This window comes from Emys orbicularis, chromosome 3, assembly GCF_028017835.1.
Source record: "Emys orbicularis isolate rEmyOrb1 chromosome 3, rEmyOrb1.hap1, whole genome shotgun sequence".
Taxonomy (NCBI): Eukaryota; Metazoa; Chordata; order Testudines; family Emydidae; genus Emys; species Emys orbicularis.
This window is the reverse complement of record NC_088685.1, coordinates 73,141,248-73,213,336: the sequence shown is the minus strand read 5'-3', so window position 1 is coordinate 73,213,336 and position 72,089 is coordinate 73,141,248.

Here is a 72,089-nt window from a genome sequence, read left to right as displayed (position 1 = left end):
TTCAGGAGGACATCAGGGCTGCCGGTTGGCTACTCTTTTTGGTGGGAGAGTTTAGGACAGCTGTCCATCTCCTCTCGCCCTGGGGGAAGTTGGGGAGGTGGCTGGCTCTGTTTGCAGGAGACTCAAAGGAGCTACCCACCCAGTTGTGCAGGTGTCCCTATGGAACATCAGTTACATTAGAGAGAATTATTTTTTTAGGAGGAATATAAACCCTCATGCTTATAACTCATGGTGGAAAAGAAGAAACTTTCCCTGTGTCCAGGCTATTTCATAACTGTCTGCTGAAGAGCTTCTTGCATCTTCCTCTAAAGCATCTGGTACTGACCACTGTCAGAAAAAAGATATTGAACTAGACAGATCTCTGAGTCTGAGCAAGCATGGTCATTCCTGTGTTCTAATGCGTGTTGCTTATTTAGGATAGGAAAAAAATAAGTCTCATGTTGGTCATGTCACCAATTTTTAAACAGCGGGATTGGTTAAAAATAAATAAAGGAGTTTATATGGTGTGTAACACTCAGTAACACTATTGCAAAAACAAAACAAAAACAAACATAATTTTGGGATATATTAGCAGGAGTGTTGCAAGCAAGACAGGAGAAGTAATTCTTCTGCTCTATTCCGCACTTATTAGGCCTCAAAGGGAGTGTCCAGTTCTGGGCGCCATGTTTCAGGAAAGATGTGGACAAATTGGAGAAAGTCCAAAGGAGAGCAACAAAAATTATTAAATATCTAGAAAACATGCCCTAGGAGGAAAGAGTGAAACAGATGGGTTTGTTTAGTCTGCAGAAGAGAAGACTGAGGGGGCATGATAACAGTTTTTTCAAGTACATAAAAGGTTTTTACAAGGAGGAGGGAGAAAAATTGTTCTTCTTAACCTCTGAGGATAGGACAAGAAGCAATGGGCTTAAATTATAGCAAGGGCAATTTAGGTTGGACATTAGGAAAAATGTCAACCCTAACTGTCAGGGTGCTTAATCACTGGAATAAATTGCCTAGCGAGGTTGTGGAATCTCCTGCATCATTGGAGATTTTTAAAAGCAGGTTAGACAAACACCTGTCAGGGATGGTCTAAGGTAATACTTAGTCCTGCCATGAGTGCAGGAGATTAGACTAGATGACCTCTCAAGGTCCCTTCCAGTCCTATGATTCTATTATTTTATACTGAAATGAAATATCAGTGAGTCAGCAAACTTTATTTTCTGATGCTCAAAATAATAGCAAGAGTTATAAACATAAATATATAGTAGCCCATGCTATAGTTTCAGTTTTCAAATTCTCTCGACCCAGAGGTCTCTTTCTTATGATAAGCTGATTTTTAATTTTTAAAGAGAAAGTAACTAATAGTATTGGCAACTATTACCATAGTATTGTGTGAGCATATCATATCTGGAATTGGGGTGTGAAGCTTCATTGTTTTGGAAGCAGAGCAAAAGAGTTTTGCAGGATCAATGAAAGTTGCTGCTGCCTGGTTCATTTAATGTCAGCTGATCTTTTTCAAGTTAAACATTCTATACAACCTTTTTTCAGCTCAGAGAAATGGATCAGGGAAATAACTCCCCAGATGTTTTTTGCTGATAACTAGAAGCACTAGGAGAACACTATAGCTGTGTCCTCTAGGAGTTCCTAACTATTACCCAAAGCAGCACTTTGTATTAAGAGACCATAACAAGACTCTTCTTAACAATATTGTAATCCCTGCATGAGGGAACATTTCACATTCATATTCTAGTTATGGGTACTCAAAATGAATTATATCTGTTGTGCAACTATTACAAGATATTCAATATGAATCTGAAGAAGTACATCATTTTAAGTAAAAGATATCTAAAAAGGCAGCTATCCAGAGCTGTTGAAAGACGGTAAAAATTAGATTACGTACTATACAGACCTACATAATACAACAGACTATATAGATCAGAATATACCTTAAGGGCCCAACTTTTCTCTTAGAGGAGTCTCTGGGGATTCTTATCCACCAGAGTCTTTACCTGAAACTCAAGATGGGCAAATACTGCTATATAGCCCCAGTGGGCTCTCTACCCTTCAAAGTGCCAATTGATTAGAGATTTGGCAAGAAATCTCTCCCCTTGCATACCACTGCCAGCTCTCCTCTAATTGGAAGATGGGCCTGCCACTGAGGAGAAGCCCACGGGCCATAAGTCACAGGCAGGGGAAAGTCACTACTGCTGATGGGACACTGCAAGCCCAAAAGCAGCTTCATCACAGTGCTGGGAGATAGGCACAAGGATTTGCTTGTAGCTCTCTTGCTTTATCCAAGGAACAACACAAATGCATGGCCACTACAACCTTGCACCACATGAATCATGAATCCCAAAGGGAAGGAAGTGCCTAATGTTGAACTAAATGACCAAGGGTGAAGGGGCAGTTTGGACCTGTTGTTCCTTTGTGTTAGAGTTCTTTGTGTTAAGTATCTGGGGTTTTATATTGTTGAAAGGCACAGTTAATGACACACAGGCTATGTCTATATTGTAATCATTGTGGCATTAGCTGTGCCTTTCAACAATCTAATCAACTCCAGGTTCTTAACATGAGAACCCTAATGCCAGTGAACAAAGAGTCGAAACTGCCCCATCAACCTTGGTCATTTAGTTCAATCTAGCTCGCTTGGGTCTGTGAGCACTGACACCATGACAGCACATGTTTCAGCATGAGCTAGTCCCACAGGTAACTACTCAGGGTTCCAGGCAGACTTGTACAGCCCATGCTGCAGTATACATTGCTGCAGCTTCACTGCTCTTGGACCCAAACTAGCTAGATTAAAGATCGCTTGGATTTGTCTGCTCAAGCTGTAATCACACCTTTCGATTACGGTGTGGGACTGTCCATGGTGATAAAAGTGTAGGAGATATCTGTACATTGAAGTCATTTATGGATACATTCCTGCCTCTTCAAAAGTTGTAGATGGGGGGTCTTCACTCCAAGGCAAAGGGGTGGGAATTTGAGCCAATCTATCAAAAAGAAGGTTTTGTAGTGTTTCTTAACAATGGTCAGATTCTGGATTTGCCCAGTGTCTTCTGGAAGTTCATGCCAGAGCTGAATTCCTTTGTCCAAGAATGCTTTGTGCCCAGTTCTTGTGCATTTCATCCTCAGTTTTGTGATCTGCATTGTCACAAAGGAGCACAGCTGCCTCAATACATCATAGATTGAAATTCAGTCTTTATTGTAGCTGCAGCTTGATCCAGTAAGTGTTTTGAAGATTAGGACTAAGGTCTTAAACTAGCATCTGAAACTGAGTGGGAGCCGCTGCTAGGGACTTAAGAAAGAGCCTGATGGGGTCAGACATTTGTGCAACTGAGTTTAACTGGCACAAACATACAAAAAAGCCACCTATAGAGTTACATGGCTGAATATTTGAATGGAAGCAAATTTTAGATGTGAACCTGTGACTATCAGACTAGAAGTAATTGTGCCCTTATCTAATCAGGAAACAGAAATAATACCACCACATAACGTACCTAGCTAATCAAAATTGGCCAGCACAGAATGCATACTAAACACTCAGAGAAAGCTGTTTGGGATCAATCCATAGAGTTAAAGAAGTCACAAAAGTATCATAAAATAATTCTTAATAAAGACCGCACTTGAGAAAATCACAAATCATGACTTAAGCAGAAAAAGAAGCTAAATTTGTTGGACAAATTATTCATTGTGAATTATTTGCTTGGATCTAATACTTATCTTGATCCCCTGATTTAAAAACACATCCATGTTGTGACAAAAGCCACAATCATTCTACAACTTTAATTTAATTTTTCTGTCTGCTGTGTAGCAACTTAAAACTTTTTAATTTTTTTAATCATTGCAATTAGTAAGACTGCACTTGTAGGTCATGAAATGCCTACTTATGCTCAAAGGAAATGTAGCAGAGAGAATTGATTTTGACTTTCTCAACCTTTCTCATACACTTTACAATTCACCTATTGCATTTCCCCAATATCTTTTTGAACTAGATTCTCTTTCAGAGCCATTTCTCATAGTAGTTAATTGGCTACCAGGTGTAATTAATTAATCAGCCAGTTAGATATCATCCAGCAGGGGAAATAGAAAAGACAAAAACCCTCCACAGTTGCTATGCTTTCAAAGGAACAAAAGCTGCTTTCCAATGGGTCTTTCGAATGCCTCTTCTCTCCTTTTCTTAGAACAGTCTGTTTGAACTGCTAAAGTCAAGGGTCTGCCAGTTTTTCCATTATAAAACCTATTTTGAGCCTCTATACCTTTTTGAGCTTCTATATCTTCTGAGCATCTGTACCAATTCACTTTAAGTTGAAACAATAGCTGACAAGATTTCAGTTCGTGTTTTTTCCCCCAGAGTTATAGTAAACCAAAAAGAATGGCTTTTATGGTTGTGATACTTTTTTTTTCAGTCCATAACTCAAAAATGGCCTCACATTTTTTCCAGATAGACATTTTGCTACCCACAATGTAAATAAACTTTCTTGTTTGGAGGTGATGAGTAAAATAAATTAAAAAAAAAAATACAGCAGCCAAGAATCAAATGATGAGCTTTGAAATGCAGTTTTTTTGCATGAGCATTAAGTGCGCAGTTGCTTTTCATAATATTTTTGTTGCCCATAAGTGGAATAGGAATCTTCTGTGCACTTTTTTTTTTGGTTGGCTTTTTATTTTGGGGGGATTTTTTTTTTGTTAAAGGAAGATAGACTGAATATGCCATAGGGTATTGATGAGAGGCTGATTGCCTTGAAGTAATATTTTTCAAGCAAAGCACAAGCTGGATGGAGCCTATGGGGCCCCCAAGTAACTGCACATAGAGTTGGAAGCCTCTGAAAGGGCAATATGTGCTAGGGAGGTGGCTGGACACTATCAAATTTTATATATATATATATATATATATATATATATATATATATATATATACTCATTAATTTGTATATATATATTAAACACTTCTATATTTAAAAAGTTGTACAAGGAATATATGTGATGCTTGAAATATCTAGTAGGATTTCAATCTTATAGTGATCCAAAGAAGCAGGTAACCATATGCTTAACTCTAGCTTCAGTGGCCACTCATATGCTTAAGTTAAGTACATGCTTAAATGATCGACTGGATCAGGGTCTTATAGCCTGATCCAAAGCCCATCAAAGTCTATCTCTAAAATGCCTATTAGTCTATTTGGAACAGACTTATAGGGCTCCAGTTCTTCAAACATGCATAGCTTTACACACATGAGTAGCCTCATCTAATTTAATGGAATTATGCATATGTATAAACTTAAGTACATGCTTAAGTGTTTGATGGATAAGGGCCACAGGGCATATGAAAGGAATCATCCATTTTATATTAATGCAACTAGGGAGTCTATATATTTCAAAAGTCTTGTTATGTATCTACAATTGTAAATTCATTGGGGGCACACTGTGAGAATTCTGAAGTCCATTCGCACACCATTGGGACCTTTTCTGACTCCCTTTGCTTAGTGATACAAAGAATTGTACAACATGAAATAATGTACAGAAATATCTGTTAGCGAGTATCATCTTTAATAATAACTTGCAAGAGCAACATTCTTGAACCTAGGGGGAAAATATGATTCTGTTACAACAATTCATTCGCAATGTGTTTTATAGAGAGGAGTAGGAAAACCTGGGGCCATGGCCTCTTCTTTTCCCCATTCATATCAATGCCCAACACTGACTTGTGGAGCTGGAGCAGTATGTAGTGAGGGATAAACCACAGAGACTATTAGTGGAACCCAAGTTAACCAAAGGCTTAGTAACTTTGAAAAATTTTAGGAGAAGTCTGAGTTTTCCTAAAGTAAAACCCAAATTAATAAGCATTTGATGGAGCCCAGGATACATGACTCCCAACTCCACCCACCTAGTAAACTAAGGCTAGGTCTACACTACCCGCCTGAATCGGCGGGTAGAAATCAATCTCTCGGGGATCGAATTATCGCGTCTCGTCGGGACGCAACAATCGATCCCCAAATCGATGTGCTTACTCCACCAGGGTAGGTAGGAGTAAGCGCCGTCGACGGGGAGCCGTGGAGGTCGATTTTGCCGCCGTCCTTACAGCGGGGTAAGTCGGCTCCGATACGTCGAATTCAGCTACGCTATTCGCGTAGCTGAATTTGCGTATCTTAAATCGACCCCCCCCCCCCGTAGTGAAGACCTGCCCTCAGTCCTACTTTGATTATTACCTATTAAGAGCAAATCAGAAAATGAGGTCATACAATACAGTGCAATTTTACAATTTTTACATTGCACTACAAAACCAGCCAAAAGCCAGCTTATACAGCATGATATTTCCTTTAGTTATTGTCAGTTTCAGCAATAACAGGCTCAATTTAGGCAAAGCTTTGTTATCACGATACTGAAATAAGGTGTTAAAACAGACATTACTTAACAGCAGGGCCAGCTCCAGGGTTTTTGCTGCCCAAAGCGGAAAAAAAAAAAAAAGCCGCGATCGCGATCGGCTGCAGCTCCACCGCGCCGCTTCACTCTTTGGCGGCAATTCGGCGGCAGGTCCTTCCCTCCGAGAGGGACTGAGGGACCCGCCGCCGAATTGCCGCTGAAGGGCCGGACGTGCCGCCCCTCTTCATTGGCCGCCCCAGGCACCTGCTTGCTGCGCTGGTGCCTAAAGCCGGCCCTGCTTAACAGTTGTTATTTTCTCCTGGAAATTTCCGGGACTTTCAGATGACAATTTGTGTAGTTTTAAGAATTTGTATCTGATGGAAGTTGTCTCACTGGAAACTGAGAGTTGATGCTGGATGTGGTAGAGGGTTGGAATTGGGAACACATCGCAAATCCGAGAGGAGAATATAGTAATATCCATGTTTTGTCTCTTGAGATTGTGTCAATAATAAATATATTCAGAGACTGCATGCAAATACTCTCATCATTTTAGAGATAACCATATGAAAAAGTGATTCGCACCACAGAAATAAATAGGCAAATAAATATATAGTTCAGAAATAAATAGTTCTTTCAAAGAGATAACAGACAAGAGAAGAAGAATCCCTTTCTTAATTAAAAGAGCAACAAATGAAAAAGTAAGTAGACTGGAAAAACTAAAGAGTGGAAAGGAGGGAATATTCTCAGCCTTTCTACTGACATGTTTTTTAAGAGATGTGTTGTAACAGATATGTGAGCAAATGAGAAAAGTCCAATTTCTCTTCAGGCAAGGGAGAATGATTGTGCTGTAGCTCTGAGCAGCATATGTGTTGGTGTCAATGGCATGGCATGTTGGAGCAATCATTTCCTTTTCAGCCTTAGATAGAGTAGGGAATTTCTTGAGTTCCCTGTTGGTCCGTGGGGGGGTACAGGGGAGGGTGTTTCTAACATTTCATTATTTTAATTTTGCTGAAAAATAGAAACAATTTTCAGTGAAAATGTTTGCTGACTTTTTTTTTCATTTTACAACCAGTTCTAAAAGTGATAATCTAGTTTATGCTATGAATTTAACAAACAAACAAATCTTTGCTATATGTAAGGGCGGTTATCCCCTTACTAACATTCAGTGGGGGTGTTTTGGTTGGCTAGCTCCCAGTACCAAAAGGGAAGGGTCGATGGGAAATGAGGACCCTGAGACTGACAGTCCCCAGGGGCAATGGGGAGAGGCCAAAGCTCCAGGTCAGCCTGATTGACAGGGCAGGCAGGCTAATCAAGGAGTCAGGAGGCCAGGGGGGTCCCATCCTCCCTGTGAGCTGGAATTGCCTGGGTCAGACAGAGTGTGGCCGAGCTAAGGAGGGAGCAGGGGCCCAAGCTAAGCTGCTGGGAGCAGAGCTGCAGCCCCAAAGCCAGAGCACAGCCCGGAGAGAGTAGACCTGCCCTGGGAGGAGAGCTGCAGCAACCAGAGCCAGAGGGGCCAGACAAGCAGCCAGGAAGCAGGTCGGAGCTGGGAGCAGAGTCACAGAAGCAGCCTGCAGAGTAGACCTGTCCTGGGAGCAGAGCGGTAGCAACCAGAGCCAGAGGGACCAGAGAAGCAGCCCAGGGAGCTGGAGGCAGAGCAGCAGCAGCAACTGTGCTGAGGCAGAGTGGAGCTGGAGCTGGAGCTGGGGCTGGAGCAGTCCGGAGCCAGGTACGGTGAGCAGCTGGGAAGAGTGAGGGGGACCCTGGGCAGCAGGCCCAGCACAGGGAGATGCCTGAGCCAAGAGGCTCCTCAGGCCAGACTTGGAGGGGGATCGTAACCCTGACAGGGCGGGAGTGATGCTGGGAAAAAGGGTCCTGCCACCTAGAGCCTGAGAGCGTGTGGCCACCGCCAGAGCAAGTGTCCGACCCACAGCATCCCTGCAGCACAGCCAGGGCCTGAGAAGGAGGCCTGGGACCTACAAGGAACAGACTGTGAACTGCCCTGACGTTCCAAAGACACTGTTTGTGATGTTCCCTGCCACAGAGCGGGGTGATGTGTTTCCTTCAACCTTTCCCATTTTTCCTTATTCGTTTTTAAACTAATTGTTAATTAACTAAACTGTATTGCTTTAAATCGTATGTAATGATCAGTGGGTCAGGAAAACATCCAGTGCAGAGAGAGTGGGGACACCCTAGCCCCTGACCTGGGTGACCACAGCAAGGTTGGGGGTCGAGCCCCCCCAGGAATCCTGGGCCCAGCCTTGTTGGGGTTACGAGGACTCTGCCAGACAGGAGAGTGCAAGGGGAGTCCTCGAGGGCAGGGAGGCCTCTGGGTAAAGGAAGTGGGAGCGAGAACTCAGATCCTTCCGCTAGCCCATTTCACCGGGGTAAAGCAGAATCCACGAAAGTTCCCCACAATAGCGGGACCATTCCCCCGCTTACATATACGTATTTCTATACTGGTAATACAAAATCTGTTTTTTTAAACTAATAATGTTATAGAACAGGGATCGGCAACCTTTGGCCCGCAGCCCGCCAGGGTAAGCACCCTGGCAGGCCGGGCCGGTTTGTTTACGCGTCCACAGGTTCGGCCGATCACTGCTCCCACTGGCCGCGGTTCGCTGCTCCAGGCCAGCACTTGACGGGCTTTGCCAGCTTTTACCAGTGATTCATTCCAGACTATTCAGTACAAATACCCCTATGACCAACCTCCTCCGCAAGACCACCAAATTTGTTTGGACATCCAGAGCTCACCTTGCTTTTGAACAACTCAAGACTGCTTTCACCACTGCCCACATTCAAGCACACCCAGATCTGGCCTAAGAACTCATAGTGGAAGCTGATGCCTCCAATGTAGTCATAGGGGCAATCCTCTCCCAGAGATATGGCCCACAGCAAGCACTGCACCTACTTTTCCTGAAATCTCACCCCGACTGAATGTAATTATGAAATATTGAATAAGGAACTACTTGTAATTAAATTGGCCTTCAAAGATTGGCACCATCTTACCATGGCCTGGCTGCAGCGATTCTGGGCTGCCCCCAGGCCAGGCCAGAAGCCAGAGCTGGGGCAGGGTAAGAGCCACGCAGGCAGCTGTGGGGAGCTGCAGACCCTCCACCTACCATGGGGGCTGCTCTCAGGCCCCCTCACTCCGGGCAAGTGGAGGGGCCTGGGATCCAGCTTCCAGCTTGGCCGGGGGGCAGGGAATCGGGGGGACAAGAAGGGACAGGGGCGGGGCCACAGAGGGGGAAGGCCTCAAGGCCCCCTCACTTTTAGGAAGAATCCGTTCCCCCGGGCACATATATGTTCCACCAGAGCGTCCCTGGCTAGAAGCACTTCATCTCTGCCATGACACTCCATTGGCAGGCCACTTTGGCTGCCTCAAGACCTTCTGCATGGCTTCCCCTTTCTTCTGGTGGCCTCATATGTGAGCCGAGGTCCAGGAGGACTAAGTTGACTCTTGCGACTTGTGTGCATGCACTAAGACGCCACATGCTAAGCCCCTCGGCGCCCTAGAGACTCCATCTAAGCCTTGGACTTCAATCACCCTGGACTTCATAGTAGAGCTCCCTGACAATGTCAGACTTTGCTTTGTCTCCTGGTCTCTGACTCCAGTCTGACTTCGAACCTCATTCCTGCCTCTCAGTTCTAACATGGTACTGCCTCTGATCTCCGGTCTCTGACCCGGTCTGATTCTGTCTCTGACTCTTATTCATGGGCAGCGGGGGAGCCCCCCGTAGGGGAGGCTCCGCCCCGCACACCCCAAGACCCCTTGCCTCTCCCCCACGGCTGGAGCCACGTGTTCCCCCCTCAGCCGGAGGAATCCCGGGCTAGCTGAAGCCCCGAGCCTCCCCCCACACCTGCCCAGAGGTGCTCCGAGCCCCCCCCCACCTGCCCAGAGGAGCCCTGGGCCAGCCGCAGCCGCATTGCTTCTCCCCTCCCCCGCCCCCAAGCCGCTGTGGTGAAAAGCCTCTCACTCTGGTCCAAAGAAGTTTTTGATATGCCCCATGCAGGTTCTGTGGCAGCTGAGGAAGCAGTATTTCCTACTCAGTTTCCTAGGTTCATCAGTCCAGAGAGATTACTGATGAACCCAGGAAGATGAACAGCACATACCGCTGCCTCAGCTGCCCCAGAACCTGTATGGGGCATAATAAAACAAAAACTTCCCCCCAAAACCACGTAACCAGGGGTGCAGTGGCAGCCTATTATACCCGCCGCTCATGTTCTTATTTACAGAACCTGGCCATGCAATTCCTCTGACTCTGGCCTGGCCACTCCCGCCCCGGTGGGCAGACTTCAGCCCAATTACAACCACCCCAGTCCCTTAAAAAGACAGAGTCCCAGGGCTGGGTCTGCATTTCCTTTCATGGAGAATTTTGAATTGTTGGGGGTTTGTTCTGAACTGGAATGAAACCAGATTATAAAACAACCAAATCCTCCATGAAATGGAATTATCATTCTCTGCCCAGCTCTAGTAGTAAAACATTGGGTTGTTAGTAAATTCCACCTTGAGGCTTGGTTGAATCAATAGAACTAAGGCTTCTCTCATAGTATCTGTAGCCTTTGGGTGAGCCCTTCCTGAGAATTTCTAAGCTTACTGCCTTGCTTCAACTGGGCACTTCACACTGTGCCAACATTATGTCAAACATTTTAATGTAAATTCTGAGTTTTCAGCACAGTCTTAATGCCCCAAGCCTTGATTTTTGGCTGACGGCTGTGGCTCCATCTCTTCACACACATAAGGGAAAATATTTGAACTGCATTCTTTTTCATAAATATATTAATAAGAAAAAATGCTTTTGTTTCCTTCCCATAAGGAGGATGTGTTTTATCCCCTCTGGAGTCACTCCATCTAGGTACAAATATCTTATATTGAAAATTCAGTGTACTGTTAGATGAATGTACCCCATTCCATTCTTATGCCAATCCAGAGGGAGTAGCTGTGGAGCTGTCAGGAGTTAATTTTCATAAATTAATAACATTGATTCTGTTCTATTTTAGCTACCACATTTGCTGCTTAGAACAGAGTAATTACAGGCTGAGACTGTCTCGGTAGGAACAGCTTCAACAAAGAATAAAAGATCTACACCATAGCAGATAAAATAGATGCCCTCTATTTGGCATGAGGTGCCAAAACATTAGGTGTAGAACAAAATACAGAAATGTATTGTCAGTTGATCAACTTTTGAATGCTGTAACCTGCTAGGAGATCATAGGAATCAGAGATGGAAAAGATCATTTTCCATTAGTAGAGTCAGTGAGATTGTTTTAAAACTATGCCCTTGGCCATACCCTCCACATTTAAGGACAGATGGGCCCCTCTTATAGTGAATCTCTCCTGAGGGAAACAAAAGGGCATGGTTCAGGGAGGAGAAAATCTTCCAAGGAGGGAAATGTGGCAATTGGGTTCCATTCACTTTGAGGGTTAGCATGGCAGGGTATATCCCCTCAAATGGCAGTATATATCCCAGAATGCATCTGGATTTAATTTAGGTTCCACACCCTCACAGAAGCGAGAGAAGAGGGCTTTGCGCAGGCATGGCCAATGGCAGCACAGCTCCTGTAGGGGAAAAGTGGGCTAAAGAAAGTATATGCAGGTACAACCCACTGCCAGGCCAGGGATTCCAGAGATATGGGTTGGGTGGCCATATCCCCTGTCTCCTCTATGGCCTGGCTCAAACACTCCTCTCCCTGGGAGGGACAGTTTACAAATTCCAAAAGATAAATATCACATGGTTTCCTAGATCAGTTGCTATATCACAGTAGGTACTTCTGTGGGAGGGTATGATTTGGCTTATGTTAATGTAAAATTCAAGTTGAAGTTGCAGTAAATGCAAAAGTTAATGTTACTATTATTAGGTAAACCCTTGTCAGCAACCCTAACAAGGATGCTTTGTTAAGTGCTTTGATTTGTTTGGGTTTGTTTGGTTTGGTTTTTGGTCAACCTAACAGGAAGCCTATTGGAGACTATTTTGCAGCCTTAACAATAGCAGCCAGCAAAAGCTATAATTCAAATCATGCAAAGGGGGGATGGGCAGAGAGGGGAGTCTTAGGTTGCTCAACATAAACACCTCCAGAAGCTCAAATGAATATTGTTGACAGCCTCCAAAAATAATCTCTTGCCATCCAAGGATGGACAGTAGTCACAAGAAGGTGGAAGGATAGGGTGACGAGATTCCCGATTTTATAGGGACAGTCCTGATTTTTGAGTCTTTTTCTTATATAGGCTCCTATTACCCCCCACCCCATCCCGATTTTTCACACTTGCTGCCTGGTCACCCTATGCAAGAAGTTCAATAACGTGTAATGTTTTTGAACCCATGGAAAGTTTTGTATTTCTGTGGGTACATCTTGCAGAATGCAGCTCAATATCTGAGATATTATTCCAGTCTGAGAAGCACAGGAAGAGAAAAAATTTACTAGAGAACAGTTCAGAAAACGTAATTTCCATCCTACAAAAAATTCCAATATTTCAACGTTTGTTTTCATCTTGAAATGGGACCAAAAAAGTTAAAATGTTGAAAAAAATTGTGCAATGAAAAACTCCAAAAGTCTTTAACCTTTTTCAGCAAAATTAAACTTTTTATGTGAAACACTGACATTTTGAAATATCAACATTTTTGTCACTGAGGTTTCATTAGTAAATGTCAATTTAAAAAACGCACAAATTTCACTTTGAACTTTCCTGCTTAAAAATCAACAAAATGTGTTAACTTACATTTGGGAAAACCATCTATTTCAATGAAACCCCATATTTCAGCAAGGAAAACAAATATTGAAAAAATTCTACCAGTTCTATTTTCTGGTGTTATGCTCAGCTTCTAAAAAGCACTGTCTGTACCTGACTATCAATGAACTTATCGATAAACTAGGCAAATACAATTTAGATGGGGCTACTATAAGGTGGGTGCATAACTGGCTGGATAACCGTACTCAGAGAGTTGTTATTAATGGTTCCCAATCCTGCTGGAAAAGCATAACAATTGGGGTTCCGCAGGGGTCTGTTTTGGGACCGGCTCTGTTCAATATCTTCATTAACAACTTAGATATTGGCATAGAAAGTACGCTTATTAAGTTTGCGGATGATACCAAACTGGGAGGGATTGCAACAAGTTTGGAGGACAGGGTCATAATTCAAAATGATCTGGACAAATTGCAGAAATGGTCTGAGTTAAACAGGATGAAGTTTAACAAAGACAAATGCAAAGTGCTCCACTTAGGAAGAAAAAATCAGTTTCACACATACAGAATGGGAACAGACTGTCTAGGAAGGAGTACGGCAGAAAGGGATCTACGGGTTATAGTGGACCACAAGCTAAATATGAGTCAACAGTGTGATGCTGTTGCAAAAAAAGCAAACATGATTCTGGGATGTATTAACAGGTGTGTTGTGAGCAAGACACGAGAAGTCATTCTTCCGCTCTACTCTGCTCTGGTTAGGCCTCAGCTGGAGTATTGTGTCCAGTTCTGGGCACCGCATTTCAAGAAAGATGTGGAGAAATTGGAGGGGGTCCAGAGAAGAGCAACAAGAATGATTAAAGGTCTTGAGAACATGACCTATGAAGGAAGGCTGAAAGAATTGGGTTTGTTTAGTTTGGAAAAGAGAAGACTGAGAGGGGACATGATAGCAGTTTTCAGGTATCTAAAAGGGTGTCATAAGGAGGAGGGAGAAAACTTGTTCACCTTAGCCTCTAAGGATAGAACAAGAAGCAATGGGCTTAAACTGCAGCAAGGGAGGTCTAGGTTGGACATTAGGAAAAAGTTCCTAACTGTCAGGGTGGTTAAACACTGGAATAAATTGCCTAGGGAGGTTGTGGAATCTCCATCTCTGGAGATATTTAAGAGTAGGTTAGATAAATGTCTATCAGGAATGGTCTAGACAGTATTTGGTCCTACCATGCGGGCAGGGGACTGGACTTGATGACCTCTCGAGGTCCCTTCCAGTCCTAGAATCTATGAATCTATGACTCTATGAACATTTCTCCAGGATCAAGTGCTTATACATTTAGTTACACAGAATTTATAACAGTAGGAACTGTACAAAAATCATTTAAAATAAACAAAAATCCACCTGTTATTCCTTTCAGAAATTTGGCCCATCTTTCTAGTAGCCTGATTATAGCTTTGAAACTATATATGGGTCCTAGACACAAATTTCATATCCAGATATTTTCTGAAGCCAAAGGTTCAGAGTATTTGGAGCAGGAGTTTTGGTTCGGCTCAGTCTCTCTAAGAGAGGCTGACTGATAAGCGTAAATTTGGTCATGTGACTGTATGCAGAGTAGTTGTAGCAGTGTTGGTCCCAGGATATTAGAGAGACAAGGTGGGTGAGGTAATATATTTTTTTTAGTTGGTCCAATAAAAGATATTACCTCACCCACCTTGTTTCTCTAGAGTTCCCTTATGTCTACAGAATAGAAATGTGTGAGGAATCCAAATATATACACTTATGCTGGTGCATCTTTATCCTGGTGAATTTGTTGCGGATGAATTGAAAATAGCTTGGCATTTAGGGAACATCCACTAACATCATTAGCATTACAAAAGAATAAGAATTATAAAGAGAGCCTCTGAGGACTTTAGCATATATAACAAGTGTGTAAGGAAAGAGTTAAGTAAGCACTATCTAGTAAATCCTCAAAATGCTGGAATGACTTAATTTTGAAGTAGTCTAATAATTAAGTGCTAATAGCAGACAGATTGAGAGTAAATTATAATAATAATAATAATAATAATAATAATAATAATAATAATATAATAATAATAATAATATAAATAATAATAATAAAATAAAATAATAATAAATAATAATAAATAATAATATAATAAATAATAATAATAATAATATAATAATAAAATAATAATAATAATAATAATAATAATAATAATAATAATATAAATAATAATATAAATAATAATATAATAAATAATATAATAATAATAATAATAATAATAATAATAATAATAATAAATAATAATAATAATAATAATAATAATAATAATAATAATAATAATAATAATAATTATAAGTAATTGGCCTGTTAAGTTCACTCCCTCTGGGGCACCTGGCATTGGCCACTGTCGGTAGACAGATACTGGGCTAGATGGACCTTTGGTCTGACCCAGTACGGCCTTTCTTATGTTCTTATGTTCTTATGTTAAATTAGAGGGTTTATTTCAAAACCAGCAAAAACTGCATGGAGAAAAGGAGACACACAACTGAAGGAATAAGAGTCAGCCTGCAGGGAAAAAAATTGAAAGCTGTAGGGAAGATTTAGAAACAGCAGTGGCTTTAGGGCAAACTTTTAAAGTGTGTCACTATGTTTTAAGTGGGCCCTTAAACAGTGGCTGCAAGTAAGATGTTGAAATTTTACTGTTTGCAAGTAGTTAGCGTTACCATTGCCTGGTAATACAGTTATTCCCTCTACTAAAGTAATATTTGATGCACAAGATCTGAGACCCTCACCATGCATTTCTGCCTCCTTAAACGCTTATGTACGCAGGTTGTGGAAAGTGTGCTGGAAGTCAACAAATTTGGGCTTTGACAGATAAAGAAGGAAACACATCCCAGAGGTGAGAGGAGAAATGATGATTATTTGGGGGCAGTGAAAGTCACCATTTTAATGGTAATCTGCGCTCTCTTGAAACACACATTCCCGTTAGAGAAAGGTTCTTTGGAAATCCCTGCTCTGAGACTGCATTGCCACTAGTTACCAGACTTACAAATCTGGGGAATGCTATATCAAACTTTTATTTGAGTAGCTTAAATAGCGTTTACTTCCAAGGCATATTTCCAATCCTATCTATGTTGTGGATCCTCTGAGGAATGAAGGGAATAAACATGGAGGGTATTGTTTTTGTAGGTTAGGCACTTTTCTTGGCATTGCCCCAAATTCATTCCTTGTGGAAGTGGGTGTAACTCCGCATAGCTAACAGTACCCAGGGGGAAGAGACAGAGATGAGGCAATCGCTATTATGAGCTTTTGCTGTGGAGATAAGATGGAGCCTATACTTCTCCGTTTGCAGACCTCCTTGGAAGAACCACCTTTTTACACCAACCTTCTTCTGTGACACTCTACACCCCAGGGGTGCGCTCTGTAACCCTCATATTCCTCAGTTGTATATAACTGTGATATTGCATATAAAGCATGCCGTGTGAGGTATCACAGGAAAGGTTATGATCTGCAGAAACTCACTGTTTTATCTAAGTATGGATATCATTAGTGCATATGAAGTTATGAGATTGGGTTGTATGGTTGTCATTAAAATATGCTGTGAGTTGGGGAATTGCCCAGATATTAGATCCCCACAGACAAGGACAAGGTAGCTAACCAACACCTGGGCGGGTGTCAAACAGCCATCAACAGCCATTGTCCTGCAAGAGAGTTACAACTCCAGGACTCACTTGCACAAGGCCACACCAGGGGAATTTCTCAATCTTGCCTGATGACTCAGCAATGCCCACCAGACATGCCTGGATTTATGTTCTCCAAACACATGGACTAAGGGTTTAAAACAGAACACAAGGGCCCCGTGATTTGCCTTTTCTCCTCCCCCCACCTATGCTGCAAGCAACAAGGAACTTCAAAATACTGAAGACTCCAACAGAGGATACTGGCCCAGGTTTCAAGGGTGAAACCTGTGTACTATGAACTGCAATATCCAGTGGGCTGAGAAAAACTGCTTAATCTAGATGTTACCCAGTCTAATAGGGTTGAGAGTTTAGACTGTGTGCTTATATTTTCTTTTCTTTTGGTAAATAACTCTGACTTTTTGCCTATCACTTAAAATCTATCTTTTGTAGTCAATAAACTTGTTTTACTGTTTCTCTTTACCAGTGAGTTTGCCTGAAGTGTTTGGTAAATCTGCTCAGATATACAAAGGCTGGTGTATATCCACTTTCCATTGATGAAGTGATGAACCAATTAATAAACTTGCACTGCTCATCTTGAGCAGTGCAAGATGGTGTATTCCTCAGGTACAAGGCTGGGAGCTGGGGGGATTTGACCGGTGCCTTTCTCTTTGTGATTCGTGAGTGGCTCTGGGAGCATTCATGCATTCTAGCTGGGTGTGGGGCGTCACATGGGGTTGTGCTGAATGATAACAGTGCCTGGAGGGGTTTGCAGCTTGTCACTAGCATAGCATTGTGAGAGACAGCCCAGCAGCGCCGTATTATTGCCTAGGCCGACAAGGCCTAGGCCTAGGGCAGCAAATTTTCAGGGGCGGAAGCTCCCCTCCGTGCCCCGCCCCCCTGCTCCAGCTCCTCCGCCTCCTCTGCAAGCGCGCCGCGGCGTCCTGTTTCTCTCCCCTCCCAGCGCTTGTGCCGCGAAACAGCTGTTTCGCAGGGCAGGGAGGGAGGGGGAGGAGGGGGAACGCCACGCGCTGGGGGAAGAGGCGGGGCCGGGGGTGGGGATTTGGGGAAGGGATCCAATAGGGAAAGGGAGGGGGCGGAGTTGGGGCGGGGACTTTGGGGAGGGGGTTGGAATGGGGGCGGGAAAAGGGCGGAGTCGGGGCGGGGCCAGGGCAGCAATTATTTCCCGGCCTAGGGGCGGCAAAATTATTAATCCGCCACTGCAGCCCAGGCTGGAGAGTTAAGGGGCCACAGCAGTCCCATGGTTCCAGGCTGCACCCGGGGGATCCCGTCACACCTACCTACAATGAACGAGGAAAAGAAACCATCCATACACAGAAACAACAAACCAGCATGCAAAGAAATTAGGTGAAAAGAAGGGCTCATTGTGAAGTTCAATATTAATAACTCTGTGCATCTTAATTACTATATTTGGCACCTAGTTATTTTGGTGATGAACACCCAAAAAATTACAACAGCTGTAGATTGACACACAGAAAGAGAGAGAATAATCCACTCTTTCTAGCAACTGGAGGTACTTAAAATGCAAATCAAAAATACCAAGGAGGCAGGCATCTTGAGCAAGAATAGTCCTTCCTTGTTTTTTGTTTTGTTTTTAACCAGAAATATTAGGTCTGTGTATCTGGACACAATGATCTACACTGAGCATTTCTGTTTCTATTACTTATTTTGTATCTGTCTTTTAAATTAACCTGTTAAGAAAAAATTAAAATCAGGCCTCTAAAGAAGTTTAAAAAATATTTTAAATTTCCACATAAAGATGGGGTGACAAACTTAAATCATCATTTTGTTCATATAAGCAAAGGCGGTCTCTTCACCTCTGGAAGACAGTAATGGAATATGAGCTCATAGGTGGCTGGTAGCTAGGGCTAGAAGGGGCTCAGACATTCCAAATCTGACTCTGAGCCACCCTGCTGCCTGGCCTCCGGTGGCACCAGGACCAGTTGGGGGCTGAGCCGCCTGGCTGCCAAGTATCAGGACAAGCAGAGAGTCCCTGGGGCCTGCTGGAAGGCAGTGAAAGAGTTCACATGGTGCTGCAGGCAAAGTCTGTCCTGAATGTGGTCAGCACCCAGACAGCCAGACCCGTCCCTAGTCACTGGAGTGAGACTGTTGCTCCCCAGTGCCTGAAAGCAGAACTGGAACCAATGAGGGAGCTAGAATCCTCCACCATAGCCCCCCAACATGCCCCGCCCACAGCTCCCATGAACCTCTTCTCAACCTGCCTCCCACAGCCCTCATCTAACCCCAAAATAACCCTTCCACCTAGTCCCTGCTTAAATCTATCCAACCACCTGCTACTTCATCTCCAAATAAACACACACCAACCCACTCCCAGCAGCCCCCAAATAAACCCAAACCTCACAAAACCTCCTCCTGCCACAGTCCCCATCCATCCCACCTCTCCACCAACCTCCATCACTCCAAATAAACCCATCACCATCGCACGGCTCCCCCAAATAAATACCCCCAAAAAGTTTTAAACATCACCCTGCCAAAACCCTTCCTCCAATCCCCAAAGCCCCATGTCCCCACCCCCAAACCTTCCCCTGCTATTGCTCACCATTCGCCCAAGGAGCTCCATTCCCCAATAAATGCACCTCTTAAAAACTCTTCTAGTCCCCAATCCCCCAATCTCCCTCACCCCCTGCCACTCCACCACCCTTTACCCCACCACCCAGAGCCCTTCTGCTGCCCCAACACCCAAGTCCATCTACTGTATAGATCAGACCAAATGTCCCTAACTCCTGGCTGCACAAGCCCCCCTCTCCCTTCTTCAATTGCTCCAGTCCCCAGGGCTGACCCAGAAACCCCCTCCAGGCCCCCCTCACTTCTTTACCCTCATCATCTCATATTCACTTTTGAGTGTGATATACATACTGGAGAGCAGGGCCTCACAGTTTTACTCAGCCCCCTCACCCCCCAAGAATATTTTCACCAGCTGTATTTTGTGGGTTTACACTTAGTGAGCTTACACAGGAAACTAGAACTATTGCCTGGCCCTGCAATCACATGCCCCTAATGGAAAAACTCAACTAAAACAAGGTCAATCTATTTTTATTTATTACATTGTCTAATTTGGAGCTTGTAAGCAAGCACCTCGCAAGTCAGGGCTAGGGACGAGTAGGAAAAGACAGTGAACAAATATCCTATTTGCCTCACCCTTAAACTGAACAAATTCAGCCAGTCTAGAAATGCCTTTCTACAGTGAAATTCAATGACTTCACTCCTTTGTCTGTACCCCAGTCAATGTCACTCTAAGCAGTTTCCTCAGACTCTGGTATCTCTCAACTTCAATACTTTTCTGTTTCTAAAAACATAGTTCCATCTAACTATGAGCTGATCCTGAAAAGTGCAGAGCATCCGTAACTTCCAGTGAAGACAGAGTTGCATCTGCTTAGCAGATATTCAGCAGCACCTCTCTAGTAGGGTGACCAGATGTCCCGATTTTATAGGGACAGTCCCGCTTTTTGGATCTTTTTCTTATATAGGCTCCTATTACCCCCTACCCCCGTTCCGATTTTTCACATTTGCTGTCTGGTCACCCTACTCTCTAGACCAAGCTTTTCTTCTGTGCTACTCTCATAAAAATTCCATTACATAAGCTGCTTGAACCAGCCAGCCAAAGGCTACCAAAACTGCAACATTGTAACATCAGCCCTCCCACTTTAGTTTTCCCCCTTCAGAATGAAAACCTGCACGCACATGCAATAGAATGAGGCTTCAAATCTCTTTGTGATTTCTGTTATCCTGGATATACCGTGATTCTCACAGTATTTTTGGCTAACAGACAAGACATAATAGATTGCTATCTAGTGATAATGACAAATATGCTCTAAAATAAAATACAGTGAAAGTAACCACTAATTTTGGAACTTTAAAATGCATTTTGTTCTAGAAATGTACAATCTTTAAGGGGGACATTTTAAAAAAGAGATTCACCTGCCTCTTGATTTTAGAAAGGCCTTGAAGTTATAAGATCACCTTTTTTCTGATGAACAAGGGATAAAATAGCACAAAACACATTTTTCTTGGAGTCTTAAAAGTTTTATAAATTACGCATGGAGGCCTCTGAACCAAGGTCATTCTGTCTGTTTTCATTCTCTTAATTATCTGGTTCCAGCCTGCTACATTAACCACGCTAATTGGACATGGAGAAATCCCTTATCAGTAAAGTTAGAGAAGGGCCTGTAAAAGGGTGTTGGAGACCTCCATAAATCAAGGAGGAGAAAGTGAACAGAAGGAAAAAGGGGAAATAAGCCAATCAGCCATGTCCTTCAAAACTGTAAGCTCAGCAGCAGACTAGGGTCAGGTGGGCAGGGTGAGTAACTGACTGGCAGTCCTCCAAGGAAAACTCAGCGTTGCAGGAAGTATTGTTGCTGAGCCAGTAGGTGGCAATCTTCCTTCTGGTTCAGTACTGAAACAAAACCCCAGCATGATGATAATGGGCTTTGTGTTTCTGGTAGTGCTGCTGTGTGTTGATGACGGAGATGTAAACCTGAGATCCTGACCACTTTGGTCATTGACAATTCCGTAAAAAGAACAGGAGTACTTGTGGCACCTTAGAGACTAACAAATTTATTTGAGCATAAGCTTTCGTGGGCTACAAAAGCTTATGCTCAAATAAATTTGTTAGTCTCTAAGGTGCCACAAGTACTCCTGTTCTTTTTGCAGATACAGACTAACTCGGCTGCTACTCTGAAACCTGACAATTCCGTGACATTTTATACAAAAGTAGGATCACCACTCCAGTGTCCTGGCCAATTTCTAAATAGGAAAAGACATCTGCTTCTACATTTTCCCCTGAACTTTCAATTAGATAAAGCACTGCTCACTTCTATTGTGTGGTTTTGCTCTTTGATGCTAAACAGTCGCTGTGTTTCTTCTTAGAAGTGAGTGCATTTCAATGGTGGATAAAGTGAGCTGTCTATATATTTAATTTGTAAAGGACATTGGGAAGTAGTGCCTAGCTTCATATAAAAAGATAGAAAGAACCACTGTTTGTGTAGTTACTCTGTGAAGCAACACATGAGCACCATAAAGTTCCAGAAAGACTAGAGTTGGCCCCACTCACCATTTCATCAAGGTTTTTGTGGATATGAGAGCTGGGCAGAAAATAGAATTTTCTAAAATTGACTAAAACTAACATCTCAAATAAGGATGAAAAATCAAAACCTCAATTTTTCACAGAATGGAACCACCACGCATGTTCCCTGGATTCCTGGCTGACCAAGAAGTGAGGGACCTGGAAGCCCTGGAATCTGCTTACTAAAATTAACATCATTCTTGTTAGTTTCACTGCTGCCCACAATTGAATAGCAGCAGTGAAACTGACCAGACTCTTGTCAAATTTACAAGTCTGATCAGTTTCTGGACCCTGATGCTATTCAGTCCTGGGCAGCAGTGAAACTAACAAGAATGATGTTAATTTTAGTAAGCAGATTCCATGGTCTCCCCAGCTCTAAGGCAGCCTACCGGATAGGCTGCTGGCTATCCTGAAAGCCCAGGAAGCTCTGGGTCCTTAACAGCCTGTCTGGAAGGCTGATGGGGAGCCAGGAGCCTGAAAACCCTGTGAGTGCCACTTCTCAAGCTCTGAGGCGCCCAGCTCAGCCAGGGCTTTCAGGCTTGTGGCTCCACTTCAGCCCACCTGTTTTGGTTTTTTTGTTTGTTTGTTTTGTTTTTCCCCCCCCAAAATTTACATTTTATTTAGTTAGTTGTTTTCCCCCCCCCAAAATTTACATTTTATTTAGTTAGTTAGTTTTGTGAATGATCAAATTCAAAATGAAACGTTTCAACTGTAGTGAAACAAACATATTCAGAATTTCATTTAACAAAATTCAAAATGTTGTCTTTTCATCCAAATTTGTAACCAAAAAAATGAAATCTCTACATTTTTGCAGGATGGAAAATCTGTTTTCTTTTTAATATCCAGGTCTGGACCCAAATTAGGTTGAGGCTGAGTTCAATGGCTCTAAGCAAATATTTTGTTTTTGTACATATTTTCTGATTCTTTTTTTCATTAACTGTAACAGGTTCATAATCTGTATTTCTATAAGTAGCTATTTTATCTTTTATGATGTTCTTTTTCACAAGGGATATGTCACTGCTGGGTTTTTTTGCTTTTTGTTTTTTTTTGGGGCGGGGGAGCTGTTTGTTTTTTCTGAACTCTGTTGTCTTTACAACTCCCTCAGGGAACAGATGGGCAGGATCCCCTGGGAGAATAACATGAAGGGCAAAGGGGTCCAGGAGAGCTGGCTGTATTTTAAAGAATCCTTATTGTGGTTGCAGGAACAAACCATCCCGATGTGTAGAAAGAATAGTAAATATGGCAGGCGACCAGCTTGGCTAAACAGTGAAATCCTTGCTGATCTTAAACGCAAAAAAGAAGCTTACAAGAAGTGGAAGATTGGACAAATGACCAGGGAGGAGTATAAAAATATTGCTCAGGCATGCAGGAGTGAAATCAGGAAGGCCAAATCACACTTGGAGTTGCAGCTAGCAAGAGATGTTAAGAGTAACAAGAAGGGTTTCTTCAGGTATGTTAGCAACAAGAAGAAAGTCAAGGAAACTGTGGGCCCCTTACTGAATGAGGGAGGCAACCTAGTGACCGAGGATGTGGAAAAAGCTAATGTACTCAATGATTTTTTTGCCTCTGTCTTCACAAACAAGGTCAGCTCCCAGACTGCTGCACTGGGCAGCACAACATGGGGAGAAGGTGACCAGCCCTCTGTGGAGAAAGAAGTGGTTCGGGACTATTTAGAAAAACTGGACGTGCACAAGTCCATGGGGCCGGATGCGCTGCATCCGAGGGTGCTAAAGGAGTTGCTGGATGAGATTGCAGCCATTAGCCATTATTTTTGAAAACTCATGGCGATCGGGGGAGGTCCCGGATGACTGGAAAAAGGCTAATGTAGTGCCCATCTTTAAAAAAGGGAAGAAGGAGGATCCGGGGAACTACAGGCCAGTCAGCCTCACCTCAGTCCCTGGAAAAATCATGGAGCAGGTCCTCAAGGAATCAATTATGAAACACTTAGAGGAGAGGAAAGTGATCAGGAACAGTCAGCATGGATTCACCAAGGGGAAGTCATGCCTGACTAACCTAATTGCCTTCTATGATGAGATAACTGGCTCTGTGGATGAGGGGAAAGCAGTGGATGTGTTATTCCTTGACTTTAGCAAAGCTTTTGATACGGTCTCCCACAGTATTCTTGCTGCCAAGTTAAAGAAGTATGGGCTGGATGAATGGGCTGTAAGGTGGATAGAAAGCTGGCTAGATCGTCGGGCTCAACGGGTAGTGATCAATGGCTCCATGTCTAGTTGGCAGCCGGTTTCAAGCGGAGTGCCCCAAGGGTCGGTCCTGGGGCCGGTTTTGTTTAATATTTTTATTAATGATCTGGAGGATGGTGTGGACTGCACTCTCAGCAAGTTTGCCGATGACACTAAACTAGGAGGCGTGGTAGATACACTAGAGGGTAGGGATCGGATACAGAGGGACCTAGACAAATTAGAGGATTGGGCCAAAAGAAACCTGATGAGGTTCAACAAGGACAAGTGCAGAGTCCTGCACCTAGGACGGAAGAATCCTATGCACTGCTACAGACTAGGGACCGAGTGGCTAGGTAGCAGTTCTGCAGAAAAGGACCTAGGGGTCACAGTGGACGAGAAGCTGGATATGAGTCAACAGTGTGCTCTTGTTGCCAAGAAGGCTAACGGCATTTTGGGCTGTATAATTAGAGGCATTGCCAGCAGATCGAGGGACGTAATCGTTCCCCTTTATTCGACATTGGTGAGGCCTCATCTGGAGTACTGTGTCCAGTTTTGGGCCCCACACTACAAGAAGGATGTGGAAAAATTGGAAAGAGTCCAGCGGAGGACAACAAAAATGATTAGGGGTCTGGAGCGCATGACTTATGAGGAGAGGCTGAGGGAACTGGGATTGTTTAGTCTCCAGAAGAGAAGAATGAGGGGGGGATTTGATAGCAGCCTTCAACTACCTGAAGGGGGGTTCCAAAGAGGATGGAACTCGGCTGTTCTCAATGGTGGCAGATGACAGAACAAGGAGCAATGGTCTCAAGTTGCAGTGGGGGAGGTCTAGGTTGGATATTAGGAAACACTATTTCACTAGGAGGGTGGTGAAGCACTGGAATGCGTTACCTAGGGAGGTGGTGGAGTCTCCTTCCTTGGAGGTTTTTAAGGTCAGGCTTGACAAAGCCCTGGCTGGGATGATTTAGTTGGGAATTGGTCCTGCTTTGAGCAGGGGGTTGGACTAGATGACCTCCTGAGGTCCCTTCCAACCCTGATATTCTATGATTCTATGAAGAGATGTGGCTGGAAAATGGGACACATTTTTTCTGAAACTTTTCTTGAATAAATTTTCCCATTTTTGTAAAAAATTAAAACTCTCTTCAAAAATCTCTTGGATTCTTCTTATTTTGGAAAGAGCAAACATTTTTGGTCAGAATGTTTTCTTTTTACTTTGAGACTAAGAAAACAAGAAAAAATAAATAGTAAAGCATCCAAGAGCGATAAAACAAGTCTTCTCTGACAGTCTGCACTGTATTGAAAACAAAATGGTTGCCTGTCTCTACAGATTTTAAAATTTCAATACATAAAAAGAAAGACAAAACATTTTACAGTGAAATACACCACCAGGCTGAATCAGGACAAGGTTTTGGTTTGAGAATGAATTCTGATGGTGTTAAAATCTTGCAAGTTTTCTCATGAGATTTTGGTCCCAAATGACAAACCCTTATAAGAGCAACCGTTCTCACAAGATTTTCACCATGTCCAAACTAGGGTTTTGAACCAGCCCAGATGACCTTGCTAGTTAAAATTTGTAATGTGCCAGTGGTGGGGAAGGGGGAGGTTGTTTGTCCTCTCCCTGGCCCCCCACGCTGAGGGTGAAAGGGGAGTAGAGGAAATGCTCAGCAGAGACTTGTCATGGGTCCTGATCCTAAATAGCTGGGCCTTCCTTGGAAGTCTTGGCTATATTCACCTCCTTCCCAGTATGCTGCAGGGTCATCCAAACTTTCTAGCCACCATCCCAGTAGGAGGAAGGGGGCAAGTGGGGTGATTATTGTGGGGCCACCTTCCCTGCTGGATGTTTGTGGGTATGGCAGGTCCAGAGCCACCTTCTTCCTCAGCTGGCGAGCACAGTGAGGGGTGGGAAATATAAGAGCAAAGAGGCCTTGAGCCTCTCCCAGCTCCTCACCCACACCATTTCCTACATGAGGGTGTCTGAGGCAAGTGAGGCTGCAAGTGGGGGAATGAGGGCACCTGAGAGAGGAAGAGGAGGGTCAGGATAGAGGGAAAGGGACCGTGGCCTGTTTTTCTGTATCTCAGGTTGCAACCCTAATCCACACTGCAACTCTGAAATAGACCCTGCTCCAGCTCTGTGTCTGGAAAGTATGGGCTCAGGTTCAGATCTAGGGATTCAGATCTCATTTTCCATCTCCCTGTCTATGTGACCTCTTGGTGCCAACTGGCAGAGGACACAAGGGTACATGAAGGTTATAGGGATCTCCTGAGTCTGGTATCTTCATACTAGTTGACCAAAGGGTGTCATGCAAGGTTTCTACTGAAAGCCTGTGTCACACTGGTCATCCTAATCATTGTGAAATGTATGTATAGGTAATATGTTAGATATATACTGAAAATTATGTTCTTGGGGTCTGTGAATTGGGGCTGCTCACCAGAAGGGGATAAACAAGGGGTTTTTTTCAGGCAAGAGATGTTTATCTATCTATCTGGCTATATATAAACTGAGCATTGTATGATTCACAATGGATACACATTTACAGTCTGAACCCAATGTTAATGAAAAGATTGTAAAATCTTTATGAGAGGGAATTTACAGGGGAAAGTAATCCAGCAGGAAGGAGTCCTGTTTAAATGTGAAGAAAATGGATTTATGGTCTGTGACCACAGGTAAAGGGACTCTAAATCTTTTACCTAGGAAGCACCTTTACAGCGTGTGCTTTTTCCCCCCCATGAAAAAAGGATCATAGCCAGGCTTGGCTGAAGAATTCTGGAAAGACTTTGGAGTGAGCTAAATATTATTAGACAAGGGGTGTCTAGTTAAGTAAGTCTAGGTTCTAGACTGCATGTTATAATTTTAATGTATATGTAAGCTTTTGTTTCAAGTACTTCTATTTGCTACCACTTGAATCTCTGCTCTCTGTTAAACAAATTTCTTCTTTTTACTATGAATGTATCTAAGTGGTGTGTGTTAGGTGGAGCTGTGCTCTACAGCGTAACTGGTCATCTAGGGAGTACTGCTCCTTTGAGAGCAGAGCATCTGGGATTCTGTGAGTGTCCAGTGGATCTGGGGCTGAGCACTTCAGGGGGACACTCTGAGCAGGGCCGGATCTAGGTTTCTTGCTGCCCCAAGCAAAAAAAAATTTGGCTGCCCCCACCCCAGCCCTGGGCTCTCCCCCCACCCCACACCCCGCTGCTGCCCCAGCCCTGGGCTCTCCCCCCACCCGCACCCCCCTGCCACCCCAGCCCTGGGCTCTCTCCCCACACACACCCCGTGCTATCCCAGCTCTGGGCTCCCCCCTACCCCGCCACCAGTGCCCCCCCACCCACACACCCCCTGCCGCCCCAGCCCTGGGCTCTCCCCCACAAACACCTGCACCCTCTTCCGCCCCAGCCCTGGGTCACTGGTAACTTGCTCCCAGGGCGGGTCATTCAGCAGGAATTTTGGATCTGCACAGAACACAGACAGGATTGGTTCCCATATGGTTACAGAACTGCAGTAAAGTGGAACAATTTTCAGCTTGTGTGATTGGAGGATATCTGGATGCATATTATAAGACTGTCCTCCATAAATGAGGAAAAGTTGAGGTGCCTTTATTATTCTTTTGTTCCACTCTTTGTTTCTGTGGGGAATTTGCCAATGCAATATCACTGTCTTCCTTTTAAACAAATAAAACTAAAAAAAAAAGGCAATGACTGTTGAAAATAGCAATTCCAATCCTAAAAACCACTGGGAAGCATTTCTTGCTCAATTTTATCCTACTTTTTCTACAGCAAGTTACAGTGGATCAGTATATTTGATTTGGGAGAAATGAAGTAACAGCTGCCCGAATTGAGCTTGAGCACTCCTGAATTTTGAGATGTTCAAATGTGGAAGGCAGATGCTAGATTCCCTTCTGAATATTAGCTAAATCTGGAAAGGAAAAGTCAATTTCTGCTTCCATGGCTCGGAAGTGGAAATCCTCCTACATGCCTGGTTCTGTATCTAAATCTGCCCAGGTCCAGTAGAGCCTCCCCTCCCTTACTTTTCATTTTAAATTCTAGTGGGATCCACATACCTGCCTTGCTAGGCTTCAGATAAAGAGGGGCACTGTCCATTTAGTCCACCCAATTCTTTCTTTGGGGGCTGCAAGGTGAAGTCACACTGTTGCCAGCACAGAGTGCCCGAGGACAGCAACAGTGGGGTCCGTTGCCCGGTGTGCGTCACGCCAATAAACACACCAGGGTGGAGAAGCAATCAAAGTTTATTTGAGATCTCAAAGTGGTGCAAGGAGACAGGCACATCTCAAATCAAGCACACCAACATAAGCAGCCTTTGTCTTTTATACAGTTTGTAACTAAGCCTTTCCCTTCTTCCCCCGTCCTTTCTCACCCCCCCTCCTCCATTCCCACCTCTCCCCCTTTCTCCCTCTGGCTACATTACACGGCCTTGGCTGTGCAGCTTGTTCTCACTGTTTCTTTCTGAAAGTAATCTTGTCCCTCAGCTAGAAGCATGTAGGTTTCCCTTATCACTACTGCTTCCCAGCTGCTGGCCTGTGAGGTTAGTAAAGTTTAACAAGCAGGGGCTTTGATTCACTTTGGCCTAGAGCGGGGGGGCTTCATCGATTCTCGGGTCTTCCAACCCCCTGAGTTACCTAGGGTGATGCCTAGTGACACCAACAACACCAGTATCCCTAATCCTGTCTGGGGATGTCTTCTGAAGGGGATATCTGGGCCAAAGCCTTTTACTCCTTGGGCATACTTGTTCCCCGTTCACAGTGCCACCCCGCTCTAGCAGTGAGCTCTCCATTCATAGACTCATAGACTCATAGACTTTAAGGTCAGACGGGACCATTATGATCATCTAGTCTGACCTCCCGCATGATGCACGCCACAAATTCTGACCCACCCACTCCTGGAATAATTCTCTCCCTTGACTCAGCTGTTGAAGTCCCCAAATCATGATTTAAAGACTTCAAGTCGCAGAGAATCCTCCAGCAAGCGACCCCTGCCCCATGCTGCGGAGGAAGGCGAAAAACCTCCAGGGCCTCTGCCAATCTACCCTGGAGGAAAATTCCTTCCCGACCCCAAATATGGCAATCAGCAGAACCCCGAGCATGCGGCCAAGCTTCTCCAGCCAGACCCACATTGACCATTCACAGCAAGCTGCAGCATGAGGTTTCAGCTACAATACTCCCTCCCCCTCCCTTTCCTGTTGATAGCAGCCAAGGGAATGCTGGGCAATGTAGTTCTTTCCCTGCTCCAGGGCTGGCTCTATAGGCAGGGAGCTAACCAAGGAACTACAGCTCCTAGGGCCCCCTGTTGGTTCTCAGCTCCCAGGCTGGAGCCCTGCCAGCTGCCGCCCCTGCAAATGTGCTGCCCCAAGCACCTGCTTGCTTTGCTGGTGCCTAGAGCCGCCCCTGACTCTGAGGACTCCAGGATTGGTGTGTGTCTATCATTAACCTATAAAGAGAGAGTGGGGCCTGTGAAGCTTAGAGGGGAGTGCTTGTGTTGCCACAGGCTGGTGGAGTTGTGGAACTGACCTCTGGCAGGCACTTCCTCACGCTAAAGGCAGACAGTAGGGAGATGCCTCACAGCCCTGGGTACCCCCAGGAAGCGTCAGTCATCCCATCCCCAGCCAAAATTTTAAATAGGTTCAGATTTGAGGCTCCATTTTTTGTCCATCTTTGGAATCAAGTTGCTGGGCTTTGGACATGGAAATGAAATAACAAAATGCACTATACACACTACTATCAGACATTACAGAGCACAGCATGTGCTACCCTGTTACATGAGGAGTGCTGAGAATTAGTGATGGGTGAACCTCAACGAGTTTGTTTTAATTTAGATATGAATGCTAAAATGTAGACACTTACCTGAATGTACTCAGTTCTCTTTGTTCTGGAATCAGACACAACACCTCATGAACAGAGGCTCTCATGGGATTGCTGGGTCAGTACTTCAGAAGTGTTATGAGAATTGCCTCTCTTGCAGTATTTCAGCGCTTCTAATTCCAGCAAAGGAAGAGAAAAATAGTTTGTAAGTCTCATTTTTACAGTTGAGCAAAGGTTGAGCTCATTTTACCCATTCTCCCTTAAAAACAGAGATTCACACTGAAGAGCAGAACAATGACAGTATATTCCAGGCTGAGGCTTTCAGGTCCCAAGAGGAGACAACATTCCCCCTCTATTACAGTAGCCAGAGAAAATGAACAGAGGCTTCCACTAATAAATATAGATATACAGGCTTCTGGTTCCTTTTTTGCCTCAGAGGCTATCAAGAAAATTTAATCAAGCTTTTCTTTCTAGTCAATCCACAGATTATTTTAAGACTCGCACATTCCATATTGAAATCCTGTCATCCTCGTCATTGCCTTTGCTTGATGGCTGCACGCAGTCATTGGTAAACAATTTGTAAAAGTGTTATATTTTTAGAGATGTCAGCTCACTTGCCATCAAATGGTAATGCCAGTTTGCAGATGTCATGAGGAAAACAACATATTTACGATGAGAGAGATGAAATGAATGGCTGAAAGTACATGACTATCTACCCATCTTATCATCCCTACTCTTTCTTTTCTCCTGTAAAAAAAGCCATGCACCAGTGAGAGCTTTAGCCTATATAAACCCAGTATGGTTTCTTCTTACCTACACTAAATTATGTAGTGCTTCTAAACAAAGTGTGTACAAGAGCTGAATATAAATTAGAAAGAAAAATATACAAGGAGCTCTAGAATTAAATCAGGCCAGAGTAGTCACTACCATTTACCCAAAGAAACCACTCTGTGGTATCTGAGCTGCTAATTTCCCACATTTTAAGTACAGAGGAATACTGTGATCTCTCCAATGCCATGGAGTGCTAGCTGTGGGAAAAAGGTAACTTTCTGATGGTGACCACTGTATAAAATAAGTGATACAGAGCTATGAGAATATGGCTCATGTGGAAATGAAGAGGTGAATTTCCTCTGCAAGGTGCATCAAATTCAAGAATATGAATGTATCATAAATTCTGGGTTCTTTGTGTGTTTTCTTTTCAATACGAAATGTTGCCACACTGTTATTCCAAACCAGAAAGGAAGAAGCAGCAACACAAGGGAAATATACTGCATAGAGTTTTGATAAACCTGATTAATTCTCTGCTTCATCATGAACTTTCTTTCCTACTGACCTTTCCTCATTGCTCCACAGTTCATCATGGGGCTATTATGAAAACAAACACTTGGTGGGAAAATTACCAGTCAAAAATACGACTACTATGGTGTAAGCATTCTGTAGCCAACCTTCATTATCTTTTAGCTGAAGTAAAGTAGCTGGGTTGCAATCCTGTATACAAAATAAAGCAAGTACATACTAAGGTTGCCTTATTCTGAAACATTTCACCACACCCTCCACCATACTCCCCCACAAGCACACACCCTTTGTTTGATCAAATACAAAATAAATATATGCAAATGTTGTTTAGCCACTTGAGGATCTGTGAATGCATAATTTATAACTCTTAAGCAATCCTTCCACCACCCTCTAAACAGATGTTTTCTCTTCTCTATTTCCTATACCATGAAAATAATGGACATGGATGGAGCCCGGAAGGAAAGGGGTTAAAATTAAATCTTATTTGGCAGATCCATCTTTTTGGTCTATGCACACAGTTGAGGGCTCACCATTAGAGCATAGGTGAAGAGGAATTTAATGAATAAGAAAAGTATGGCCTCTGCTAATGTTTGAAGCATTTTTCTAGTCTCATGCAAACCCACATAAGTGCTACATAACTTGATAATGAGCCATTTACTGGTTTTTCAAAAGGCTCATGTGTGCTAATGAAATGGCTACTTTCTGCTGCAATGATTATATGGCTATTGTAAAAATGTGATCCATTTACTTTCTCACTTGCTTACAAAGGAAAGCTGATTGTTTTCTGTGAAATGTAATAGCATCCTTGATGAGACGTTTAGTTAAAATCAACCATCTCTCCTAAACTTAGGCTGGGATTTCTTTTGTGTTCGGCTGGATATGCCATCTTCCTTTCAGATCCAGTGTCTAACAATGTCAGATATTTGTGAGAGGAAATTGCAAAGAAATATTTTAAACAAACTGTTGAAACCACACGAGACTAATGAAGCCTTAATGGGGCCAACTGCATTGCAAATGCCTATAAAATAGAAGCCCATACTCCTAATGATTCTAGTGCATATTATTCACTGAGCATGACTGAAATTTAGGGTAGGGTACAACAAATGTTGTTGTAGCCATGTTGGTGTCAGGATATTAGTGAGACAAGGGGGGTGAGGTGATAGCTTTTACTGGACCAACTTCTGTTGATGAGAGAGAGAAACTTTTGAGCTCCATGCAAGATGTTCCCTCACCCACCTAGCCTCTGAAATTTAGGGTGGCATCATTCCCAGCTTCACACTAGTCTAATAGTTCAGTGGGTGGTGAAAGAAGAAAGAGAATATATTTGCCTTCAAAATTTTGCACATATTCTCACATTGTTTTGCATATAGTCTCTTCTAATTTACCTGTTCTGGATATTCCAAAGCATTTTGTCACCCTACTATTTAATCAGGTGCTGGAAAATCTCCCAGTCCTGCTCACTGCAGAGATGTGTGTGCATGTGCTTGATATTCTGATATTTCACAGCAGGAGCTATGATCCATATAACTAATTATTCCTGTCTCTTTAATGATATGGTGAAACATGTAACTTTTTTCTTCAGAAGATCATTTCATCAGTGTTTTAGTTTGTGCAGTTATTTCTTCACTGTTTCCCTTAACTGCACCTTGTGTGCCATGAATTAATTAATGCCATGTAATGAGGTGGAGATTCCAACTTCTAGAGGAATCTACAGAGAGAATTGCAACTAACTTATACTAGTTTCATCTATTTTATTTAGCACAAAATGTATGCAATCTATTTAAAGTAAGCATGGTGGTCAGAGTAATTATTAAATCTTTCATTTTGTCCCAAACGTTCTGATAAATAAGGATGACATTATTTCATTTCAGGCTCAAAAACAAGTAAATTATTGTAAACCAAGTGGCTCTGTGCAAGTGTTTTATCTACTCTACTACTGACTTCATCATTCTGTTTGGTGAATGACACATTCTAAACTAAATGCTTCATTTTGAAAGCTGTGGTCAGCACAATATAAATTAACATATACACAAGCAATAAAAAAGTGTTTCTAAGACGGGTGGGTAATGATTTTCCCAACCTGTGAAACTTTTCAAGATATCACAAAATTTTGTTGTCCCAAATAGGACAAAAAGTCAAAATCTCAACTTTTCATGACCTGAAGATCTGAAAAAGTTTTTGAAACATTTCTTTTTGACTGTTTTTAAAAAAATATTATAATTAGTTTAAATTTCAAAACAAAGTCATTTCAAACCGGAAAACCAGAATTTTTTTCTTTTGAAAAAATGTTAAAAGAAAACATTGACAATTTTGAAACTTTTTTACGTAATGTTTTTGAGTCAAAAAATTTGTCAAAACCAGACCCTTTCTTGCAAAAAGTTTGAGTTTTGACAAATCAAATTTTCCAAGAAAAAAAAGTTTAATCAAAGAATTGTCAAACAGCTCTAGCAGCCATATAACAGTGTTTAGCCCACTGGGCCAGCTTCAGTCCATGCATTATGCTTTTCCAGGAGATGGATAAACATCATCCCTATAAAAAGAAAAAAAGCAGGGGAATGTAGTGGGAAGAGAGCCTAAGACATAAGCTCTTGTATGAGAGGCCTAGTATGAGTCAAGACCTGCTCACAAAATCTGGCTAGAACAGGGCTGATATTGCAAAAATACACATTCCTAAGAAGTGCTAGTCACAGAGTACTCACGCAAACACATCCCGATACCAAGTGGTCCCAAAACATCACAAAATCAAAAATGGTACAAAAACATTCCCCAATAATAAGAGGAATACACTGATCCCTCCTAAAAGGTAAGGTCAGAATAACAGTTCGTAATAGAAATGTTTTAATTGAACTAGCATGTACAAGGTAATGGGTAATAACTGGCCACGTCAGGGGGCAGTACTGACTTGTTTGTATTGGGGTATAAAGATGTATCTCAGAGGGAGTATGTTTGTCTAGCGTAGGTAGGAATGGAAAGTCCTGCCATTCACTGAGCTGGTCCATTGTTATAGGCCAGTGTTTCCCAAACTTGGGATGCCGCCTGTGTAGGGAAAGCCCCTGGCGGGCCGGGCCAGTTTGTTTACCTGCCGCATCTGCAGGTCCGGCCGATCGCGGCTCCCACTGGCCGCGGTTCGCTGCTCCGGGCCAATGGGAGCTGCTGGAAGCGGCGCGGGCCGAGGGAAGTTTGGGAAACACTGTTATAGGCATACATATATTAGTGGTCCAGTAGAGTCTGCAGAATACTATAGTACCGTGCTTCGTCAACAATAAACTTGTCTCGGTGCCTTCATCCCTTAACGGGTCTTGTGGTCATTGGGAGGTTCGCTCAAAGTCTGCCATGCCAACTGTCTGCACAGGGCTGGGGTGGCACACAGGGGAAACACACACACACAGCCAAACATCTATCAACATCTAACCACAGGAGGGTAACTTTGGATAAAATGTTCTGGCTTTGGCACATCTCACTTAATGCTTGATCCTGCTCCATTGAAGTAAATGGTAGCTTTGCCCTTGACTTCAGTGGGCTCAGGACCAAGCCTTTAAAGTTTATCACAAGATCTGTTTCCTGAAATTTGAAAATAAAGAAAAGATGAATGGCAAAACTTAATAAGTGATAAGTGATCCCAAGATACGTTTGCATGCTTTGATCCAGCATGCTCCACATTCTAACTTAGTCCAACAATTGTGATGATAAATAGCAAGCCACTGAGAAGCCTCACTATTCCTATTAACCTGCCATCCCATATTCCTTGTTGCCACATTCAGTAAGCATGAAATGTAGCAAAAGATTAACAGGAACAGCAATGGAAAATATCAACTTATCATTGCTTTCCTGATTCTTGTCCTAAATATCAAATGTTCCCTGTGGGGGTCTCTCAAAAAAAAATTGTGTAAGGTTCTGTATACATCTAAATAAATAAACAACCAACCTCTACTTTTACTTTGAAGCCTTTGCATCAGACTCTGGAGGGAAGCAGAGCAGTTTTGCAAAACTTTCTTGGAGGCCAGCACACAGAAGGCAGCCCTTCAGTAACAAACTTCAGCAAAATGAAAACCATATCAGCCAAAAAATGAAAAAAAATAAAAATAATCCACTGAAAATAAAACAGAAGATATGATCATCTTATTCTGTTGCTAAAAAGTATTAAGTAGCAGCAAAGAGTGCTAATTTCCCCTGTAAATGGGAATCTAGACAGAGAAATCTCATTTTTACAGATGAAAATTAATTGTAACTGGGCAACTGAGAGACCTTCAGTGAAGACAGTGACTTGTCTAATCGGCAATGCATTGTCATAGCAGCAGCATTTTCATATCAAGGCATTAGCAAGGGCGGCATAGGTGCTGGAACCAGGGATGTTGGGGGTTCTGCCATATCCCCTGGTTTGAAGTGGTTTCCATTATATACATGGTTTACAGTTTGATTCAACGGCTCTCAGAACCCCCACTATAAAAATTGTTCCAGTACCTCTGAGTAGGGTCGGGATTCAAGTGGGATATTCAAGACAAAAATGCTATAGCTTCCAAAATGTTGAGGACTACTTAGTGGATGGGAAAAATGTCTAAGTGACTTAAGTGAGGTCAGTGGGACCTTTAGGGTAAGAAAAGGAACATGAGTGAGGCCTGTCAAATGACATTGCTCTGGAATCATTGAAGAAGTTCATGACACAGGAAGTTTCTTACAAGAACCAGTTCTGCTGTTAAAGAGGAAAGAACAGCTGACACTGATCAACCTATCTTGAACTTTCAGGTTTATCAGGCTTCAGTTAGATGGGGGTTCTCATAGATTATCCCTAGGGAGAGAGAGGTTTACAATCAAGCATCACACCAGAAATGGAACAAAAAAGCAGAATTTCAAGGATCACAGGTTAGTTGTTATAAAAAGGAATGGGGCTTCTCACCAGAATCCATAATTCTAGTTAAATTGTCATTCTTTTCTTCTCATCCCCATTGTTATCTTATGCAAGCACATACAAAATACTAGGAGATAAAATAATATGGACAATCTGCTTACAGGGAGTAGTTTCTCATAGATTAACAAAAGAGATTCTGCTAATTTATAACAGCTATAATTCTATTTTGTCCACTCTAAACTAAAAAAAAGCCCTAGGAAAAGTATTATAAGGAACAATCTTGCACAGGGAAGGAGATGGGTTTAAATTACCTAACGGCTTTTTCATGTTTAATTTATATGATTCTAAGTGGTAGAGCCAGAGTTCTGCCTACATCCTAGCACTCTCCATTCCCAAGGGAGCAGTTTTTGTGCTCCTGAACAATTCTGCAGGCTACACAACGAAAGAAGGGGCCTCTTGTTCCCTCACTTTATGGCTGCACAACTGTCTAAGGCAGTGGTTCTCAAACTAGGGCCGCTGCTTGTTCCAGGAAAGCCCCTGGCGGGCCGGGCTGGTTTGTTTACCGGTCGCGTCCACAGGTTCGGCCAATCGCGGCTCCCACTGGCCGTGGTTCGCCGCTCCAGGCCAATGGGGGCTGCGGGAAGGGCGGCCAGCACATCCCTCGGCCCGCGCCACTTCCTGCAAACCCCATTGGCCTGGAGCGGCGAACCGCAGCCAGTGGGAGCCGCGATCGGCTAAACCTGCGGATGCAGCAGGTAAACAAACCGGCCCGGCCCACCAGGGGCTTTCCCGGAACAAGCGGCAGCCCTGGTTTGAGAACCACTGGTCTAAGGCATAGGCAGAATCTAGCCCTAAATAAGCTATGGGTTGGGTGTGGTCTTTTTCTGGTTGATACTCCTTTTCAGTGTCTTTGTGAAGCACTGAATGCATGAAAGGATCAATACATATAATTTAAACATGTGCTGTAGATGGAAAAAAATCAGGGGAGGGATTTTCAAAAGCACTCAGCAGCATTGATCTAACTTTGCTTTCAATGAAGTCACTGGTAAAGTTCCCATTGACTTCAATGGAAAGAGAGTAAGGTCAATGATGAGCACTTTGGGTAGTCTTAGAATCCTATATTAACAAAACTTGACTATCAAGAAATTTCCATAACATACACTGATGTCAGATCAGTGGGTAACATTATATTAAAAATAGGGCCAGATCTTCAATTGTTAGTTCTACTGAACTATGCTGATTTACACCAACTGAGGAGTAAGTGTGTGGTAAGTGCTCATGTGAAATGGCTGGCCACATTTGTCATAGCACTTGATGGGGACAAGATAAGTACCTAGATTATAAACAGGTGAAAAGGAAGGTATATGCATAGATTCACTATTGTACTAGCTTATGTTGTTTTAAATAATCTACATCGGTTATAAACTTTGTCTTTCATAAGAAAAAAGAAGAATTCTAAGGTATAATTCCACATATTATTGGGAATACTTTTGAAAATCACAGTAGTGCCACAGCCAGAAATCCATAACAGCAGGGAAGGACATTTTTCTTATTCGCATGCATATACTATAAAATAATAATAATAATACAACTAAGCGACCATGTATAACAATGCTGTCTTATCGATCTCCAGGTTCTGGTAACATCACATACTCTGTCAGAGAACCCTTTGGTAGAATAATTGTCCTGTTATGCATGGTTGCCTATCTATTTTTGTCTTGGTTTTGTGCTCACAGAAATACAAAGAGGAAAACCATATGTTTTTCCTATTTCTTTATACTTTTTAACCAATAAAAAATGCACAGTTGCTCTTACCCAACACATTTTTCCTTCTCTGTTTTTGTTAAACATCCATTTCTGATGCTGTCTTTTAAGTAATCTCTAATAAAAAAAATTACAGAGAGGAACCTGATCATTCTGAATCCAAAGTTATAGATTGGACAAAACATGAATCCTATTTAACATCTTCATTAATTATCTGGAAGAAGACAAACAACATGTTAATAAAATTAAGAGCTGATGCTAAATTGGGGGGTGCTGCAAATATTGGTGAGGACCAATATCCAAGGTCACTCAAGACACTCCTGTAAAAAAACATATGAGAGGCGTGTAAGTTAATGAACAGCACAAAGACCTGACCTATATGAGAATCAGAGTACGGGGGACCACTTTTGCATCTGTATTTTAGCATAGATATAGGAGATGCTTTTGACAGTTTCTACAGTGATGTTGTGAAAGATGAATGGGGAGGAGATAGGGGGCAGTTTCTTTTGACTATAACCCAGATGGATAAAAAACAAATAAAACCTCTATAAATGTCATGAATCATCCTTTGTCATCTACTCATTAAAGGGACATTCACTGGAGTGTGTTGGGACCAGCAGCCTGTCCCTATACGGTAAGGGCTGTTTAGTTAAATTTGTAACTGCTTACTTAGTGGGAAAGGTTTGGATGGATACAATCTCTTGTTAAACGGAAGGGTGAATATCCCATCAGCCTTAGAGGACATCCCTATACAACCCTCCTGAAAGCTCACAAAATTCCCAGTACAGCACATGGGAAGAGTTATCAACGTTTGTTGGATCATTCAAAAGCATGCCCCCCACACCCACAATGGCTCTCTGCAGCAACTTACTGTGACGGAAGTTGTGTGGCTTTGCCAGCTCACCTACTCGACTGTCTGGCCATAGGAAACATTTGTTTATCTCATCTAATATGATTGAGCCAAGATTAGAGCAAGAATCAACAAACTTTGAGAGGCTAAATGTGACTGTGTCCTCTCCCCCAATGCCAGCACATCATTCCCTTTCCCAGCACCTGTCGCTAGGCAGCAGCCAGGATGGAATGCTGATATTGCTCACAGACTCTAGATGCACAAATAAATATTTACACTTCTTTGTACTTTCCAAAACCTCTCCTATCTGTGTTTCACTGAGGAGCTTGCGATGGGGATTGAATTCTGTGTCCAGACCCAGATTGGAGTGGGAGGCAGAGGAAAAAGAAAAGCCTACGTTACACATTCTTCCATGCACCTATTGGTGCAAACAGAGAGCTTACAGTGGCGACTTAATTAATCCACCCTCAATGAGCAGCAGTAGCTATGTCGGTGGGAGAAGCTCTCCCACAGATGTAGCACTGTTCATCCCGGTGCTTAGGTGTCACATTATTGATTTGAACTGGGACCATATAGAACATGGTTGCAACCAAAGTCCTGTAGTGGCACCAAATCTTGTATAAAGGGGGTCAAATAAGGTATCTAAGACAAGGTTATGGTTTGCTGGTTATGATTATGCTGTCTATATGTGTGTATCAATTTTGTAGTTGAAGTTATGAATATTGGCTCTATACTGTCTGTATTTCAAACTTATGCTATGCTTCTGGGAGACATCCCAAACAAGTTGGTGTTAGCTCTGCCTAGCCTGTTTGATGGCCCATTAAGGACCATCAGCTATACAATTGACCAATTGAGAGAAGGCAGATACGCCTTGTAACTCAGCAAAGTATGCAGGAACTTGCCCATGTGACTCCAGACTCCATTTTGCTGTAATTTTCCACAGTAAGAACAAAGAGGTGTTCTTACACCTGGAAAAGACTATAAAAGGCAGATGCCTCATCTCCATCTTGTCTTCAATCCTGCTTCTTACCTCTGGAGGGACTTTGCTACAAACTGAAGCTTTGAACAAAGGACTGAATGACCCATCCCAGCTGGGGATGTACTCCAGAGACTTGATTTAAACCTGCAGTTTATTCTATCACTGCTACAAGCCTGAACCAAGAACTTTGCCATTACTATATGTAATTGATTCCATTTAATCAATTCTGGCTCTCATCCATATCTTTTTCCTTTTATGAATACACCTTTAGATTTTAGATTCTAAAGGATTGGCAACAGCGTGATTTGTGGGTAAGATCTGATTTGTATATTGACCTGGGTCTGGGGCTTGGTCCTTTGGGATTGAGAGAACTTTTTTTCTTTTAATGGGGTATTGGTTTTCATAACCATTTGTCCCCATAACGAGTGGCATTGGTGGTGATACTGGGAAACTGGAGTCTCTAAGGGAATTGCTTGTGTGACTTGTGGTTAGCCAGTGGGGTGAAACCAAAGTCCTCTTTGGCTGGTTTGGTTTGCCTTAGAGGTGGAAAAACCCCAACCTTGGGCTGTAACTGCCCTGCTTTAAGCAATTTGTCCTGAATTGGCATTCTCAGTTGGGTCCCGCCAGAATCAGCATTGTTACATTAGGTCAGTGTAACTTATGTCACTGGTGGGGGGAGGGCTTATTCACACCCCTGAGCGAAATAAGTTATACTGCCATAACCTGTAGTGTAGACATAGCCTGAGGCCTGCTTTCCCAGCAGCTACATGCCAACTATTCTAAATAGCAGACCTGCAGACCCAGAGAAACTGAATGTCTGCTACATTCCCAAAGTATATCCTCCATTCATGGTCATAAAAACCACCCTCCCAATATCTGAGGATCTCAGCAGCAGTGAGGTAAGGCGCCGTCAACCCTCCTGATCCCAAAGTAGAGAGGCAGGCAGGATTAGGTAAAACATAGTAAGCAAAGTAAAACTGCGGTGCTGCTTTTGTTACTCTTTGATATGAGTTGGGCTGGCCAATGAATGACCTTAGTACAGGGCACAGACACAGTCTTGGTCACCAAAGAGGAATAGCAGTGGGGAACAGAGACCTGACTGTTCCATACTCAGTGGAATGTTTAAAAACACCCAAACAAATATCCTGGCTGTCAGGATATGCCCCAATTGGATATATTAGGATATGCTAATAACCACTGGAAATCTAGGGGCCCATAACTCCGCAGTAGGCAATTTTCAGCCAAATGTGAGACTCAAATACAACTGTCACAGCAGGTGAATGGGGGAAATGGCAGACAGGACATGGGTCATGAGAAAAAGCTAAGCTATACAAATGGTGAATCAGGCACCTTAACTGCAATAGCTCCCCTTGAAGATGACTTTCTCAGGGAATTCTCTCAAGCACTCTGTGATGCTGTATCCCATAATGCTTTATGGGAATATGACATAACTGGAATACGATCTACTGAATCTATCTATGCTACATATGCTATGTAACATATCTATATAAAGGTTATGAGCTACTGAATCTATTAATCCTATCTGCATGCATGTATCATTTTTGTATTCGAAGTTATGAATATTGGCTGTGTACTGGCTTGATTCCTAAATAACCTTAGTAGAGCATTTGTTCAGTTCCTGGAGAAAGGAATGTTGAAACTAAGTACCTAATCAAGAAACACTTAAAGGACAATGAATCCTGGAATGCTCCAATCCACATAAGAAGTCTACTTGAGGACGTTCAAGGTAGCATGTGACCCATGGCTGCTACCTGGTAAGAAACTGTGAGTCATGCATGGACGTGTGACTTGCCCAGGTGACTCCAGAACTCCATCTTGGAGCTGGACTTTGCATAGGAGAGAGGAGGGGGTGTCCACCCACAGGAGAAAGTCTATTTAAGCCCGTGGGAGACCCCTTCATTTTGTCTTCAGCTGGCTAAAGAGAGTCTCTCCACCCCCTAGGATACTTGGAAGAAACTGGAACAAAGGGCAGTGACTGCAAGGGGTGTGAGTGATTGCTGGACCCAGGTTAAAAGGAGATTAGTCTGTAAAAGGGAGCATTCTGGAACTGGTGAGGATCTTATCTGTATTCAGTTTGATTAGACATAGATTTGCGCATTTTATTTTATTTTGCTTGGTGACTTACTTTGTTCTGTCTGTTACTACTTGGAACCACTTAAATCCTACTTTCTGTATTTAATGAAATCACTTTTTATTTATTAATTGACCCAGAGTATGTATTAATACCTGGGGGAGCAAACAGCCGTGCATATCTCTCTATCAGTGTTATAGAGGGTGAACAATTTATGAGTTTACCCTGCATAAGCTTTATACAGGATAAAATGGATTTATTTGGGTTTAGACCCCATTGGGAGTTGGGCATCTGAGTGTTAAAGACAGGAACACTTCTGTGAGCTGTTTTCAGTGAAGCCTGCAGCTTTGGGGCAAGTAATTCAGACCCTGGGTCTTTGTTGGAGCAGACGGGCGTGTCTGGCTCAGCAAGACAGGGTGCTGGGGTCCCGAGCTGGCAGGGAAAGCAGGAGCAGAGGTAGTTTTGGCACATCGGGTGGCAGCACCCAAGGGGGGTTCTGTGATCCAACCCGCCACACTCTCATTTAGCCACCATGCTCTGCAAGCAGTGCCAGTGAAGAAAATGGAACTAATCAGAGTAGGACACTGCCTATTCAGCATGAATAATGGTGTCAGAATCTGTCCCTTTGATCTCATGTACAAAGAAATCCCTCTACCTGGAGAGCAGAATCAAGTTGCCTATTCAATCTCCTGTATGCTGTACTGTCCTATATTTCTTGCACAGTTATACTGATTTGTATATTGCACACATTGCACTCTTTCTCACTAGACACTGCATCTCCCTAAATACAGAAAGAAGTAATGTCTCTATAATATCCCAGTTTGTGTCCATAAGGCACTAGTTTAATCTCTCTTCATACTGCCATTGTCCTAGGAGCCACCAGGGAGGTTATATTTAATTAAACATCACTCATTTTGAAATAAGACTCATTAATCAAAACACCTAAGAATGGAGAATAAGTCAAGCAATTAAAAATGTTTTTTCTTTATATGAATTTTGTAGCAAAATAATAAAGAATAACTCACAGTAGTATGTATTGCATAACAAATAATAACCATAACAGAAAATATGCTTTAGAACTGGGCAAAAACCTTCAAATTCAGAAATTTCTGGGGAAGGGGAAGGACTATGCAAAAATCTTCCCCAATTTTTCAACCAGCTCTAATAAATTCATAAACATCCAAGAAAACTACAGAGTTGACAGCTACTAAGATAAGAAATGCACCTGCTGCCTTCTGAAGACCTATGATTGGGTGTAGAGAAAGTAAATAAGGAAGTATTATTTACTCCTCATAATACAAAAACTAGAGGTCACCAAATTAAATTAATAGGCAGCAGATTTAAAACAAACAAAAAGAAGTATTTTTTCACATAAATCACAGTCAACCTGTGGAACTCCTTGCCAGAGGATGTTGTGAAGGTCAAGACTATAACAGGGTTCAAAAAAGAACTAGATAAATTCATGGAGGATAGTTCCATCAATGGCTATTAGCCAGGATGGACAGGGATGGTGTCCCTAGCCTCTGTTTGCCAGAAGCTGGGAATGGGCAACAAGAGATGGATCACTTGATGATGTTCTGTTCATTCCCTCTGGGGCACCTGGCATTGGCCACTGTCAGAAGACAGGATACTGGGCTAGATGGTCCTTTGGTCTGACCCAGTATGGCCCTTCTTATGTTAATCATTATTGAATTACTGTAGTATCTGTAGGCCCCAACCAAGACTTGGGCTCCTACAGTGTGGTAGGCACTGTAGAAACACATAATAAGGAAAGTCCCTTCTCCTAAGAACTTGCTGTCAGAGTTCAGAAGACAGACAACTATGTGAGTGGAAGCCAAAGAGACTTATCCAAGACTACACAGCAGGTCAACAGCAGGAATAGATCCCAAGTCTTCAGAAGACCAGGCTAGTGTCCTCTCAACCAGGCCACTAGCCTGACAGGAGCTATGGTGTCTCTCATCACTCACTATTATCACACATACATTTTTTTCGAAGTGGCCCAAACTCCCAGTACAACCCAAATCTGAGCATTGGTAAAATACAATGATAGGAGTTAGTGCAGCAGGGTAGGGTAAATTACTGTGTCTATTGAAAACTGTCCCATCTAAATTGTGTTATTAATATGGTAGAAAAGGTGGGAAAAGATATGAATCCTATGTTTATTTTTATAAGATATATTTGAAATTTGCAAGAGAACCCTTCAGAAGAGTTAACTGTCTTTGCAGGTTCATCTAGCTCAACACCAATTTGGATTAATTAGTGAGGACAATAGATGCCTTTGAACTTAATAAGCCGATAACATAAGCCACTTGAGCCCTTATGTATAAATGGAAGGGTTATTGATAGCTGAATTACTTTTATTTTGCAAAATGTCCAGGGCCCTGTATGCTTGACTTTGAGTGACAGCCCAACCACATGTTCTTAAAAAAGATTTCAATATGTGTGAGGTAAAAATGCAAAGACACGCAGAATCATGCAATCATTGGGACAAGATTTTTTCCTTTTTTAAGAGAACCTGCATTAATTATTATTCATCTTCAAATTTCTCCCTAGAGCCAATTTTCTACACTTTCTAGAACCACTCTGCTGAAATAGGATCCTCGCTCTTTTCCGGAACCAAGCAATTACACTCTTGGCTGCCATCAATGAATGATTAAACCATTCATTATTCAACACACTACCTGAAATATTCTATATAAGCAAGGTCACATCCGACCACAACTTTTACACCAATGGATATGTCCAATACATATGCATGAAGGATCCTTTTGTTTTACATCAACTCTAACAGGACCCAATCCTGTGAGGTGCAAAGCACTTAGATTCCCAGGCAAGAAAAGTCAGAGGGAGTTGAGGGGTGGGTTAGCACCTCACATAGGATTAGGTCCTCAGTGTGGTGAAAATTATTTATCAACATGACAGTGACAAATAAATTCTTTATAGGACATTGACCTAAGTTTCTATTAAGCTCCAGGAACTGTTTTGTAATGTATTTCCAGATATAGAGCCCTTTGGCCTCTAAGTGCCCCAAGAATGTTTACAAACCAGATTTGATGAGAACTTTGCACAGACTCTAGATAGTAAAGCAACTCTGTTTCAAAGGAGAGTTAAAGGATTAAGGGTAATAATGGTCCACATTATAGAAGGTGGGGAGACAGGGGCCAGGCAAAGGTAAGGATTGAAAATGGAATGTACTAAAATTGAACTTCATTCAACTGTTCCGTCCTTCCCCCACAAAAGCTCTTTGTGACAACTAAGTTTATTGAAAACTTGTCTGGGAAATGGGCAAATGTTCAAATGACTGAGGTAAATGAAGCATTTCCAACTGCTTTTGGGGGTAAAAATGTGAGAATTTAATTATCTAGAAGAGGGGACAGATGGTCTTGTGGTTAAGGAAATGGTCACTTTCTAGCTCTGCCACTGACTTCCTTTGTGACCCTGTGTATGGACTTAAGATGGGATTTCCTCAAGTGCTGACTGTCGGTTTAACTCCATTCCCATTTAAGTCAATGGGAGTTTTATCATTGACTTTAATGAGAGCAGAAATAGGCCAGCTCTGAGCGCTTTTGAAAATCTCGCCCTTAATCTTTATTTCTCCATCAGTCAAATGGACACAACATTTGTCTACCTCACACAGGAGTTATGAGGCTCTATTCAAAACTACTGGGAAGATACTCAGACAGTGTGATGATGTATCTAGGTAGAAGAAGAGGCCAGACTGATGGACCTAGTACTAGAACTAAAGTATTCTATTTATCCACAAGATTGCTACAGCACAAGTAGCCACAGGGTAAACTTCCCTGTAATATGGAACAATGCTACAGGTGGGAAGTGCAGTTCCTTTTCTATGCCTATTTGGCCCATCTGCTGAGATTGCCAACAAGGGTGCCAGTTATTTGTGATGTGGATACCTGCCCACTGGGAACAGCACTGATCTCACTAACTCATTTTACGTAGCTTACTAAACACCCGTTAGCCGGCTGCTAAACTCGGCTGAATTTGAACCAGCAACCGAGAGGTGAAAGTTCTGTTACCTTATCACTGAAGCTCCTTACTTTTAGCTGAGAGGCAATATGTTCCCAAAGCTAACAAAATTACCCTTAGCAAATGAAAATATTTTGTCTCAAGGTCCAATATGAGCCAGCCTGCTGTATCATTAATAGAGCCTAAAGTCAGAAGCTGTCAGTTTTGCATTCCTCTCTCCAGTTCAAGAGATGCCATTATAGTGCATCAAGTGGTCTTGTGGGGTTCTATGATACTGAGGAGTCAAGTTGATGTCTAAGGAGCCGGAATGGGATGCCAGTTAAATATAGTAAACAGAAATATCTGGAGAGGATAAACATTCTAAATCCAATGATTCTGCCAGCTAAGTTTCTATATAAACCTTGCCAGTGTGGTCCATTCTCTTCTTTTCCTTTTGGATAAGCATGTAGAAGATAATTTTGTATACTTAACAGTAGCTGAGAGACATACAAGATCACATCCCAGGTAGGCTAGTTTCAGTTCAGAGCAGTGTAAGTTAGTGGCTTATGCTGTAGACTTGGAGACCTTAGTTCTATTTCCGGCTTTTCTACTAGCCTGCAGCATGAGCTAGAGCAAGTTGCTTCACTACCCCGTTCCTCAGTTTTTCTATCTGTAAAGTGAGCATAATGATATTGACCTGTTTTGTAATGCACTTTAGATCTACTGATGACAAGTGCTATATAAAACATAGGTATTATAATTATTATTTATTTATTAAAACTTCTGAGTGATTTCATGTCAGAAGATATAATAAGATGCCACCTCATAATTCCTTGTTTTGAATGTCATGTGTAACATATCTTGAGAATTTTCAAGACATCATAACTAGGGCTGCAGCTGTTTCATATTGGAACATTTGGCAGAAATTATATGTTACATCAATTTTAATCTGCTATAGCATCACTGGCTTCAATGGAATTTACATCAGCATAAAACTGGTGTATTGTAGTGAAAAATCAGGCCTAGGAAGCTTTGATAGAATCACAAACTTTATCAAGAATTGTCTCACTTATTATTTTATTCCAGAATTTCCTACTTGCTCCCACTCCAACACTAACACCACCCCTTACTTCCTGTGCCACTTACTAGGGCTCCCTGTCTCGGACTTGTTCTTATTAATCACTTTTTTTCCCCTGCTGTTGCTCAACAAAATGGTGTGTATGACCAAATCTCACCGTAGGGTTTATTCACAAACTCGAATGAGTATTCATTAGTTGTCACTGCACCATATGATTGGCCACCTAAATCACATCAGATAGTTTCTGTTCCTTGAGTCTTATTCCTATTCTCAGATTATCTGCAAACATTCATCACTGTTTGGCTAGATATATTAAGCCAACAATATAAAAAGTGCTTTGCAAAAAATGACCTTGAGAGAACTTTTTATATGAATATTTTTGGAAGTATTTATTTGTAATATTTTTCGGAAGCATTTGCTTCCAGACTTTCTGGTGAACATTCACCTGAACTTGCATAGATGCACAAAGATAATGCCAAAGAGAAAAGTATCAGGAGGTTTTTTTTAAAAGCATATATGTACTTTTTTTTTTTTTTTTTTTTTGCTGAAGTGGCCCAGCTGAACCATGAACACATCACAGCTGCAAATCTGATGCCAATAACGTGTATCCAAATCTTTTTAGAGACGATTATATCAAGAAAGGAAAGGAAAGGGGAAAGGTGCATATTATATTACAAGTGCAGATTTTTAAAAAAAAACCTCAAGATGACTTTCATGTTTTCTGGGAAGAAACTTCTGTCTACAGACTGCAAGTTCAGCATTTTGATGTTCCAAGGCAATGGAAAGCTAGGTCAGCAGGGAAATGTCTAGCATATGTTTCCAGAGAAGGAGAATTATTTTTCTGACAAGAAGCAAGAAGTGATGAAGGATGTTCTTGGTGTGTGAATTAACTTCAGTTTTCCCAACAACATCACCTAGATTAATTTAAAAATTATTCCCAAACAGTAGCAAAACTAAAATTATTAAGGCATCCTGTAGTAAAAATAGATATTAGAATTCCATTTTCATTTAAAACTTACCCCTTGTATGATCTGACACTTCCAATCTGGCATGTATATCTGTAAGCACATAGTCTCCCACAGGCATATCGCTAACCCTTAAGAGGTGAAAAGTTCCCTGCAGATGTAAACAGAAATGCCCTGGCATGGGTCAGATCCTTCTTCCCAGACCAAATCTAGGGCATTGTTATGTGAACCTGCTCTCCATTTTCAAAGTCCTCACGATTGAGTACCACAAGGCTCAGTCCTCTCCCACATAACATTCAGCTTTCACAGGAAGCCATTGGTAGAACTGGTGAGAAAACAGGAACTGAAGTGCCAGCAATACATGGACAACCTTCAGCTGTACATCTCCTTTACATGAACAGTGACTTTTCAACTTTCCCATGGCCTAACCAAATCAGCTGGGCCTTAGGAGGAGGGAAGTACTTTAACAAACTTGCATCCTCTATAACATCCCCCACTATTAAAGCATCTGCCCTTGTGCCATTAAAATGTCCATAGCCTTGGGGTCCTTTTGAACACTCAATACTGTTGGTCACAAAATCACCTGTTTCCATATGTGCCTGGCTGGTAGATAGCACCCGAACCTATTAGACTCAGACCTGGCCACAGTAATTTACATCTTTGTGATCTCCTTGCTAGGCTGTTGCAAGTTGCTATATTTATCAATGACGCCAAAGACTCTGACAAATTCCAACTAGTACAAAATGCAATACACCAGCGGCTTAGCAACACAGGCCACCAGGAATCCATCACTCTGGTGTTCCACTCTCTTCACTGACTCTCCACTGAAGGTAGAGTCCAGTTCAAGGTCTCGGCCCTGATCTTCAATCCCTGGGACTGATCATAGCTACCTGATAGCTTGCCACTGCCTCCAGGATCATGACTTTCTACAACAATTATGTTTCACTGGAATAGTGAAATTATATATTCAAGAAACACAACCTTCATGAGAGCTGGACCTAGACTATATGATTCCTTCCTCCACAGACAAGAATGGTGGCTAATCTCACCAGTTCAGAGCTAAATGCAAATCACATTTGAGACTTAACTTTCCCTCAGTAAGTTCTTCACATGCGCACAAATCACACCCACTCAGCCTCAAATACAAATACAAATACAAATACAGAAGATGTAAACAATCAGAAAGCTTGTAAACTAATTAAGCTGTTTCTCCCACAGGCTGGAAAGGAAGTAAAAGACAAAGAGGTTGTTTGTTTCTCTATTTACAAAAGTTTGGGAGGTGCTCAGGTCCTAAGATGATGGGGCTAGAGGCAAGGTAGGTAGACAAGATCCCCACAATGCCATTTTTACAGAGTCACTTTTTAGAGTAGAACCACGTCTAAAGAATCCTATTTGCTCCGTTGGAACTTTTTCCATGTAGTGTTAGTGTTCCCTGGTGTGGTGCCTATTTTAATCTCTGTTCCTGGCCCCCAAATTCTATTTGCTCTCTCCCTTTTATACCCAGTCTCTACTCTGGAACCCTGGACTGCTGGAAAGTATCAACATCCCTACATGTAAGAGGCTGGTGCAAGTAACTATGTGGACTGACAGCTCTGGACAGGGTAGCATATAAAAGGCTCAAGCCATAAAAACAGTTTGAGAAGATATTATTTTCGTTTCTTGATATGTATAATCAGGGATCCTTTGCTATACAATGACATTACTCTCCCCTCCTGAGGGGAGAGAAATTGTGGTCTTTTCTCCATTCCTCCAAATATGGTCTTTCTGTCTCATTTTCTCTCTCTCTCTCTCTCTTTCATCCTTAGGTTATTACTCATATCATGCCCCCAGTATGCTAAGTGCCTCACAGGTAAATAAAGGAGACTCATTCCCTGCCCTAAGGAGCTTGCAGCCAACATGACACAACAAGAAAGAGCAAGAAATAAAGAGGGGCAATAGGGAATGAGAGTACAAGAACACAACAATCAGGTTTCTTACTGAATGTCTTTAAAGTAATAAAAACATTCAATATGGGAAGTGGGGAAATAGATGCTGTCTTTTTGTGCAGCTGGACAACAGATGGTGCACCCGGTGGACTCAGCCCTCCCACACTCCACCTGCACCCCTGGATTTCTCACATGTGGGGAGCATGTCAAGTCACTCCCCTTGCTTTCCAGCATTAGACCCAGCTGATCTAGGTTGAAGGAGAAAGCCAGGATAGTCCAGTGATTAAGACACCAGTGTAGGATTTGGGAGACCTGGGTTCAATTTCTTACCCCAGACTTGTTTTGTGACCTTACACAAATCCCTTAGTCTCTCTCCTCAGTTGCCAATCTACAAAATGGGGATGATATTACTTCTCTGGGATATTGTGAGGCTCAAAACATTAAAGTTCACAAGGACCTCCAATATTGCAGTGACGGGAGCCACAAAAGTACCTATGATAAACAGATCTGCTGCTTTTGCAAGTCATCCACAAAATAGTGAGCAGGACTGCTTATTAAAGCTGGTCAGCACATTTTTCGTGAAACATTTTTCTCCAGAAAGATGCTGTTTCATCAAAAACATTTGGTGGAAACTATTTTGACAAAGATTTTCAACAGGAAGGTCTCTGAGGTTCAGGGTGGACTCTGCAGTCACTCCCAGAGAGAGAGAGAGAGAGAGAGAGAGAGAGAGAGAGAGACCTGAATCAAAAGCCTGACTTTTTCAGACTGAAAACAGACATTTTGACACCATTCCTTTCCCCAAAAACATTTGAAAGGTTTTGGTTTTGTTCCAGTGTGGAATGAAAGAAAAGTTGTCATGAAACAAAATTGTGGTTCTCTGGCCTGCTCTACCTTTTATAATTCCGGACACACAAAAGGAGCACAACTATTAGGTTGAGAAAGAAGATGCCACCTCTTCGATACATGATTGTGTGCAGGTTTTGAACCACTTCAGGCTAGTCTGTTGTCAGCTGAAATTACAGGTTTCATCTACGAAATGAAGGACATTTAGGAGCAGTGGTATATATGTAGCCAGATTTTCAAAGCCGCCTCTATCTTTGCAGACATAATTTTGCACTCAGCAGTGAATTGTATCTATGCTACTGTACATTGGGGAGGCAAAATTCTATCCATAAAAGAGAGGTGCAGTTTGAAAATCAGGCCTGTAATACCCTTTTGCAGTTACTATTGTTACCCAAAAATATTTAGCCAATATTATGTATTTCTAGGGGGATCTATACTTATGATAAAATAAGCTTCCTATCATCTCCTACACTGAAATACATTTAAAATGGTGTGTCAGCTTTTGTTCTTGGTACATTCAAAGATAGTCAAGGACAAGATAGTATTCTGCTGAGGTTTGTGAAAATAACAAGCAACTAGTATAATCGTTGCTAAAAACTGGATACAAATTTCCAGTAACTTTGGACAGCAAATGCAAACTGCACGGGAACTGAAATATTAGGGTAAGAATGATGCGAACTAATTTTGGGAAGTTTGTCCCCCCCAGTGAGGGCAGAATGAAGGCTGCATTGGTATATATTTTAACTCTGCGTTTTCTGATTTTCAGAAGTTTAAATTTTAATTACCTTAGCTCTTTATTTCCTGGTTTTCAGAGGTTTGATTTTTGCTGAACACAACATTCTGGTACGCCATGAGACATTGCCGAGCAATCTTAGTTCTGTGTTAATAAGTATTTTTTGGTCAGGTAATTACTTCAGGTGTTCATGTATTTTTTATTTTTGTTTTATATAGAAAGAGGTTTTTTGGAGGATCATTGAGGCCACTAATGGTGAAGGATGCTATGTGATTCCTAGTCTATCCCATACACTTTATTATAGTGAAATGGGGATTATGATCATGTTTTGAAATGTTTGGAGTGTGGCGCTTCTGACAGGGCAGGGAGAGAAATTAAAGACATTGTGTCCTAAAATCTTGACAGCTTTATTCCATGTTTTTTACAGTAACTTTATAGAAATGCGAGAAGACTGGTGTGTCTCTCTCCTTCTTCATCCCCTTCCACCACCCTCCTCCACAATATGTAGCCCCCTGGTACATTTCCAGCTCACCCTTCCCATCCTATTATCCCATTAGCACTTTAGAAACTGTTAGCACATAAATACATGCTTCTAGTAGTGCGGCATACTCTGGTCTTGCACACACAAATCACAGGCTTCAGCTTACTAGAGAGTGTCACACTTCCTTGGTTATGAAGGCCAAGCTGTACACCAAGCATTTTGCAAAAGTAAGCAATCCCCTTGACGGAGTTGGACAGCAGCAGCATAGCTAAAGATCATTCTCAGAGTTCTTCTAAGGGTTGGTTATGAACTTCTAGTGCATGGATATAGCTCAGGTTCAACGGCCACAGCGTGTCCCCTTAGGCTTCCAAGCTCATGTGAAGCCAGTAAGTCTGGAAAGCCCCTTACCAAGGGCTCGTTTTCATATATAGCACTACAGCGGTGCAGCTGCACTGATGCAGCTGGGCCGCTGTAGCTCTTTAGTGAAGACACTACTATGCCGACAGGAGAGTTTCTGCCATCGGTGTAGTTAATCCACCTCCCCAAGAGGTGATAGCTATGTTGGCAGGAGAAGCTCTCAAGTCAACATAGTGCTGTCTACATGGGGGGTTAGGTTGGTATAACTACGCCACTCGGGGTGTGGATTTTTCAGACCCCTGAGCGATGTAGTTGTACCGATACAGGTCTGTATTGTAGACCTGGGCTCAGTCTTTCTGCACATACACCATGGCCTTCAATTTGGTGCATGAGTATTTTGTAGGCACTAATCCAGAGAGCCTAACGTTTCTTTTAATAATGATTTCAATATTGCTTTCCCAAAGGGCAGTGGATGCCAGGCACCGGCTGAGTTAAATGTCGAGCAACTGCAATCAGCTGGGGAATGATCTGAGCTGTGGTTTGACCCCCATCTGTGCACAAAAAAAGTTAGTAAAATCTGTGGACTTTATGAAATGCTTTCAGGGGGTTGTATCTCAAGAACCTCTTGCTCAAATCATACTAAATATGGATCACTAGCCCTATCCTGCTCCCCTACGATGCACAGCAAATTTCAAGAGACTCCAAGTAACCATGTGGATTTTAGACCCCTTTGAAGAGTTGATCTTTAAACAGAAAAGGGTTCTCAACTTTAACAGAACCCGAGCTCTACTATAATACAGGGGAAATGATTGAACCTGGAAAGACCAAAGAATTCAGGCTCCACCTAGTGGGCAAACATTACTATTCTTTTAAAAAACAAATTTCGAAAAGAGAATGTTTCAATACCTGGCTAGACACCACAAACACACTGAACAAGCAAAACTACAGACTTATTTTAGAGTTGTATCTGCTGAATTCCTCATAAACAAGCCATGATCACTTACCCAGTGTGCTCACTGATTCCTGCTTCTTCTTGAATCACAACTGTTATAATTATGTAAAACTGTTTCCTTGACGCATCAAATGGTAAGGTTTAAAAATATGACAAATTTAGATACAGAATATATATGCTTCCATCTGCTTGCTTATAACAAGAATGCTTATCAGAAAAAACTCTGTCTTAAAATGTCTGCTTTCATAGTCTTTTAAGGTGGAGTTATGTCATGCAACTGAATAGAGACTGTCCCTCACAGATACAATCTATGACTCCTATCTCCTTGAGTCAGTAACTCAAGGAAAATGACCCTCAAAGAGTATGATTTTCTGCTTCACACAAAGCTCATTATCCTGGGGCTGTTTTTCTGTTTCTTCTTTCCCTTTGTATCACCCCCTCACAAACACAAAAGATCATACAAGTCATCAGAACCAGGCTTGATTGAGATGCCTTTGGTGTATTTTTGTTGTTTTTTTCTTTCCCCTTTAGCCAACCTTATTTGATCAAGGGGAAAAAAAACATATTTTTTTTCAAAATAATTTTAGGCAGTATACAGTTGTCTGGTGTATTAATGAATTGAGGTATGCTGCTTGGTGCTCTGTTGAAAAGATGTGTGAAGTAGCAATCACTTAACCTTTTGATTTTTCCATATATTATAGTTAGGGTACCTGGTTTTAATTATTTAGCTATTTATTTTTATTTTGAATCTTTATTTTTAGGGAAATTATGCCTTCAGAGTAAAAATCTGAGTTTAAACAATGTTGTAAAAAACAGTTCTCCTTGACTTAATGACAAAAATATTGGACATCTCAAAGTCCTGTGTTCCTGAAGAAAAGCATAGAAAATCGGTTCTTCCCTTTTCCCCCAAACAAGTTTCAACACTGCCAAAAGGGTACAGTCGGGCAAGTTTCACTATATATTATCAAAACAAGATAGAAATAGAAAATAAAACTCTGGATCTGAATTTTGTAACTTAAACCCATCTCTTATAAAAAACCTATATACACCCACTATAATGTAATAAGGTCCCAATCCAGCAAACATTTAAACATATGAGTTACTTTACTCATGTGATTAAAGTAAATCATGTGATTTAGACCCATATCCTATAAAGACTTAAGCACTTACTAAACATTACACACTGTGAATAGTTCTATTGAAATCAATGGAACTATTCCATAAAGTTAAGTACATATGTAAGTCTTTTCAGAATCAGGGCATTGATCAGATTAGGCCCCAAATCCGTGAATCTGAAAGCTTGCAACTGCTCACATGAGTAGTCTTATTCAAGCCTATGGAAGTACTCACATTAAAGCTGGTCAGAAAGCAGTAAGTCCTCAGAGCAAAACATTTCAAAAGAACCAACTAATTTTCATTTTTCAGTAATTTTTTTTGCATACATTTTGAATTAAATGAAAACTTTCCACATATATTTTCATTTAAAAAAAAAGATATTTTTTCAGTAAAAAATAGATGGAAAAGCTTTGACCAACTCAGTCACATACATAAAGTTAAACATATGCATAAGCACTTCAAGGTCTAAACATTAGTCTTTGATTTGCTTTATCCTGTCTCACAGTTCAGAGGCCTTGATAAAATATCTTTGCAATACATATGAGTATATGCCGAACATCACTGTTGAGCCTACATTTCTGAGCCAACACACAGTTAAAGCTGCACTATATTAATGTTACATCCCCTACTGTGTATGGCCAGTTAACGAAAAATGTGCTATAATTAGATGACCTGTTTCAAGGAGAGTTTCATAATGAAATTTCAGTTGATTAGCTGATGTCCGAAATAAATGTTTCCATTAATTGCTAATATATAAATCCTCTTACAATGTAGAATTCTGCAGAGAAAGAAATAAGAACATTTCAAACAGATGATTCACCAAATATTGTCATTGTACACTACTGATGACCTATACTGACTACCTATAGAATAATGTTTAATAAAAGTCTATTTGGACTTCAATAGTTCAATCATTTTATATTTACTATAGAGTGGTCATCATTAAAATGTTAATATTTCCCAGATGAAAATAATTACCATTAATTACCATCGTCACAATATTGCAGGTATTTCCTAACCTACATTTTTGCTGCATTAAAGGTGTTTACATCATATCATATAGGAAAACCTGTAATACTGTGCTGATATTATATATAGGGAATACTGGTAATGCTGCATTAATGCTAAATATCAGCATTTTCGATGACCACCGATTTTTAGGGGGAGGAAGGAGGCAATATCCAAATTGACCCCCTGAACCTGCAAACCCTTATGCATATGCTTAATGTTATGTGTGAGAGTCATTGCATTGACTTATATGGGACTACTCATATACATAAATATAAGCATGTGGAAAAGTGTTTTCAGGATCAGGGCCTAAGGGCCTGCAAATTTCACTGTTCTAAGCCTTTTTTATTATTATATTTTTTAGGTTATCAAGAATAAAACATTTTCTTAGCCAAACTAACCAAAATAATAAAAATAAATAATAATAAATTACAGAAAATGGTAAGAGAGAAAAATGATTGCCATGCTGAGCAACTCTCTGAGGGGAAAGATAGCCTTGTGGCTAAAGGACAGGACTCAACATCAGGGTATTGGATTTGAATGAATCACTGTGTCACAAACTTCCTGTGTGACCTTGACATAGGTGCTGGAACTAAGGATGCTGGGGGTCCTGCCGCACCCCCTCGCTTGAAGTGGTTTCCATCATATATAGGGTTTAGAGTTTGATTCAATGGCTCTCAGCACCCCTACTACACAAATTGTTCCAGCACCACTGGACCTTGAGGAAGAAACGTTGGCCCAAATTTTCAACTGTGAGTGCTTCAAGTTAGGTACTTAAAACCATATTTAGGCACATAAATAAAAGTAGTCTGATCATCAGAGTGAATGAGCACATACCACTCCCAAATGAACTTCCCTGTATGGTAATTTTCATATACATTCATAATATATATGTGATTGGCTGTTCTTGTTTTCTTGGAACCCCTCACCTTATTGTGAGATACTGAATTTTAATGGGTTGTGAGAACTCATTGAGGTAGTTGGCTCACTACTCTACCATGGTGGTTGGGTCTCTCATGAGAGAAAGAGAATATGTCTAATCTAGGATGTACACTGAGCAGTCCTGAGAACAACCAAGCCTGAGGAGCAAACTTGAGTATAAGGTTAGCTCATTCTATTCTTAATGTGTTTGTTGATAAAGGCAGATCCCTGAAACAGGGTGCATTTTTGACTGTACCACTTACGCTTTAGAGTAGATAGGGAAAGACACCTGATCGCAGTTTGTAAGGTGTTATGAGACACTTGGATGTAGGATGACCAGATGTCCCGATTTTATAGGGACAGTCCCGATATTTGGGGCTTTTTTTTATATGGGCTCCTATTACCCCCCCACCCTCCATCCCAATTTTTCACACTTGCTATCTGGTCACCCTACTTAGATGGAAAGAGCTATGGGAGCACAACATATTATTAATGTGATCAGGACTGACAGAAGCTCCCTAAAAGTGTGTGTGGGGGGGCACTAGCGCCCAAACTGTGGTCCTCACACTGTCCCTTCTCCCCAAGGCCCTGCCCCCACACTGCCTCTTCCCACCAAGACCCTGCCCCCACTTGCTCCTCTCTGCCCCCTTTATTATCTTGCTTGATTTTTTTTAGCATCCCCCTTTTCAGACACTTTTATTTCTTCCCATCTATCTCCACAAACCCTTCTTTCTCTGATGCCTTGCCATACCAGCCCCTTCTTTGTTTCCACAACTTCTCTTCAGATCCTCTCATTTCTCTTTTCTTGCCTCCTTGTCCCATTCTCATTGGACTCACCTCCATCTTCCTGACATGAGTGTTATTAACAGATATATAGTGCCTGCTTCCACAATATCCTCATGTTGGCAGAGCAGAAGAAAATGCAAATCATATTTTCTAAGCTGGCACCAGCTTCCTACCATCACTGGCTTAAGAAGAAGGATTGATTCATATATAAGGTGCACTGAATTCCAGACTTCTTGTGTGATGTTGAGCAAGACACTTCATAGGGATGTTCATACTTTCTTTTTCCCACCCTTCTTCTGCTCTGTCTATTTAGACTTTAAGATCTTTGGGGCAGTGACCATCTCTGACTGTGGTTCTGTACAGTGTCTACAACAGTAGGGCCCTGATCTCAGCTGGGGTCTCTACACCATAATTCCAAATGATTAAGACAAAAAGAAGCGGGTACTGCAGCTACTGAGGCTGGCACCTTGAGCATGGAGTCATGGGGCATAGGTTACATAGCCATGAAATAAGTAGGTGGGTGCCTTCAGAATCTGTGAATCTCTAAACAAAAATGCCATTGTGTAATGGTGGCTGACAGGACATCCATTTGCTGGAAACCACATTAGACATCGTCAGATCTATTGCTGTCTATTTCCCTTAATAAATGCTCCTTTCTCCGCTGGTGGCTGTTTCAGAGGAAGATATCATGACTATTTAACTAATCATATTAAAAATATAGAGGGCAGCCTAGCTACATTCGATTAGTTATACAAACACTGCTGGGGTTAATAGCTATGTGATAAATTGCAGAGCCATGTGATAAATTGCATTTATTATGCACTTTTGACTGCCTCACTTGCACTCTACCTAGTAATCCATCTCTGCCAGGATTCATTCCAACATTCCAAACCTTTGAACAGCTTTTAACTAGCTGCTTTAAAAAAAAACAATCACTTTGCTACAAAAATATTTTTCCTTCCTCCCTCCACTCTCCCCATATGGAATTTCTTCTCCAAATTACACCACTCAGAGGTGCAGAATGGACAGTATTCTGTTCTGGACCAATAAGAGCCTGAAGGTTCAATATCTTCTTGCATATCATCAGGATGAGAGAGACAACACGGGTGAAATAATATCTTTTATTGGACTGACTTCTGTTTGTGAAAAAGGTAAGCTTTTGAGCTTACACCGAGCTCTTCTTCTGGAATGGAAAAGATAAAGTGTCACACTCACAACTAACTACAAGGTGAAACAGATACTGTAGCATAAGGAGTATGTCAGAGTTGTAAATAGCATCCAGAGGCTGTAGATGGTGAGTCCTCAGAGGATGATGGTTTGTTTCTTGCATTTGCTCAGGAAGTAGACGTCACTGTTAAGTTTGACTTTCTTTTTTCTTCATGTTGTAGACTTTACATTTCATATGGCAAAATTCAATATCTTCTATTGATGTTTGCAGTGTTGTTGTAGCTGTGTTGGTGCCAGGATATTAGAGAGACAAGGTGAGTGAGGTAATATCTTTTATTGGAACAACTTGTCTTGGTGAAAGAGAGAAGCTTTTGAGCCTACACAGAGCTCTTCTTCGGGTATGGGAGATTAGTGACACCTGCTTTGTTGAAGTAGTAATCGGCATTTTCCAATGGGACATAGCATGTGTCTAGCCCTGTTATGTAGTCATATTCCAAATCTTAAAAGTGTGATATTGTGATTTAGAGACAAGACACTTAAGATCATTTTAGAGGGTTCAAAATTGTTTTGGTTCTAATATTTCTCTTATTTTGAGCCTGTACAGTTGCACTTATGGTACTATGTCAGTCTGTCTTCACATGTAGAAAGAAGTGCAAAAATAGCATCAATAAGAAATCTTAGACCTCCCTAAACCATTTCTAAAATATTTTTTCTATAAAATTTGTGGCGTGAATGAAATACATAACATGTGGTATAAAGGTTTGGAATGATCTGTATAACACACTTTTGGCTACACCACTCATGGGTAATATATAAGCAACTTGTGCCAATACAAGGCCGGATAGATCCTCAGCTAGTGTAAATCATCATAGCTCTTTTGAAATATATAGATCTATGCATATTTACACCAACTAAGGATCTGGCCCAAAATTTTTGCACAACACCATTATTTATTTTTTGTTACGTATCCCAATAGATACATATCAAATCCATACGTATACTGTACATATGTAAAAAGACATTCTTCAGCGGGAGACTTTGATAGAATGAACTGTTTTGTTCTTATACCATGAGGTGAGAGTCCTGTTTACCAGTGTTTGGACACTGTATTCATTTAGTTTGATCAGGAGTACTTCCTGCACTTTAAATTACTGTGCATAAAAATACTATGTTAAAAAAACTTTAAGGTTGCAAAGTCGTGCACTCAAATGTTAGGAAATATCAGTATTAAGGTTGCCTGTGCAATTTTATTTCAGCCCTTTCATAAGGAGAGTGTCATGAGCAGGACATCGATGGCCTGGTCTAGTGGATAGGAGCAGGAGTCAGGCCCAGTGGTCAGCGCAGGAGTAGAGCCCAGTGGTTAAAGTAGGAGCTGGAGCTGGGAGTCAAGCCAGGAGTCAGAGACAAGAGTCAGAAACCAGGAAGCAGGCCTAAAGTTGGAACCAGAATCAGGGATCAAGAGTCAAGTCAAGGGTCAAGCCAGGAATCAGAGCCAGAGTCTGAAGCAGGGAACGAGAGTGGGGTCTGTTGGAGCACCAGACCAGGACTGCTGAGTTGCAGCTTCCTGGAACTCCCTCCAAGCTTAAATAGTGTGCCTGGACCAATCAGAAGTCATGGGTGAGGGCTGCCAATTGGGTATTCTATTAGTGGCAGTTCCTGTGGTGCTTAGTCCCCTAAAGTGTATAGTGCATGAGTTATAGCTCTGCCATAGTTGCAAGTAGCATCAGTTCCACAGACCTGCATGCTAGTCCTCTGGATCCTTGCAGAAAGTTGCATTAATCCCTCTCCACAGATGTAAATATTGCTGAGGGATAATATGCAATACAACACATTAAATGCAATTTGCCTATTTTTTCAATTGCATTTTGTCCAAATTGCAGTTTTCTCATTTATTCATTTAACAAAATTATTCACATATTTATAAAATGAATAATTTGTAGTCAGCTTGTTCAGTTAGTTGTGAACATTTGGATTCTATTTTGGGGTGGTTAGCTATGTAAGTCAAGTGATATTATTTATGTTCCTTGATTGGATAATTTATATAAATTATCAGCATAGCAGCAAGAAGAATTTCAAATTTGACAGTCGAATATAAAATCCAACATCTGCTTTCAGTGCATATTGGAGCATTTGGGAGTAAATTTGCTTATCGCAAATTTTCACACTAGTTAACCTCATTTGGTGGATATTTGCAGAAAGAAAACTCAAGCATGGTATCAACACACTTGAAGCAAACGTGTTTAAAGGAAGATACGTAATATTTCCCAACGCTAGAGGTAAACTACATGGTTATCAACAGTGCTTAATTTGTGCAAGGGCTTGCCAGGGCTGAGTCCCGGCACCTCTAGGCTTGCCGCGTCAGTTATGAAATTAAATAAATTGCTTGAGCCCTGGCACCTCTTTCATTACAAATTAAGCACTGGTTATCAACACATCATAAATACTATGCAAAGCTTTTGGACTCCTTTGGTAAGACATATTATTGTCACTGGCTATGTTATCAGGCAGGACATAAGCTACAACTGTAAGGATCTCTCTTATCTAAAACTTCACAACAGCAAAGTAACTGCCAACGAATGACAAATTCTGAAATTGCTCCAACCCAGGGAGTAAGGTACTTCATTGGTTACTGAATCTTATCAAAGACAATATATGTACTAGAAATATATGTACTTTTTGCGGATACAGACTAACACGGCTGCTACTCTGAAACCTATGTACTAGAAAGATAGTTTTAAAAAATGTTATATTTGCAAAATTGTATACTTCTGCTAAAACAGTTATATTGTATAATGTGCATAATACATTCCTGAATATATTGATAAAACAGTTATATTGTATAATGTGCATAATACAATATAACTGTTTTAGCAGAAGTATAAAATTTTGTATATATATATTTTAAGCTATTTTTTCTGAATCAAATATTTTTTTAAGAATTGAGGTCCAAATGCAGAGATAGAAAGAACCTGGTTAAGAAAAATTGCTTATGCAGTTTGATTTTACTAGGTTCTGTAAGTGTCCCATTGAAATCAAACAAAACTGATTATTGAGACATTTCTCATATTTCTAGTAATCATGTTTAGGATTTTTTAAATGATCAACCAGAGTATAACATTTGAAATAACCAAGAAAAATTGCAAAAAGAATTTTCCTTTATAGTGTTTGTCTGTAAAATATAGGAATCCCCCATACATCTGGAAAATGCCCAACATTCTGGAGAGCAAATCAGCTGGACAAACATCCATCAAGGTATCTCAGAGAAGACACAAAAGACAGTCTTTTACTGAGGAAGGAGCTTTCATTCTCTGTGAGTGGCAGATCTGTGAGAACGGAAACCACTAGATTGTTCTCTAACTGAAGTGAAGGTTCAGTTTAACTGGTTTTGTATTGCTGCAAGAGAGACCAAAGCTTATCAGCTTTCATGTATTGTAGGAAATGAAAAAGGATAGAACTGGATTACTTTCTTTTTTCAGGTCTGAGGTCAACCAAGAACAGCTTTAGGGTCAATCTGACTGCCTTACACTTTCTGAATGACCAACACATGGTTAGCCATATAGGGTGGCTGATTGCTACTTTAGATACAAGGCTGCTATGCCCTTTTAAAGCCTCTGAAAATCTTTGATGTAACAGAGAGAGGCACAAAATGTCACAACCACATCTGAGTGGCACATGCAGTGTTAACACTAAAAGTAACTTTTTTTCAGAATTTTTGCATTGATAGGAGCCAAGAGAGAAAGAAGTATGTTTAGTTGGGAAAGAGATAACAAACAATGCAGTGCCACATTCTCAGTGTGTGCTCTTTGTTATCAGCACAACTAGCAGCATCATGTACTGTACAATGAAAGATAACCATAGAATGAGAGATAGCAGGCTTTGTAGCTCTATAGATTAAACAACACACTAGGGTAATCAGAAAAATAATGTTTTAGGGGTGGGAGTTGAACCACTCGGGAATCCTGAAAGTTGATGGCAATACAGTATTTGAAATGTTAATTTTTTGAATAAAATTGTATCTCTGAAGCACTGTTTTCTTACTATCCTAAGAGCAGGTTAAACAAACAGCTGTCAGGAATGGTCTAGATAATTAGTCCTGCCACGAGTGCAGGGGACTGGACTAGATGACCTCTCGAGGTCTCTTCCAGTTCTATGATTCTATGATAATGTGGATCCAGGTTCAAATGTCAAACCTCTCCAAATTTTCATGGTATAAAAATCACAGAGGTTTGGACAGGCCTCTCTCTAATATTCAATGTTTATATTTTTTCCTTTTTAAATATAGGCCCTTTGTGTTAGTTTTTTTGTATACATAAGCAATTACACACTTTAGAACTCAGTCGTGTCCATACAAAAACTCCATACTATATTGGTAAGTTTGCCAGACATGTCCCTTTTTCAGTAGATTATAACTTTGCCAAAATTCAAATTCTGAGTCTTGAAAAATCTCATTCCACATGTGCTTAATAGCAATTTGTTAGAGTTTGGCAGCTAATTCTCTGAAGTTTCTGACTGCACCGAGCATGCTCCAGTGCTTCACAGCTCCTGTGTACTGACTGCAATGTGCATGCACCATTCCTACGGAATGACTGCGTACTCCACCCTGGAACTACAGGGACTGACCAGAACTGAATATGCACCATCCTAGGGCCGCAGGGGCTGAGCAGTGGAAATTGTATGTAATCATGTAATTACTATATGATAATCTATATGCATAAGAGGGCCAAATTAAATTTGCATAGGTAGCTTTTCTGGAATTCCCTTTTTAGTTCTTGATTTTGCAATCTTAACATTCTTTTAAGATAGGTTTTTGGATATAATAGTTATACTGGTTGAGATTTTCAACCCTGTTCCAATCCTGTACATCTGAGGAGAACTCCTCTGGCTCAGGAACTGAGGAAGACAGATATAGGCTGTATTCCAAGTACTCTCTTATCCTGGTGCATAGGATGTGCTGGGTGGGGCAGGACTACCCAGGACTAACCTGGTCTAGTAGGTTGCGTGAACTTATACATTAGTGAATGTGTCAAACCAGCTATGTAGGATGACATATCTTCTGTTATAGTTGGAGGTTAAATACATCTAATTCCCTTTCCCATATAAAGAACAGGAATACTTGTGGCACCTTAGAGACTAACAAATTTATTTGAGCATAAGCTTTCTTGGGCTAAAACCCACTTCATCAGATGCATGTAGTGGAAAATACAGTAGGAAGATATATATATATACACAGAGAACATGAAACAAAGGGTGTTACCATACACACTGTAACGAGAGTGATCAGTTAAGGTGAGCTATTACCAGCAGGAGAGAAAAAAAACTTTTTGTGGTGGTAATCAAAATGGCCCATTTCCAGCAGTTGACAAGAAGGTGTGAGGAACTGTAGGGGGCAAAAATAAACATGGGGAAATAGTTTTATTTTCTGTAATGACCCATCCATTCCCAGTCTTTATTCAAGCCTAATTTAATGGTGTCAAGTTTACAAATTAATTCCAATTCAGCAGTCTCTCATTGGAGTCTGTTTTTTTTATTGCGACTTTTAGGTCTGTAATCGAGTGTACATTCGCCAAACTGGACAGTCTCTATGTAAAACAATAAATGGACACAAATCAGACGTCAAGAATTATAACATTCAAAAACCAGTTGGAGAACATTTCAATATCCCTGGTCACTTGTTAGTCTCTAAGGTGCCACAAGTATTCCTGTTCTTTTTGCGGATACAGACTAACACGGCTGCTACTCTGAAACCTTTCCCATATAGTGCGGCTATACTTACAAACAACCGATAGAGCAATTGATAATATCTTGGTGACAAATTGTTGTTGTTTTTTATAAACAGTAATTACTTAATGCCACTTTAACAAATTAATTCACTCTTCCACTCATTCCTTTTACCCAGTCTCCTGCATCCTGCAACTCCACAGCCCACTAATAATCCAGCATTAGGGCTGCAAGCTTGCTTTTGTCAAAGAAAAGCACTAAAGCCCTCAGACTAATTCCGGGTTTACTCTTTCAAGAAAAGAATTAGGAAGCAAATCCTGACAAAGTTCAGCACACATAGATGATTCACAACTTGATCCTGCTCCCACTTAAATCAATGGCACAATTCCTATAGATTAAAGTGGGAGCAAAACTATGCCTGCTTTTTTATTATATTGACACTCACACACATGTCTCCACTCTTCTGTTTCTTTTCTTAGAAGCCTCATTGTGAGTTCATAATTCAATGTAACTAGTTCTTCATACAAGTCTGCTTCTATCTGGTACCTTGATCCAAAGTCCATTGAAATCCCTAGAGCCTACCCCCTTGATTTCAATGAGTTTTGGATTAGTCCACATTAGCATTGTCATATCATTTGAAATTTGGTTCCTTCATATTTCATAATGGGAATATAGTACATCTTTTTTTTTCTTCAAAATCCTGAGTCCTACCAAATGACAAATCAATATGATCTAAAATAAACAAATAACCACTCCATTTTTTTAACTTAATGGTCACAAAAATTATTTGAAAATCATAAGCCAAATCATGAAGCTTGACTTCTTAGCCGCATCTCCACTTGGAGCTAGGGGATGATCACAGAACTAAAAATTAATGGTAGTTTAGGTACAAATGATCATGACTTGATCACATTTATAATGTTCAAGCAGAATAAAGTCTAGACTAGTCATATATATATATATATATATATATATATATATACACACACACACACACACATATACACACTTGGTGCTTTAATCAGGCCCGTTTCATAAAGCTGAAAACAATTATGAGCCAAATCTGCTGGAAAGAAGAATTTTAATCAGAAAAAAATTGTGAATGATCATTGGCAATCAATTAGGAATACCTTAATAGATGCCAAAAAGCCACAATCAAGAAAAAAAATGTACTGGTTAAAAAAAACAGCCTGGTTTAGAGGGGGAGTGAATGCAGATGTAAAAATAATTTATATATATCAAATGAATATAAATCAGAAGATAGAAGTTGCAGAAAATTGATAAAGGAAGCCAAGGGACTCAAGGTGAAAACTATGGCCATCAGAATTAAGGACAATAATAAAGAGGGTTTTTTTTAAGATATGAGGAACAAAAAGAATCCTAACAATGGTACTTGACCTTTACTAGATGGAAATGGTAGAATTATTAATGGAAAAGACATAAGTGTTGAATAAATATTTCTGTTCTGTAGTTGGGGAAAAACAGATTATGTAATCTCATCATACTGTGTTAGTACTCTTTCCATTCTACTAGTGTCTCTGGAGGATGTTAAACAGAAGCTACTAAAGTTAGATTTTAAAATCAGCAGGTCCAGATAACTTGCATCCAATATTTTTTAAAGAGCTGGCTGAGGAGCTGTCTGGACCATTAATGTTGATTTTTATTGAGTCTTGGAGCACTGGGGAAGTTTCAGAACACTGGAAGAAAGCTAATGTTGTCCCAATTTTTATAAAGGATAAACAGGATGAGCTGCGTAATTATAGGCCTACCATCCTGACATCAGTTTCAGGCAAGATTATAGATCCTGTCAAACTAACCTGATATTTTTTTTATCAGATTACCAGTTTGATTGATAAAAAGTAACTGTGTTGACTTAATATACTTAGACTTCTCTAAGGCATTTTACTTGGTACCACACATTTTGATTAAAAAACTAGAACAATATAAAATTAATATAACACACATTAAATGGATTAAAAACTAGCTGACTAGTCTCAAAATGTAACTATAGATGGGGAATCATACTGAAGGAGTGTGCTTTCAGCGAGGTCCTACAAAGATCAGTTGTTTGCCCTAAGCTATTTAATACTTTTATCAGTGACCTGAAAGAAAACATAAAATCATCAGTGATAAAAGTTTGCAGATGACACAAAAATTGGGGGAGTGTTAAATAATAATTCAGAGAGATCTGGGTCACTTGGTAAACGGGCACAAGAAAATAATGTTTTCATATCACTAAATGTAAATATATACATCAAGGAAAAAGCAGGAGTAGAGAGGTTATTTTACCTCTTTTTTGCCTTGGTGCAGCAGCTGCTGTAATACTGTGTCCAGTTCTGGTGCCCACAGTTAAAGAAGGATGTTGATAAATTGGAGAGGGTTCAGAGAAGAGCCACAAGAATGATCACAGGATTAGAAAACATGTGTTATAGTGATAGGCTCAAGGAGCTCAATCTATTTAGCTTAACAAAGTTTATTGTGATGTTCATGAACATCTGTTCTAGTCAAACTGTGGATTCAAATCTGCTTTCATTGAAGTCAATGAAAGTTTTATCATTGACTTCACTGGCAGCATATACAGGACCTTTCAGGTGCCAGTAGCTTTACTATGAGTACATACCACCTGGCTGACAAAGTCATCTTGCCTTATCTCCTAAATAGTCTGAAAGGTTGTATACAGAGTCCTGATCTGTAGGCAACTTCCCCATTGATGTAATATGCAGCAATGCCACCAGCATTTGAAGGTCCAGATTGAGCAATATTGTTCCTGCTGTGCTGGCTAATATTCAGCACATCTTCATAGCTGGTTAAAGCCAGCACAGAGCACAAGGTTAATAAGGACAGGCTTACAAATAAGCATGTTGTGCATCTCTTACCTTCCTTTCTGCCTTACTCCTCACCGTTTTAAGGATTTGCTTCAATTGGTAGTATTTTGCTTGCAGATTTACTTGGTTATTCACAAGTCTTTTTCCAGTGTCAGCCAGAAAGCTAGTAACCATTCTGAAGTCAATTGGCTCATGCCCAAATTTAATTAAACTTTTCACTGCATGTGTAGAGGAAACTGATTTCACTCAACATCATTTATGTGGATAATATGTAGAATTAATTCTCCTTCACTAAGTTATCATTACACTAAGCAGATAAACACAGATATAATGTTATTAAAAGTAATGGATTAGGTTCATCAGCAGTTAACTTTAATGGCTTGTATCGTTGTGATCCTGTGTGCAGTTTAAGAGAAACTACTCAGCCTCTCAGTTTGAACAGGCTGAAGGTCAATGACTAGGGTTACCTGATTTTCCAGACACCAAAGTAGAATGGTTTCTGTACTGCTGAGATCTGAAGGGTTTGTGAATGTCCCCTGCTAAAAGCCTAATTATATCTAGTTCTTGCATCCATGTGTCAATGTGGGAGGGGAAAAGGGAGGGGGGCTTAAATGCTATACTCTAGCCCTAATTGTCCAGCTGAGTTTGGCAAGGATTGCAGATTAAATGAGGATAAAGTTCAGGACAAACGTAGCTGAATATAAATACCTGCCTTCTTCATTCAGACGTTGTAAAGTGAAACCCTGACACTGTCAGGCTAAACTAATGCACTTCTTTCTACTGCACATCAGCCTCTCAAGTCCTTATATCACTTTAGCTGCCCTTCTTTCAAAAAAATCTTTTAACATATTGTTAAAATTATGGTAGGGCTTTTCTTTTGGTAGGCTGCTTCAGAAACAAACCGTGTCCCCATAGCTATGGTTTAGAGCAGAGGCACATAATTTTGCATGAGATCATTCTCCTGGAGGAAGGCTTTTGAAATGTCACATGACAAATTCATTTGACATTAGTAGCATTGAAAGCATTGCTCATGCTACATGCAATGACATAATCAGCTGTGCTGTTGCCTCACAGAGCTGCAAAACTGGGCTGAATTTCTCAGTTCTACCTTTCAAAAAGGTGACCTAAAATATCTGGTAAGACCAGCAGTGGCATTTACACCAGCTTGGGGGTCAAAAGTTAAGAAACTAAATCCAAATTCAGGTACCCATTTTAGACATCAAAACCAGCACTTTGGCACCTAAAGTGGATTTTGGGATGCTTCACTACATAGGTAGGTGCCTAACTCTAGGCAATCAAGTTTGAGGTCATATGTGTGGATTACCAGGGCCAGATCTGAATCCAAAGAGATAGGGCTGAGTCTGCTGGTGAGCTAAAGGAAAAAGAGAGCATTTTTCACAGCTAGAGCTATATTTGTATACCCAATAGCAGTGGAAAGTCCAGAAGGATCACCCCTAAACTGCACACCATCTTAAGGATCTGAAGGCAGATGTCCTTTATGGATGGTGACATTACCATAGGGATGAGTACTCCATTGTGCTTCCCTCTTCCCACTAATCATCGTCACTTCTGTCTTGCCCCATTTTGTTTCAGCCAGCTATTTGCTTAATGCCCTCTGCAGTTTCTATCTCTGGTCCTAAAAGAAACAAAGATTTTTATAACCTCCTATACATATTGGATAGAATCAGCCACTAAGTTTGTTTTGCAATATGGTAATAGTTAGTGTGATGACCACCTTCTGCTTCCTAAGTAAGTAAACAGAGGAAAACTAAGGTAAGTGCTAAATCCATGACACCATGACATTATGGACTGATTCAGTTACTGGACTATGTGTCAGAACATACTGCAGAATTACTCAGAATTAGCTCAGATGCTAATCCTGGCCAAATTCCAACCCAGGTGTTTACATTCTATCTACCTAAATTTCCCCTGTTGTTTCAATTAACTTTTATTCTTTACTTCCCCCTACTAAAACACTGTGGCTTGCCCAGAATGTGTCATGTGGCTTGCCCAGAATGTCTGCTATCGTTCCGGAGGTGGCTGCATTTCAACAGTGAATACAGCAATCTCAATATACATGATGTAAAGTACTTACACATCACTCTGGGTAAAGATTTCTTTAGACGTAAACTGTAATAGTGAAGCTGCCGCTCTGTTATACATAAAAGGGTGAGGGGCAGAAAAGGGGAAGGTGGGTAAGTTAGACAGGAGTAACATTTCAACCCTGTACCTGTGCTTGCAGCTGTTCCAGGGCTCAATTAAATTACACCAGATTATATTAAGTGTTCTAACACTCTTCTCTCCTTTAAAGGTGGCAAGCAAGCACCAACTGGGATGTCCACTGCACTGTATCTTTGATTCTAATCTGTGTCCTGAATGGAATGGGAAGTAGACATTCCTGGAATCTTATTAACTTCAGGGTATTGCAATAATTCTATAGAAAACCAATATAAATACAAATATAAAACTGCCTCTACCTTTAAAAAAAAAATCCCTACACCTTTGTGTAGGGATTTTGTTTGTTTTTTAGCTGTTTACAATAACAATAATGACCTCAGTGCATGGCATTTCCTGGGAACTAATGATTAGCTGGGGTTAATGGCCTGAAGTGTAGCCATGGGCCATCAACTCCTCTCAACCCGTCCTTAATCCTACAGAAATACCCTATGCCTTGACTGTCATTGCTTAATACAGTCTCTCTAATTTTAGTATCACTTTAAAAACCTCACAACAGCCACTGAACAGTGCTGCATTTTATTAGCCTGCATGACTGTTGCTGAGCAAGGGTTGCTTTCCTAGTCACTGATCAACTCTAAATACAGAATATACTTTATTAAAAGTTGATTACCAAGCCTCTGAGCATCTCTAGCCATTTAAATACTTTATACTTTTGCTTTGAGTGGCCCTGAGCAATTAATAGATTGTTTCATTAGAAGGGTTTTTACTAGCCACTAAGTGACTCTAAACACCTAATATATTTCACAAGAAGTTTCTATCCCAGCCATTGAGCAGCTTTAAACACTAAATTGGCATCACACGTTTTTAAAAGAAATAATCAATGTTTTACATTTGTCACAAGCAATTTCCTGCCTCTGTACCCCCCTAAACATTATTCTTCTGCTACGTGGTGGGGGGTTTTTTAATGATAAATTCCTATTTTACATGTTGGACCACCAGTACATTTCATTCTAAAGCACAAAGCTACATTGGAATTGGCTTTGGTTCCTTTCCCTCATCTAACTCAGGGGAAAAGAGCAGTAGGAGGGCAATATACACATTGGGTCCCTTCCTGCTTAAAATTAAGGGCTTAAAAACTATTCAAGTGGCTCAGGCCAAAATTATAATTTGTATTGGAGACATAAAAATGCTTGTGGTCTATCACTGCATATGTAGCCACAGTGTGACAATCAAAATTGCAGTGATTCAGTAACAATTCTTAATCACTATTATAGGCCTGATCTAAAGCCCACGGAAGTCAGTAAAAATATTCACATTACAGCAATAACTGTTGAGAGTGGCTAATGTGCTCTCACCCAGAGTATGTCTACACTACAGCAGTTATAGTGGCCAGGGCCGGCTCCAGGCACCATCGCAAGAAGCAGGTGCTTAGGGCGGCCAATGGAAAGGGACAGCACGTCCGGGTCTTTGGCAGCAATTCGGGGGCAAGTCCCTCACTTACTCTTTGAGCTGCCGTCGAAGAGGAAGTGAGGAAGCGAAGGACCCGCCGCTGAAATGCCGCCGAAGAATGAAGCTGCACGATTGAGCTTGAGGCGGCAAAAAAGCTGGAGTCGGCCCTGATAGTGGCACAGCTATGGCACGGCAGCTATGCCACTCGAGTGCTTCCCACATCAATGAAAGGGTTTATTTCCATTTATGTAGTTAATCCACCTACCTAAGAGGTGGTAGCTAGGTCAATGGAAACAAATTTCTATCAACCTAGCTGCATCTACACTGGGGGTTAGATTGACCTAACAACATCACACAGGGTGCAAAATTTTGCACAGCCCTATGCAATGTAGCTAGGCAATCTGATTTTAAGTGGAGACCAGGCCTCAGTCCCTAGATTTGATCATTTGGTGGCAGAGTAGGTTTTTTCTAGTGGGCGGCCCTAGACTCTGGAACTTGCATACTTGGTTTGACAGAGCTTGAATTCTTTTGGGTAGAGCCTCAGCTGGAGTGAATTGTCCTCACTCCATTGAGGTCCATGGAGTGATGACAATTCACACTGGGTGAGGACTGGCTCTTTGACCTTTAGTGCACTTTGTAAAGCTCAGGCTTTTAGCTGATCAACATGGTGGGATGCATCTTTGTTGAGAGCTGATAGCAGGAAGGAGTTTTGATCATATTAGTATTGGTTGACAATGGTTCAGTTAATGTGATTTAATTTTATTATTAATTTATGCATAAAATACATATCCATCCAAAGACAATGGGATAGGTGTAATTTTACTATTATAAATTTTAAAAAATAATTTAACAAAATATCTGGCTTGACTTGAAACAAGATCAAAAATCTCACAAGCAAGGCAAAACTCTCCTGTAAATGCAAATGTCTCCAATATATAATAGCAACTTGTACAGCCAATTGGTGACTTACAGTGAAAAATGAAGAGAACTCTGTCCTTATATCACAAAATTCCTAATATCAGGTTAATTATGAGCGAGAATCCAAGAGACAAAGATTTTACCCATTGAAATATTTTATTCAAATTTGGATGCTTTTCCAAATCTTATGCATCTGAGTCATTAAAAGTGGTCTGGAAACTTCATGGGAAGTGTGATCTCTCCTGTTACTGCTTGTATCCTCTGGAACCACTAAAATGAATGAAAGGGTTAAAGAAAAGTTTCCAAACTCTCTTTAACCTCAAAAAAAGTTTGGGTTGGGTTTATGGTGATTTTTAATTTTATCTGAACACATCCAGCCAGTCCTAATTCAGACACAAGTTACTGAATGGTTTCCATTTGCTTAAGGCTCCTTCAAAATCTGATATTCAATAATTTTGTAATGGTTGCTGGGGCATGGACGACTGCTAGAACATTCTTTTATTCGGGAGACTACATAGCTCACTATATTTCAAACTTTGGTAATACGATGCTGCCTTCTGTCATCTGCATTGCTGGTCATGCACCAGTTTTTGTCACTACATCTGTCTCAAGGTTAACACACATTGGCACAAGGAAGGGAGTGGATTGGTTTACAGGGAATAATCTGTACACAGTAGAGTTTATTACTTAGCTGACTGATAAATTTCTGATGCGATGTGTAAGATATACTGTGATTCTGAGTTCTCTTACTTTACTTTATCCGTAACTCAAGCTAAAATGTTTTGTATTTATTTCCTTTTACACCCTCCACAACATTATTACCTCACTGTGCTGATAATGTTAAACCTTTCCCAGTAGCCCTTTTGGGGACCAGCTGCTTGTTTTCTTTGGACTGTTACCCATGGGAGGAGGTATTGTTTTCCGGGCAGTGGAAAATCTTATCCTTTAAATTTGTATTACAGATTGCTCTTTGGCATACATTTTATTTTTATATACACATAAGACTTTGGTGCAGTAAATATTTTAAGTATTGAAAACTGAAAATAAAACACAAACTAAAAACAAAATCCAAGTTACAAATCTTTAAATATAATATGAAACAGAAAC